This window comes from Pinus tabuliformis, chromosome 3_1 (genome assembly GCF_031772625.1).
Source record: "Pinus tabuliformis cultivar Carrire ecotype Pingquan chromosome 3_1, CPIR1, whole genome shotgun sequence".
Taxonomy (NCBI): Eukaryota; Viridiplantae; Streptophyta; class Pinopsida; order Pinales; family Pinaceae; genus Pinus; species Pinus tabuliformis.
This window is the reverse complement of record NC_142301.1, coordinates 24,136,261-24,208,349: the sequence shown is the minus strand read 5'-3', so window position 1 is coordinate 24,208,349 and position 72,089 is coordinate 24,136,261. Positions and strand designations below refer to the sequence as shown.

General features: G+C 39.1%; 1 protein-coding gene across 1 annotated transcript; it reads right to left on the bottom strand.

Annotated features, from left to right (window-relative positions):
* Positions 1 to 48,231: 48,231 nt before the first annotated feature.
* LOC149185583 (beta-hexosaminidase 2-like) lies at positions 48,232 to 63,945 on the bottom strand. The gene is made up of 2 exons (XM_089410730.1): positions 62,485 to 63,945; positions 48,232 to 49,434 (listed from the first exon to the last, which is right to left on the bottom strand). Exons 1-2 carry the CDS (start codon positions 63,308 to 63,310, stop codon positions 48,467 to 48,469), a joined length of 1,794 nt encoding a protein of 597 aa, XP_089266856.1. The 5' UTR covers positions 63,311 to 63,945; the 3' UTR covers positions 48,232 to 48,466.
* Positions 63,946 to 72,089: the final 8,144 nt, after the last annotated feature.

Below are 72,089 nucleotides of genomic sequence, written 5' to 3'. Positions count from 1 at the left end.
CTTTGTGCATTTTACAAGACTACCGAAGAAGCAGAATCATCAAGTGATGTCACCATGGTTCTTACCTTGTTCTGGATTATCAATTAGTCAAAAATTTGCTTTAAGTTTGCTTACTCGATGGTACTTATACCTATAGTCACATACTAAGACAAAGATTTGTATAACCGTGTATTTAACAAGAAGTTTATTGCTACATCTAAAGTACCTGTGGCCCTCAAACCTTCATGACTACCCTTGCGTATAACCATTCCGAGCACGCACATGACAAAGTTTATAGGGCATATTACTGTGTGTAAGATCGACCTTATCTAGGCATGTCATTGTGTCATTATTGACGCAAAATCACAGTTTAAGAGTTTGTCATTAATCTATGGATTCTAGCCTTAAGATTGAGCATACTAGATAAGTAAGACAGAGCAATTGCAGAAGAAATTCACTTGTACATTGGCCAAAGCTTCGACAGAAATGTGACTTTGTTATAGTAATTAATAGTACTACAGGGTTTCATTATCAACAATCGATGATAAATTTGCAACAATCACCACTAGAAGGATCAATACCTTGAAGGCATCAACAAATGGAAGGCATCTTTGAGAATCTTGTGCAGCGTGAGCTGAAAGTTGGATCAGGTTTTGGCCATGATCTAACAGTAAGAACTGTACATGACATATGATTGATGACAAAACATTGGAAGGTAGACAATTGGTAATACCTTGAGGTTGCTGACTCTTGCTTACTAGGAATAGATGACTTGGATATCTATAAGCATCAGCAAGATCCTTCTCATTATCTGAATTATGAGTCAAGGTACTGCAGTTTTGATGCTTATGCTCAAGAATCGATTCTTGGACCTGTGAAGGTAGGACAGTGATATGATACAGCGAGCCAAATAAATAGTGAGACATTGATCCTTATGACAGTTAAAAGGACTCTAGCATAGCAATGACAGTGTGTTGTATAACAACATTTCTAAAAGTCTGAGAGGTCTGAAGCAAACATATATAACAACATTACATGGCACTCTTGTAACTCACTTGACATGATTCTTGTATACCCACAACACCTTGCTTGACATCTGATCACTTTCTTTTGGTCTAATCAACCACTGTGCATAATTGTAGCCTAATGAATATATATGTGGCGGTCTAATCTGTATTTGGCAACGTGGAGTAGAATTGGAGTTTATCCCTGAATTGAAGAATATTTAGGACAATAAACATAATACATGGAGGTGACATAAAATTTTGTGTATAATTGCATTTGGATAATCTTAGACATTTTGTTGATATACATGACTATTGGGTATCAATGAAACTAGCATATGTAGAGACCTGAATGTATGATAAAAATTGAATATCCTAAGCATTGACTGAAGCAATAAGACAGTAGCATCTAATGGTACTTTCGTAGATCATTCTCTACCTAGTTTCATTGCAGGGTAAATCACAATATTTGTAGGAGAAGCAGATGTGTTTATCATAAAGACAAGAAACTCTTGTGTACTCCTTTTGGTCAACTCTGAAAAACTAAAGAGGGTCTGTAAGTAAGAATTGATGATAAGTTGAGCATGTGAACTTGTATAGTTGTTTGGTTTGTTCTTGAAGAGAAGAATGCATTGTTGACTAGAATTGAGAAGCATTTAGGATTGATTGAAGCACTGAAAATGACAGAGTGAACAATGGGAGTGTTAAGGATATGTTCTGTGACAGCACTTGAGCAGTTGTGGATTGCAAGCCCATGGTGTCAGTGAGATTACAGAAGTTGCAGCAGCAGTGGAAATTGAAGTGGGAGTAGAGAGTAACAACAGAGATAGTGGAAATGGTAGTTGAAGTGGGAGCAGAAAGTGTAGCAACAGACATAGTGGCAGTGCAAGTTGAAGTGGGAGCCATGAGTGCATCAGTAGAGATAGCAGCAATGGCAGTGGTGTTAGAGTGATTGGTTGATCGTAAAGGAGGTTAAAGACTCCTGCAGACTTAGTCTGCAAACATCTTTAGACTCAGGGAGTTTTATGCTTCCTTTCAGTGTTGCTGGTAAAGTTGTATGTAAACCATACATAATGCGAATCTTGTGTTGAGACAAATCTTCTGTGCAATGTTTTTGATGTGATGATGATTACATTTCTTTTGTTGTTCTGAATAATCAAAAATAAAATCTAATCAATTGTATGAAATTAAGGGAAATACTGATTCACCCACCTCTCAGTATTTCCAATAGTCGGGACTGGTCATCGAATTTGAATGGTTATTTTGCCACCAATTAGTCCCATCTGTGGTTACCTTATAGGGGACAATAAGAAAATTAAGGTAGATAGTGAAAGATATATGAAGTATGTGGTGATTGATTTGGAAGATCCTAACAAGCCTGTATTGTTTAATAATTTTTTTATGGGAAAACTGAGTCGACACTTATTTTGGAAACTTTCAGTTAAATTCATTCCCTTATATGAATTTGTCTAGATAGTCAGAACTAGAAAGAATTTCACAATTTTCAAACGTTGTCCTACACCAAATTTTGATGTAGTACATGTAAAATCAAAAGTCAAGTTACGGTCTCTATTTTTCTATGGCTACAAGTGATATCCAACTATGTGTGGAATTCAGGAACTTAAATTGAGCATTGACAAAAGATAATTATCGTATCTTGCCTACGGGGAAAATCTTGGAGTTTGTCACAGTATCTGAAATACTCTCTTTGCTCAATGGCTTCTCAGGATACAAGAAGGGGCTAGTGTCTTTCTCTAATCAGCTTAACACTGCTTTCAAAACAATTTGGGGAACATACACATATAGAAAGACACCTTTAAGACTCATAAACACAGGGGTCACCTTTTAAAGAGAGATGTATATAGCATTCAAAGGGCTCATTAACCGATTTGTGGTCATGTATTTGGATGATGTGATAGTCTACTCCAAAAGAAGGGGTGATCATCTTCACAACCTAAGAAAAAATTTGCTATCACCATTGTGCACATGACTCTAGATTTGCAGCTATCGAAACGCCTCCTTAAAGTCCCCATCCTTTGAATATGCCTCTTTATATGCAACATGGGTGAAGGCCTCCATGTGCGTTAGAATTCCCAAAGCTGTTATCTTTGTTGTGGGTGGCCTTGAAAGCATGTTGACCAACTTGTTTATTTTTCCCTTCTAATAAATGATCACTAAATGATGTTGTAAGAACCCCATACACTTGTAATACTTGGTTTGTTGTAGCTTACTCTAGGCTTGCAGATACTGTAGTGGTTGGTGATCTATGTGGATTACTGTCTCCTTTCCCATCAGATAATGTTTCCACTTCTTCACATCTTGCACTAGGGCTTAAAGCTCCTTATCGTAGGTAAGCTAGTTAATAACTGCCTCATGAAAAACTATATAATGGTAGCATATAGGCCTTCCTCCCTACATCAAGATCACTCCCATAGCATAACGACTCACATTTGTCCCCACTCTGAATGGTTGTTGCAAGTTCGGTCATGCCAGAACTAGTGCTTGACTAATCTTCTTCTTTAGATCCTCAAAGGCCCTTTGTTGACCCTTTTCCCACTAGAAACTCTTGCCACTTGTTATTATGAAGTGGAGTAATGTTGCTACTGTTGAAAATGAGGCTATGAATTTTCTCAAGTATTGTGCCACCCCAATGAAGCTCCTAACCTTAGAAACATTAGTAGGCACTGGCCATTTCATGATGTCCTCTATCTTGGCAGGATCTATCTTCAGCGCTCCTCCACCTATCACATACCCCAGATATACAAAAGATTGATGTGTAAACTCACACTTCTTCATATTTGCTAGCAATGGGTGCTTCTTTAATGTATCCAACACTTGTGTTAATTGTGAAATGTGCTCCTCCTAGGTAGAATTGTATACCAATATATCATCCAAATATACAATAATAAACAAATCTAAAAAATGGAGTTGTATGTCATTCATTAACCTCATAAATGTAGCTAGTGCATTGCATAGGTCAAATGGCATCACTAACCACTAATACAAATCTTGCATGGTTTTGAAGGTGGTCTTCTAGGTATATTCTTCTCAGACTCGAACCTGGTAATATCCAAACATCAAGTCTAGCAACTAATTTTTCGCTTGTTGCAACTAATCATCTAAGAAATCATCTATTATGGGTAGGGGGGTACCTATTCTTAAGTATAATTTTGTTCAATGCCTTGTAATATATACACATTCGCCATGTTCCATCCTTCTTTGGCACCAAGAGGATGGATGACCCATATGGTGATATACTTGGTTGAATGACACCCTGTTCCAGTGGTTGTTGCAATTGTTCCTTCACCTCACTTAACTATAACAAACTTCCTATACAACTCAATGTTTGGCAACGGAGAGTCTAGAAATCGTTGTATTTTTTGCTCCACTTCCCTCCTGGGTGGTACTGCCCTTTAGGCTCCCGAAATACATCCCTATATGCTTATAGCAACTTTTCCAGTTGTTATTTTTGCTTCTTAGTACATGCCTCCAGTCACGTGCCTTTGCTCTCACTGACTCTTCAATAGATCGGTTTTCTCTTAAAAACAATAAAACATACTTCTTGCTAGAACTAATCAGTGTCTTGGCTTGGTTGGCATTTACAAACAAATTTTCGGCTTACCTTTGTGCATGGTGATGGTGAATGATTTTCCATCCTTGATGAGGACGTACTGGTTAGATCTCCACATGAAGATTGCATCTCGTATATACATATATGGACTTCCAAACACCACCCCACATACACCAAAGGGAACTACATCTAGTTCTACATCATCAATAAAATCAGCACTAAAAGAAAATCTAATTTTGCACTGTTTGGTTACCTTTATTTCGGCATCCTTATTTACCCAACCCAATGGATATGGGTTTGGATGATCATTAACTTTTGATCCCAATTTTTTGACCAACTCTTCTACAATGAGTTTCACCAATAATCCTAAGTCAAACAGAGATCAATCTTGGTCTTTTTAACTTGTGTCATTATATGGAAGAGTCAGGTCTTTTCGTTCTCTTCATGTTGCTAAAGGCTACTCAAATTCATCTCTTTTTGCACTGATGTACAAATGATCTTCTCATCCACTTCCGAGTTGCTTTCAACTTGGTTGCTCAAACCAGTGGCCATTAGATTCTTCCTTTTATTATCTTTCATTTTGTTTTTTGGGTTAAACTCTGGATGCGACTTCTAACATTTCTCATTTGTATGACCATTAATGTTATAATGGTTGTAGTGTTTAGGATATTTTCACTGGTGTATTGTGGCTATCGTCTTTTTATCTTTTCCTCATTTCCACTTTTTCTTCCCCTCCTTGGAATCGTCTTGGTACTCCTAATTCGAGCCACGTGATTTTCCTTTCTTCAAGCATATGTTTTCTAGGTATTGTGCCTATAAACAAGTTTTGTCTATCGATATGGGCTTGAACAACATCACTTGCTTCCAAAGATGGCTATGAATACCCCCTATATACTTGAGGAGCATATATGGGTTCATTTGGGAGATACCCAACATTATAACCATCTTTCTAAATTTTGTGTTGTTCTCCTGCACACTCTGCCCTTGATTCTACTTGTAATGCCATCAAATCCACTAATCCTCTACATACCCAATAGGGTAAATTGTGACTTTATGAGGATTTTAAAGTCATCAAACTTAATCACTAGAGGATCTCCCTCCAACCTCAAGGTCTTCATGTGGCTTTCCCACCAGTTCAGGGCATGGCCCTCTAATTTCAGTCGTGCAAATGAAATCTTCTATTCTTCCTCTACATGATGCACATTGAAATAAGCTTCTAATTGTTGTAAACAGTGATTTAGCTTCAAGGGGTTGGTCTCACATTGATACAAATTCATATTGAACTTCACTTCCATTTTGAATAGGGATTGTGAATGGTTCACGACACTTGAACTAGGTTGATATTTTTCAGGTTCTTTCTTCGGCCCCTCATTTCTTCTTGGTCTCATGATCTCCCCTGTAATTGGACCTCTACATTAGAACCCCCATCTTCTCCAAATAGCCCGAGCTTATTGGTCAAGGTCACCATGAAGAGATTCATATTACAATTTATATCTACAACTTTTGCTTTCGGACGTGAAAACCTCTCCTCTACAGGATTAGCAAGGTTATTCACAAATTCATCGGCCATGACTGGTGTTTTACAACTTTTGGCCTAGTCGATCTAAATCCCCTGCAAATATCCACAACATACCCAAAGAAACTTTCTCCAGTACCAATATGATCCATACAATTCCATGGATATTCCACTAGACAATTCACCCCAACAGATCTAATAAAATTATACTTAAAAATCTAAAACCTAAACTATGAGGGTTTATTTCTCTTTAGATTTTTGGACTTGTAAATAACTATTTGTTGCATATGCGTGCAAATTATGGTTATGCATAAAATAGAGAATTGTGAAATAAAAACTCACAAACAATGAATGACATAAGATATAACATGGGAAACCCTTTTGGGAGAAAACCCAACTTGAATGTGAGGACACTCTACTCCCTTTCTCTGAATAGAAAATGATTACGAGTGCAAAGAACTAAAGCCTCTGGCCCATCAGATACTACAATGCACGTCTTATATGTGCGCTCTCTCCATGTCCCTCTCAGCTACTCTACTTATCTATGGAACAAAATGTACTCAAAAAGAATGAAACCTTTTCCTCCTATTGGCCTCGTTATAACACAGCCTGATAGCCTATTAGTGGTTATGTTTGACTCCTTAGGGGCCTTAACTAGAGTTACAATATTGAATCTTCTAAAGTCTTCTTTATTATGATCATGTGACTAGCTTGGGGGCTGACGTGGCATCCTCTCGAATTATGGTGGTCAATTTCAATATGTCAACTTTCAAGAGGCATAACTTTCTCATATGAGCTTTGATTGAAGTGATTCTGGCATCGTTGGAAAGGCATTGATGTGTAGATTATGGGATCTAGGTCCATAGTCAGGTCGGGGTCACAAAAAGTGTTCATTTAAGGCCTCAAAATGGCTCTTGAATTTTTTGACCCAAAATTTTCCAAACTAGTGTTGAGAAATCAATGCTAGTAGAGTTAGGGTTAGATTTCTCTTTCTTGATAATTACTTGTGAATTATATTGGCTTCTTTTATATCTTTGTTATATTATCTTTCATCAAGCAATTACCAAATCATGTGTGTATGAAGATCAAAAGAACAAGAGACACAAGATGTAAGCACTCTGCCAAGGAAAAACCCCTATCTAGGGGAAAATCCAATCAAACGTATTCCTTAAGTAGTTAAGACGAGATAATCCAAGGCTCTTCAACCTAGACACAGAACTCCTCCAACCACTAAGTCATCCCTTCCTTCCAGAAACTTCTATTTAGATCTTCGACCTTGCAGCAGCAACACTTCGACCCAACAAATCCAGAATTTTGACCTTCCAACAGCAAAGTCTTTGACCAACACTTTCATAATTTTGACCCTCCCAGCAGTAGAACTTCGATCCAACAAATAGCCTAGTAACTTCGCATAAGAGAGAGAAATAGATAGCCCAAAAACTTTGACCTGTATTTCTTCCTTCTTCACCTTGAACTTCGCACTTTTCTACACTTCCTTGATGTAGATCGAACTTTTTGAGTTGATGTCCAAACAGATCGAACTGCTCTTGTATATATAGCCTCTTCTGTGGGTCAAATTGTCTTCTTGTAGGCCGACTTCATTAGGTTAGAGCCGACTTGGTGTGGAGTTGACAAAATACATTTTTGACTCAATAATAAATATTTTTACATGATACAAAAGCCCAAGAAGGGTCACATTAAATGGACAATGACTCTAATGACTCAGTATAAAACCTAGAAGTCCATAATGGGGACTTTGACCTATAAAATTATGACCCAAGCATGAAACCCATGCTTTAATAAGTCATTGTAATAATAATAATAAAATCATTTTTCATTCTTTGACTCAAATATAAATATGAAGACCGAACCTAGTTACATTCTTCAACACTCCCTCCTAACTAGGTAGGTATTCATAAATTACACATGTATATACAAGTACAAGGACAATCTCAAAACACAAGAACTACAAAGAATTTCAGCACAAAGGTGCCACATACTAGATTCTTGACTAGGGCAATCTATCCGGGTGGGACTAAGATGGATTAAAGCTTTCAGCCTCTCTAGGTACCATTAGGCTTACTTGCTAACCATCAACCCCGGGATCTAGGTGCGTAATACAAGGTCAGAGATCTATGACCAACGCTACCCTCCCTACTTTGGGATCTAGACATCAACACATATGCCGACCAAATGTCCTCCTAGGCATTTTGTATCACACAAGATGCCTCCTCAAGTCTCTTCCAAACATTTTTCATTAACAAAATCAGTAATATCAACCAAACCAAGCAAGCTTCTCAAATACTCAAACTTCTTATTAGGAAGAGACTTTGTCGACACATCAACTACTTGTTCGTCGATCGGAACATATTGTAGCTTCGCGATCCCATCTTGTACCAAACTTCTAATATAGTGGTACTTATTATTGATATGATTCATCCTTGTATGGAGCACGAGATCTTCAGACATCTTAATGTTGCTTTGATTATCACAATTTATCATTCTAGGGCTTAGAGGTTTTTAAACAAATTTGAAAGAAGCTTCCTTAACCATACAGCCTCCTTTCCCACTTTACATGCAGCCACATACTGAGCTTCGTCACTATTTAAAGCAACAAAATCTTGTTTTCTACTCATCCATGAAATCATCGCAGACCCCAAACTAAAACATGCACCAGTAGTTCTTCTTCCATCGGTCTAACTGCCACCCCAATTAGAATTTGTAAAACCTGTCAATTGACTTCTTTGCTATCATTCTTTAGGTAGTGATGAATAGTACCTCGTAGATATGTCAATATATGCTTGACAGTTATCCAATGATCATGACGAGGCTCCAACTAAAATTGATTAAGAATGTTCACAACAAAACATATATCTGATCTAGTGTTTACCAAATATATCATAGAACCCACCAACTTTCAATAGGCAGTAGGATCTATGAGACTTGAGTCAGAGCTTCTTAACTTCTTGAGATTAGTGATCATGGGAGTAGTCATGGGCTTGGAATCCATCATACCGAATTTCTGCAACAACCTAATTATATACTTTCCTTGCCCTAAATAAATATCCCTAGGTTTTTGCCATACGTCCAATCCTAGGTAATAATAAATAACATTAGATCGAGATCCTTCATCTCAAATTCGGCGACCAGCATCTTCTTGCATTCTTATATCATCCACATATAGTAGAATAATGATTGGCTCATTATTCACAACTTTGATATAGAGATTTGGATCATTAGAACTTTTGATAAACCCGATTCTTAGAAGGTATGCATCCATTCTTGCATACCATGCCCTAGGAGCTTGCTTCGAACCATACATGGCCTTCTTGAGTCTACAAACATGTGTTTTTGCCATTTATTTCAAAGCCTTCATGTTGTTCAATATATACTTCTTCATCGATGGTCCCATTCAGAAATGTTGTTTTTACATACATTTGATGGATATTCCATCCCATTGTTGCAGCCAACCAAACCAAAGACCTTATAGTAGTATATCTCGCAGTAGGTGCAAAGGTTTTTTCATGAACTATGCCTTCCTTTTGAGAGAAATCCCTAGCAAAGAATCTAGCTTTGTACTTATCTATGCTTCCATCAACAATGTGCTTGATCTTGTAGATCCATTTAGAAGTGACAATCAATTTGTCACTAGGTCTAAGAACAATTTCCGAAACCCCATTCTTCATGATGGATTGATATTCTTCCTGCATAGCTTTCTTCCGATACTTCTTGATGAGCAACTTCCTCAAATGTAGTTGCTTCAGCGTCTATTAGTTTTTTCATGTACGCAGCATATCCAGAATATTTTTTTGGTCTTTTGCTTTCTTAAAAGTTCATTTCACAACTCCATGTCCTTCGGCATCTTCAAGAGTAGCTTTTAACAAATTTGACTTTTTCCTTGTTTCGGGTATGATCACAGGTTGAATAGGCTCACCTGGTCCTTCTTCTTCTTCTTCTTGATTTGTAGTAAGATTGTCGTGGTGCTCTTTTTCTTCGAATAGTGGTATGTCTTCATCATCGGAATCAATAGGAATATCTTTAGATCTTTTGTAGGCATGAATTTCATTAAATATAACGTCCCTACTTACTTCAATGTGTCTTCCTTCCTTGATGTAGATTTGACATGCCATTGAAGAAAGACTATAGCCAACAAAAATCCCTTTAATTCTTGTAGAATCCAGCTTCTTTCGTTTGTCCTTTGGAACATGGATATAGGCGGGACATCCAAAGATTTGGAGATGGTCCACACATGGCTTCCTTCTTGAGAATGCTTCTTCGGGTGTCATATTATCGAGGATTCTACGAGGACTTATATTTTGAATATATACAACAATCATTGCAGCTTCTCCCCATAGAAATCTAGGAATGTCTTGATCAAAGATCATTGTTTGAATACATTCTTCAAGTGTTCTATTCTTCTTTTCTGCAACTCCATTTTGTTCGGTATTGTAGGGTGTTAGGTTCCTATACCAATAGGAGTCATAATTTTGAATGACTAAAGTTAAGCATTGTAATATTGTACATACCTTTGCTTTCTGCAAATGTTTTCCATATTAAAAAATTAAAAAATGTAAAGAGGGTATGTCCTAAAAGAAAAATCAAAGGACAAAAAGAATAAGAAAAGGTCAAAAAATGAAAATATATGAACTCCAAAAAACAAAAAGAGGCCATGAAAGTATGCAAGTCTAAATGACATTATTATTTACTTTTATGCATAATAATGATTGTGTGCAGTTTGTTATTCATGCCACAATCCATGGTAATCAAATTGTTCAATCTTGATTAGATCATGCTTTGAATTTTATGTTTATAGTTAGAGAATAAAATCTGACCAAACAGTTTAATCTTGGCAGATCATTAGATAGGTAGAGAAAATAAAAGGAGCTCATCAGTTTAATCTGAGCCCTTGGATGATATAAGGTTAGAAATAGATAGTTTGTTTTATAAAAGAAAAGATAGAATAAGGGTTTGCTAGCTTAAATGCACCCAAATAAATTTTAAAAAAAATGTCAAAAAAGGTAAATGGGTAAGTAGAAGAAAGGTTGCTGAAGTATAAAGTTGATTGGATCAAAACAAAAGTTTGCAAGTTAATATGATTAACTCCCCCTCATTCATTTTTCCCCTTATTTACTAATTTCCTACCCACAAGTATGTTCTATCACTTTAAATCCTTCAAGTCAAAGAGGCTCAAAGCATTTCTCTGACTTTTGGTGAGACCGGACCGTTGGCTTAATGGCTTATGGACATCAAGTGTTAGAATCCCCTTCATGAAATTCATCTCCCCGTCATTAACCTAATAAAACCTCTCTTCCTAAGGATAAACTTCAGTTGCCTAGGAAAAGTAAAGCAACTCCATGTTAAAAACCATTTTCATTCGAAAAACCCACAAAAGTACTTTATCCTAAGTATCAAATGTATGAAATAAAATGCGCATATTTTACATTTATGCTAAGAGTATGCTCACTCTGCTCATTTCATATTAATTTTTAACTTTATTGTATAAATCCCGATATACATATCCCCGTATATTAATTAAATCCCTTAAATAAATATCTCAACCATTAGTTTTAATATAAACTATATTGTTTACCCCTTATCCCGACAAAACAAATAAATCACGTCATTAAACCTCGCCCGATCAATTTAAACCTGGGATTAAGACTTAATTACCCCAAACTGCCGAAGTTTAAAGCATTGGGCCCCCCCGAAACCCATGCTTTTATCACCCATCCCCCGCATCTAACGGTCCACACCCATATCGGCCAAGCCCGATGGCCAATTGTTACCCGCCCGATAAAGCGGTTTTCCCCAGCCCCCCGACTGCTACATGTCGATCAATGGAGTAGATCAGGGGACCCCCCCTCAATGCCGCCCGACCCCCATAAGCGATGTGATGGTCTGGGAAACCGTCTCCCCGCTCAACCCAATAAATCACCTATTGTTAATTCATAAAATTTGCCGCCAAAAAGTAACCGTTACTCAATAAAAACGCCGAGAAGCCCATTTTCGTTTTTTTCGCTCGAGCTTTTGAAAACCTCTACGAACCACTGCGACACTTGCAAACTTGAGAATTGCCAATTAAACCCCATTTTTAGCCCTCAAAGAAGCTGCGGAGACCATCTACAAAGCTCTAAGAGCCCTTTCAACCTTCCACTGTCGTCCAGAACACCAGTTTGAAGCTAATTCATCTAAACTCCAGGTATTTGTGAACGAATTACTAGACCCCCTTTCAAAATTTGAAAACGTTCACTCTTGAAGTATTTTAATTAAGTAAAATTAATTGAAAATTACTTTAAATTCAAAAGCCCCCGACCAAAACCCTCTAGAAGTTTCCAATTTCGGTTAAAAACCCCTGAACAACCCTACACTGCCAAATTCAAATCCACAAGAACTGAATTCTCGCTACCCCTGTCGCCTTGGACGTTAGACTTGTCACAACTCTCCATTTGGACCTCGACCACCTTCCCTTGGCTAACAGGGATTTCCAAATTAAAGATACATCTACCCATACCCTCCTACTTAAAATCCATTGCTTAAGTAGGGACAGATACCTCAACCATGCTGATGATATTGGCCTTTGGGAGTCAAATTTGCCCAAATATCAGTTTCCAGAGGTGCATGTCTTCCCAGAAACTTTCCACCAGTGCCATGCTGTTGGGTCCCTATAATACTAGTGATTACCCCATTACTATTGTAGTTATACCCCTTATTTATATTGTTGTGCCCCTATTACCCCCATATTGTTATTTCTGTGCCCCATAGAATCCCTCTATTGTTATTTTTGTGGCTTTATATTATTATTGTTAGGTCGGCTAGATTATATTGTGACTCTTTAGACTCCTATATATAGAAAGGAGGTTTTGTCATCTGTATCATCCAAGAATTGTTTATTTATGTAATGTAAAGGAGGTTGCCCCCTCGAAGAGGCTGAATTCTAAGGCGTTGATCTATCTTTTCTATCTTTTCTTGAGCTGGTTTCATAACATTTGGTATCAGAGCTTTGGATTCTAGGGTTTCGCTGCTCCAAACAGGTCATCGTGGCATTTTCGCTATAACTTTTTTTCTGTGATGTTTTAGAAGTCGCAAAAAAAACCCATTTGAGAAGAAATCGCGCTGAACCTTGGGTCCGAATTTCAGAGCTTTTCGCGTGATATTTGCGAAGATATGATCTGAGGAAGTTGGTCTTTTTGCAGACTCTTGAATTACATTCAAAACAGGTGACCTGGGGAAAATCGTCATAACTTTCTCTCTGGGGATCGGATTGAAATTTCGTAAGAAGGTACAGAAAGAGGACGGACTGTAGTTTCTTGTGTGTGTGTTTCAGATTCAAATGTTGAAACAGTGACTCGTGGCACGTCGTACAAGTTCGCTCTACTAAACCAGTCTAAAAGCAAGTCACTGTGGGAGATTTCACATAACTCTTCCTTGGAGAATCCAATTTGGCTCAGACTTGTGGCATTGGAAAGAGGACGCAGAAGGCTACTACAGGTAGCAATTTCAGAACTGGATGATCCGAAATTGCATAGATACATCAGATTCAATATCAGGCTTCTATAAAGTGAAAAAAGGTGTGTAGTTTTTTTTTAAATTTTTGTGTAAGCTTGGTTTAACGGAATTCAAAGGGCATAGTAAAGCATTATTATCGGTAACTGATGCCCCGAGGAAAGAAAATGCAAACACCTAGTAAGGAACCTGAAAGCTCTAGCATGACTCATGAAGAAGAGGAAGAAATGCTACATGATATATCAAAATTACAAGAACAAGTGCAACAAATGTCACGCTCACAAAAGCTAACAGAAGCTAAGATAAGTGGCGTGGAATCTAAGATAAAGGGCATGGAAGCTAAGATGGATGATTCGAACACAGATTTGAAGAGAGACATGGCAGATTTGAAGATAGATTTGAAGACAGACATGGAAGAATTGAGGAAGTTGCTACAAGAAAGGGTCACTAATGGTGAAAAGGTAGTAAAGGAAACTCATGATGAGAACAAAAGAAATGTTAATCATGATTCCTTAGATGTTAATGTTGGATCGAAGAATCACCATATTCCAAAAATCGATATGAGGAAGTTTGATGGCAAGGATCCCGCTACATGGATATTACAGATGGAGCAATTCTTCGATCTCAATAATGTGCAAAACGCACAAAAGGTACGTATGGCAACTATATATTTGGAACCAAATCAGTTTGTATGGTATCAATGGCTTTGCTCTCGTAAACAATTTATCACTTGGGCAATTTTTACGGAAGAATTGATAGCACATTATGAAGATACAAAAAGCAACACTTTTTTAGCCAATTGATAAGTCTCAAACAAAAGGGTTCAGTAATGGAGCACATTGAGGAGTTCCAAAAATTGAACATAAGGGTAAAAGATATTCCAGAGGAGCATAGGATTGATGTGTTCATAGGGTCTTTAAAGGATAATATCCAACATGATGTTCGCCTTTGGGAACCTGATTCATTAGAGAAGGCATTCAGGTTAGCAAGAAAAATGGAAAGCAAAATTATGGCAACCAGGAAGCATACCACTCACAACTATAAAGACGGAAGTGTTGTTGCCCCTAGTCTTCCACAACCTATAAGGTTGACACCACAACAATTGGAAGAAAAAAGAGCAAAAGGGCTTTGTTACAGTTGTGATAGCAAATACACTAAAGGTCATAAGTGTGCTGAGAAGAAATTATTCTACATAGATTGTGAAGAGGAAGAAGAAAAGGAGCAAGAAAGGTCAAAAGAAGAAGATATACTCCAGGAACAAAGCCTAGATGAAGAACAAATAAATCCGACCATATCTTGTAATGCATTGGCGGGAATTACCACTCCTCAAACCATCAAGATAGAAGGACAAATCAAGAAGAAAAAGGTAATAGTGTTGATTGATTCAGGAAGCACCCACAATTTTATTCATTGTAGGGTAGCAAAAGAATTGAATTGCTTCCTATATCCAGCACCAGAGTGTCAAGTGATGATTGCAAATGGAGGAACAATAAATTGCTCTGGAAAGTGCCATAATATCAAGCTATCCATGGGAGAATATGTATTGACTAGCCCAATGCTTTCCATTCCAATGGGAGGTGCGGATGTTGTACTAGGAGTCCAATGGCTACAATCCTTGGGTACAATAGCTTTTAATTTTCAAGAACTTTTCATCGAATTTTCTACGGAAGGAAAGGAAGTTGAATTAAGGGGTATTGCAGGGAAACCAGGAAAGATAATCAGCTCTAATGGTATGACAAAGCTTCTAAAAAAGGAGCAAAGAGGTGTAATTGCACAATTATGTTCGCTAGATGTTTCCACATTGGAATCATCTATTTCTCCAGATCTCCAAAAAGTCCTGGACAATCATTCCAAGGTATTTGAGACTCCCAAGGGTCTCCCACCTATGCGTGATCATGATCATGCTATTCATCTGATTCCAGGAAGTGTTCCTCCAAACATCAGGCCGTACAGATATCCCTATGTCCAAAAAAGTGAAATTGAACGTATGGTTGCAGAAATGCTAGAGGCTGGTATAATTCAACCGAGTCAAAGTTCTTTCTCAGCTCCAGTAGTATTGGTGCACAAGAAGGATGGATCATGGCGCATGTGTCCAGATTATAGGGAGCTCAACAAGCTCACTATTAAAGATAAGTTCCCCATTCCTGTTATTGATGAATTACTGGATGAATTGCATGGATCAATTTACTTCACCAAGTTGGATCTTCGTTCGAGATATCATCAAATCAGAATGAAGATTGAAGACATTCCGAAAACGGCATTTAGAACTCATGAGGGTCATTATGAATTTTTGGTCATGCCTTTTGGCCTTACCAATGCACCTTCAACATTTCAAGGTTTGATGAATTCAATTTTCAAACCATTCCTTAGAAAATTTGTGTTAGTATTTTTTGATGATATACTAATCTACAGCAAGTCTTGGAAGGATCATGTTGAACATGTTGACAGGGTGCTACAACTATTGGAGGAGAAACAATTATATGCAAAAAGATCCAAATGTTTCTTTGGAGTCCAGGAGGTGGAATATTTGGGTCATATTGTATCTCATGAAGGAGTTAAGGTAGACCCTAGCAAAATTAAAGCCATTAAGGAATGGAAAATCCCCACATCCATAAAGCATCTGCGAGGATTTCTTGGGTTGACAGGGTATTATCGCAAGTTTGTTAAGAATTATGGGAGAATAGCAGCACCTCTAACAACATTATTGAAGAAAGATTCATTTTCATGGACTCCGAAAGCAACAAAGGCCTTTGAACATCTTAAAGAGGCAATGTGCCAAGCACCGGTCTTAGCTACACCGGACTTCACAAAAACCTTTATTGTGGAATGTGATGCTTCAGGAAATGGAATTGGTGTTGTTCTAATGCAAGATGAAAGACCCATTGCTTTTGAAAGTCGTCCAATCAAGGGAAAGTTTTTAAGCAAAGCTATTTATGAGAAGGAAATGTTGGCAATACTCCATGCACTTAAGAAATGGCGACCCTACCTAATGGGAAGACACTTCAAGGTAAAAACGGATCATGATAGCCTTAAATACTTTTTAGAACAAAGATTATCCTCTGAAGAGCAACAAAAGTGGGTCACAAAGATGTTGGGTTATGACTTTGAAATCATCTACAAAAAAGGGAAGCAAAATGTGGTGGCAGATGCACTCTCAAGAAAGGATGAGGATGTGGAAGCATTGTTGTGTGCCATTTCTATTATCCAACCAGATTGGATAAACGAAGCAAGGGAGGAATGGAAGAATGACGAAGAAGTGTGGGCACTTATTCGAAAGCTACAACAAGATTCCAGTACTTCTGATACATTTAGCTGGCAAAATGATTCGTTATGGTACAAAGATCGCTTATACCTCTGTAAGAATTCCCAGCTAAAACAAAAGATTCTTATGGAATTGCACACTTCTCCCTTAGGAGGGCACTCAGGATTTTTAAAAACTTACCACAGGGTTAAGAAGGAATTTTTTTGGGATGGCCTTAAATCAGATATTCAAAAGTTTGTGGCGGAATGTTTGGTTTGCCAGCAAAATAAAGTTGAAACAATTAAGACACCGGGTCTATTACAACCTTTATCCATTCCAAGCCAACGTTGGGAGGAGGTTTCAATGGATTTTATCACAGGTTTACCCAAGTCTGAGGGAAAGAGTGTCATCATGGTGGTAGTTGACAGACTTACCAAGTATGCACACTTTTGTGCATTATCACATCCATTTAAAGCCAGTACAGTTTCTACTGCATTTATGGAAACAGTTCAAAAGCTACATGGCAAACATCCAAAGCCAGTACAGTTTCTATGCATGTTCAAGCTACATGACCCAAAGATTATTGTAAGTGACAGAGATCCCATTTTCACTGGAAATTTTTGGACAGAATTATTTTCTTGTCTTGGTACTCAGTTAGCTCATAGCTCATCTTATCATCCTCAATCTGATGGGCAAACTGAGATAGTAAACAAATGTTTGGAAGGATATCTTCGTTGCTTTGTATCTGATAAACAGACACAATGGGTCAAATGGTTGCCTCTGGCTGAATGGTGGTATAACACTTCCTTCCATACAACAACAAAAATGACCCCATTTATGGCACTTTATGGGTATCAACCACCATCCATCACATCATATTTAAGAGAAAATTCTAAGGTTCAAGCAGTGGAACATCACATCGAACATCAACAACAAGTCCTCCAACTCTTAAAGGATAACCTCGTGTTGGCACAAAATAGAATGAAACAACAGGCAGATCAACATCGCAGTGAAAGAAGTTTTGATGTAGGTGATTGGGTATTCCTACGGCTACAACCATATAAGCAAATGTCCCTAAAGCAAGCTAAGAAGGATAATAAATTATCACCAAAGTATTATGGTTCGTACAAGGTGTTGCAAAAGATTGGTACTATGGCATACAAATTGGAGCTTCCTGCAGCTTCTCGATTGCACCCAGTTTTCCATGTTTCATGTTTAAAGAAGGTTATAGGTGACAAGCTCCCAATTCAAACAATATTGCCAGAACTTGACGAGGAAGGAAAAATTATATTGGAACCGGAAGCAGTCACAGAAACAAGAACTCGACAGCTACGAAATCGATCAATTTCAGAGTATCTTATCAAGTGGAAGAACTTATCCGCTGAAGATTCCACATGGGAGGATGAGAATTTTATGCAGAAGTATCCAGAACTACTCAAGCGTTGAGGACAACACTTTTTTTAAAGAGAGGGGCATGTTGGGTCCCTATAATACTAGTGATTACCCTATTACTATTGTAGTTATACCCCTTATTTATATTGTTGTGCCCCTATTACCCCCATATTGTTATTTCTGTGCCCCATAGAATCCCTCTATTGTTATTTTTGTGGCTTTATATTATTATTGTTAGGTCGGCTGGATTATATTATGACTCCTTAGACTCCTATATATAGAAAGGAGGTTTTGTCATTTGTATCATCCAAGAATTGTTCATTTTTGTAATGTAAAGGAGGTTGCCCCCTCGAAGAGGCTGAATTCTAAGGCGTTGATCTATCTTTTCTATCTTTTCTTGAGCTGGTTTCATAACACATGCCTATTATATTCCCAGCTAGAGAGCTATTATGTCCCTTGATCAAAAGGTTTTGTTCACCATTACAGTTGATTCCATTAATGAAATGTTGCAAATCCAACCAGGTCAGAACCTAACCCCACTCTCAATTGGGGATTTGTTGGACCAGTACTCCAAATTGAGTATGTCTAGGTTAGCCCAAATATTCCAGACATTAATTATAGAAGAGCAGCATATTCCCAAAGATCCTCCTCCATATGTTTTTGCCTTTTTCTCTAATAGGGGCAAGCATATTATTGCTATGATATCATGTGTTCTAGGTTGTACCACTGATGAATTTGTTGATGAACTTGTCTTGGCCTTCATGTCCATGTATACCCCAGGACAGCCGCCTGTTGTTTTGTATGATTATGCCCAGTTCATAGCTATAAGAATACATGAACAGTTCAACAGAATGCACAATGAGAGAGTATTTAAATACTCATATGTTCTCTACCATATGTTCTATACTATCAGCGAGACAGATTTCCTTTTGCCCTTCAGAAGCTGGACACTAAAGGCTAGCCCAGGTCTGTCATATTTTGGACCCCATTTTTCCACAAGTTCCAATCACCATATAGCTATACAGATTGTATTGATTCTTTTGTTCATCCAGTCATGACCATGCTAACAGGAAGCCCTCCACCCAGAATAAGTCAAGAGATCAAAAGGGTGCTTCAATTGTCTAAACAAAGCAAAGTGGGAGATTGGTACCTTTACCAAAACCACACAGAGATAAGAATTTATGGTTGCCATCTTACACCATATAAACTACCCAAATACCTCCCCATGAGGTTATTTTCTCGAGCACTATAGACAAATATTGAACTCTTATGAGATAAATTTTGTCTCAGCCAAGAAAAGATCACAATTCAAAGTAAAAAAGCAGTTAGGCCCCTTCATCTGCATTTCTAGAGAGCAGGGGAGGAGGCAGACCAAATTTTGCAGCAGATGAAGTTCCAAAAGAGTTTCATGTGGAGGTATGACCCTCAAGAATTTATGACCAGATTGAGAAAGAAGGTCAAATTGGGACCTTATATTCACCACCCCATACCAAAGATAAAAAGATATGCCAATCAATCTGAGTGGGTGGAAAACACTCTTGTAGACAGAGACAGTACAAAGGTAGATGTAGAGAATACCTTATGTGACTTAGAAAGACAGCTTGATGAGAGCTCGTTTCTGCAGGTACCTGAACAGCAAGAAGCAACCATGAGCACCCCTCTTATCATGCAGACTCCTCAAAATGAGGAAAGAAATCCCAAGAGAAACAGAGAGGGAGCCTCCACTTCAGGCATGGACACATCCAATGTGCAATATGAAACCAGCCAGAGTAAGAGGCCAAGGCTTGATCTTGTTTCAGAACAAGAAGATACAGAAGGATCAAAAGAAGTAACCAATACTGAGTTTGATAGAAAGAGGGGCATAGCTCCATCTGGGGAAACACAGGAGCCTTCCACATCACAGACCCAGATTTTGTAAAGGCAGCTAAGTGTAGAAGTGTCCTCATTTAGCAGGCCTGCTAATAAGGACAAAGATATAAAATACATAATTAAAGAGATTAAGATGAGAAATGAGAAACTGAAGGCCCAAACTTATGCTCAATATCTCAAACTCACACCTACCAATCAAACCAAGTTGATGTCAGCTTTTGGCATCAAGGAGGGAAAACTACAGATGTCCTTCATAAAACCAACTGCACAACAGCCAAGGACATCAACAGACTACAAAAAGATTGACTTTGAGGTATTGGCAAGGGATATTCATCCCATTAACCAAATCGAATTACACAAACAAGCTGGAGAGATGATATACTCCACCCTCACAGGTAAAGCCATAACGACTCATCAGTTGCAGAATTCATTGAGCAATATCTCAGCTCAATATCAATTAGAGAGGGCATCCTCACAGGCCAAGGATACTAGAATCAAATCTTTGGAAGACTTAGTGATTGAGTTGGGACATGATCCCAAAGATATCACAGCCACTGAACAAGAAGAAAATGATGACATTGCAGCACTCAAAAAGAAATTAAAGATACCTCAGCGGCAACATCCCCAAACACAGGAGGTCTTGGAGAGCCAAACCAGACATGAAGAATTGATGGACTTAGTCCTAATATTAAATGATCGGTTAAAGGAAACAGAGAAGGAATTGGACACTTTAATTCAATTGAAGCAAAGTGATATTGCCACTACATCTGCAAATGTCATCCCAACAGTCTCAACAGCAGTCCCTTCCACATTGGCAGCCTCATTGGCTCCCACAGCTCCTATGCCTACAGCACAACCAGTTTCAACAGAGTCTACATCAGCAGTAGGTGCATCAGGAGAAGAAGCAGCAAAGTTGGTCAGAGCCATGGAGGAAATGTCTATACAGGCTACAGAAATGAATAAACTGAAAGAAAAGGTGACAAGCTTGGAAACAGATTACAAGCTTGCCAAGATCATGCACAAGGAAGAAGTGCAGAAAGCTGCCAGAATGAATGAAAGGTTAAAGGCCATGGAGAAAGATCTGACACTAAAGGAACCCCTTGGGCAAGCCAAGGAACTATTATGGGCCAATATCATTGACTCTATCAATGATATTTGGCCATCCATTCAAGTGATTTTTGAACAGATAGATCTAATAAAGATAGCTACAGAAGCTATCCAAAAAGTCAAGGAAGAATTAGGAGACATGCCTGAAGATGCTATCAGACTTATCCAATTCATCAACAGTAAAAATAAATATGAATTGCAGGAATTGGATATAGAGGACAAGACAGAAACAATTTTGGAGGTGAGGAAGATCCTTTCCAAGAGAGACTTAATGTTAAACTTGGAGGGCAAGTGTCAAAATATGCAGGTAGCAGTTGATAGATTCATGGCTAAGTTTCAAATTTTGAGAGAGAAAGGGTTACCTAGTCCCTTAGTCATAAATGATAAGCTCGTGACACTACAAGATTACAACAGCAAAATCAGGGAACTAGCTAAAGAACAAGCAGTACATCATCCATAAAAGCATTGCCAACAGGCAAGGTTCTTTACCAAATGTTTGAAAACTTGTTTTTCCTCCAGCATGAGGTAAAACACCTATTCATCACTAAGGCTACTTTTTCTAAGCACTGTTAAAATTGGCAACCAGGGAAAAACTTCATGTGGGTCATCTTATTCATGGCTGATAGTATTTTTATTAGATTCCTCTCGTCGAGAGGTGTAGGATTGATATCAAGATCATCCGATTTCGATAAGTATTCATGGAGATATGAATTTATTTTGATTATGGAATTATTATCAAACCGACCTACAACTCATGTAGGCTCAGAAGCCCAACAGTCGCATCTATTCAAACACCAATGTTGTGTATAAATATAGGAGGATTTTTCCTCATTTGGACTCACTCATCTCATCACATCTCTCTCTCTCTACTGCGCAGAAAAGAGTCTCTTCTCTACTGCGTAGAAAATGGTCTATCGAAACACATGTGAAGCCGAAAGTTGTTGAACCTGAAGCTGCAACTGCAGATCCAAAGTTTGACCAGTGTTGACCATCAGATCTCCTTAGAACTGTGTTGTAGGTCCATCTGAATCTCCTTTGAAAGCCGCAAGTTTTGGTGGTGGAATCAAGTCAATCCGACGGACAGTTTGCAAGATATCAACTACCCTATTTTGAAGGAAGCTGTTGAAACTGAAGCTGCAACTGCAAAAGTAAAGTTTGACCTGCGTGGACTAGAAGATCTCCTCATCTGAATTGTGCTATAGGTTCATCTGAACCTCCTCTGAAAGCCGCAACTTTTGGTGGTGGAATCAAGTCAATCCGACAGATGGTTTGCAAGATATCGACTGCCCTAGTTTGAAGGAAGCTGCTAAAACTGAAGCTGCAACTGCAAAAGTAAAGTTTGACATGTGTGGACTAGAAGATCTCCTCATCTGAACTGCACTGTAGATTCATCTGAACCTCCTCTGGAAGCCGCAACTTCTGGTGGTGGAATCATGCGGATCCGATGGTTGGTTTGTGAGATATCGTCTGCCCTAGTTTGATGACGAAGCTGCTCATGTCGATGCTGCTGATCTAGGGTTTGCTACCGCTGATATAAATCAGATTTATTGTACTATTTCTCTCTGCTAAATTATTGAAAATAAAAGAAGATTTGATCAAAGGGTTTCCCCACACATTGTGGTGTTTGTCCCTGGCTAGCCGCCACATCTTGTGTCTCTTGTCTTGGCTTTTTTCTGTCGATCGTTTAATGTTCTATCTGCACTTTACTTAATGTACATGTGATTGCTAATCTGTGGAATATAATAAGAAAAAGAAGTAAACTGTTATAAGCATAGAACATACCATATCTTAACATGGTATCAGAGCTGAGGTGAAGACAAAGCCCGAGCAAGAGCAAGAGCAATCACCAAAGAGAAGATTGGCGAGGCTATCCTAAAATAACTATGGGGTCCTCAACACTCTGCCGAAGGCAAGCTTCGTGAGAAAGCTGACTATCATGGATGGAAGATGTCTATTGATCTAACCCTAGAAGATCAAGGATTGTTGGACCATGTAAAAGGAAATATTGTTGAGCCTCCATCAAATGCATCCGCTGCTGCATGGAAAAATGGAAAACCGGAGAAGTCAAAACAAAAGATCAAGCGGGACTCTATCGACAAGCACTTGGTGGTCTACACTCTGACCTGAACACCTCCAAGGAAATCTACAATAGACTGGTGAGTATATTTAAAGTTAATGATGCAAATCAAGTTTTGTTTCTTAGAAATAAGCTGAGGGAAATCAAGAAGGGTAAAGATGAGAGTATGCAAGCATACTTCTTAAGAATAACCGAGATCAAGAACGATCTCCTATCTATTGGGGAGGCTATTACTGACAGGGAAATGGCACTCACGACTCTTGGAGGATTACCATCCGAATGGTATGTGTTCAGGACTACTCTTTTGAACAATAATGTAATTCCTGGTTTCGAGGAATTAATGGCTAGATGCATTCAAGAAGAAACAAGGGAAGAAGAGCAAGAAATGCCCATGCCTAAAGGTCCTCCTGCTGCCTTTTCTTCTCATGCTAAGAAAAGAAATAATTCCGGGACTAAATCAAAAGAAAAGGCTGGACCTAAGGGTGGAAGAAAATGACGATGCTACATCTGCGATAAAGCAGGTCACTATGCAAGGGAGTGCCCTGATAGAAAGGACTCACACCGGGACGATGATCAAAATCCCTATGATGGCAATCAAAGGAATGACAAATTCAATAGCAAAGGTAAGAGGAGAGCTGGGAATCGAGGAAGAGGACAACCATTCAAGAAGGCTAGAAATTCCAGGATGTATTAAATGCACCTGACCTCAAAAAGAACCTGGTGCCCATCTTGGCAATGGAAGACAAAGGCTACAAGGTAACCTTCAACAATGGCAAGGTACGTGTATCGAAAAATAATGTTAAAGATGCCTTAACTCATGGGTTTCGTGTTGATTCATTATATCAGGTCGATGGAAGTCCGCTAGGTATCATATCTTATGACACATCTCTTCAATCCGAACTTTGGCATCGGAGGTTTGCCCCCCTTCATTATAAAGCTATACTCGGTGTAAGAAAAATGGTGACAGGGATGCCCGAATTCCGAGTAGAGAAAGAAGGTGTACGTCCAGGATGCCGAAGGAAAGCCCAAAAGGGGACCATTCCCCTCACACCAAAGCAAGACCTCAAATATATTACAGTTGGTTCACTCAGGCATATATGAGGCTGGCATTAAGAGGGAGACTACTACACCACATACTCCTGAGGAGAATGGTGTGGCGAAAAGGAAGAACCATACGATTGTGGAAGTTGTCCGGGCCATGCTACATGATCAAAGACTTTCGAAGTTTCTATGGGCTGAAACTACAAACACCGCCATATATGTACAAAATCGATGCCCTCATCAAGCATTGGGTTCCAAGACTCCTAAAGAAATGTTCACCGCTAGTCAAAGGGAAGTCATGATTAGTCATGATGTCACCTTTGACGAAGATATGGCTCTCAGCAAGGTGGACAATCTTCCGACTTTGAGGAGTTCTCAAGAAGCCGACACCAGGGAACCGAAAGAAAAGGATGATGAATCAATGCCTGATGTAGAAGAACCATGGATCCGATTGATCCTCATCCACATGAGCCTTCCTCTTCTAGGAAGAGGTCTTCATGGCTTAGGGGGATACTTGATGATGCTGAAGGACATGCTGCACCCCAAGGAACCTTTCGTGAAAGTAAGAAACCTAACAGGTATCAGGGATACCTGACCATCATGAGCACGATCATACAAAATGAGCCTTCATCATTCTCAGATGTCGTCAAGCATCAAGTATGGAAGGATGCTATGACCGAAGAATATGAGTCTATTATGAAGAATGATGTCTGGGAAGCAGTTCCCAGACCCCAGGACAAGACAGTTGTTACTTCCAAATGGCTTTACAAGATGAAGCATGCAGTAGATGGAAGTACGGAAAAGTATAAGGCTTGTTTTGTTGCTCGTGGTTTCTCCCAAAAGGAAGGTATAGACTATGATATTTGCACCTGTTGCCAGATATATGACCATGTGCTTGATCATAGCCCTTGTGGCTTCACAAGGATGGAACCTACATCAGATGGATAGACTGCGTTCTTGCACGGTTCGATCAATGAAGAGGTCTATGTGGAGCAACCTAAAGGATTTGAGATTTATGATTGAAAATCTCATGTATGCAGGTTGAAGAAGGCTCTCTATGGGCTGAAGCAAACACCCCAAGCATGGTATGAGAGGATCGATAACTACTTGATGAAGCTGGGATTCACTAGGAGTGAAGCCGATCCTAACCTTTACTTTAAGGTTGAAGATGACAAACCTCTCAGATTGGTGTTGTACGTGGATGACCTCTTTCTAACTGGCGCATACCCTCTCATTCACAAATGTAAGAGGGAGTTGGCTTCTGAATTTGAAATGAAGAACCAAGGACTTGAAGTGTGGCAGAAGCCAAGGGAAATTTTCCTATCTCAAAGAAAATATGTGGTGAAGATTCTGAAAAGATTTGGTATGATGGACTGCAAGCTTGTGACTACCTCGAGGATCTTAACTTTCAGAAGTTATATGGTAGTGATGTCGGACCAGATTTGGGAAATGCCTCTTAGTTTCAAAAAAAAAAACTCATTCGCGTTGATGTTCTTGGTGAACCTCTGTCCGAACATATGTTTTGCAGTTAGCATTGTGAGCTCATATTTGGTTGAGCTTCAATAGATTGGTGCCAAGAATCTTCTGAGATGTCTTCAAGACACAATCTCTCATGGATTGAGATACACTGCTTGAAATATGAAACTGCATGATTATTTGAATGCTGATTAGGCAAGTAGGGTGGAGGATCAGTGGAGCACTTTTAGTGTTGTTTCTCTTTGGATTCTGCTTCGATATAATGGATGAGCAGGAAGCAGAAGTCAGTTGCCATAAGCTTCGCCGAGACCAGATACATTTCTACGAGTATGATCTCGTATGAAGCTGCCTGGTTGGGAAAGCTCTTCAATGCGTTGTTTGAACACATACCACTGTGATTCTCTGTAACAACCAGAGGTGGGATTCGATCACTGAGGAATCCTGTATTCGTCGATTGCTCCAACAGATAGACATCATCTGGGATATGGTAAGTCGATGAGCAAGGCGACTCCATCGCAATAAGATGATGTACAGGTCGATACACCTTGTCAAAGCCTTGAGGAAAGATCTAATCTGTGATTTTCCCAAACGACTTGGAGTCGTCAAGAAACCCTTGTACAAGGGTCTTGCATGTTGCATACATTGGGCTTTGGGAGCTCTGAGGACTTGCGGTTCTTACTGGAGCAACATACGACCATAGGGTGACTCACCCTCCCCTGGTGGTGCGCACTAGAACAAGATGATTCGCTCTCTTGTGGGACAAGATGATTCACTCTCTTGTGGAACAGGATGATTTGCTCTCCTGTGTAGCACGATGATTTGCTCTCCTGTGTAGCAGGATGATGTGTTCTCCTGTGAGGCCTGGATTGATGTGTTCTCCATGGCGACTGTAGCAAGATTGATGTGTTCTCCTGTGAGTTCTCCATGGCGACTGTAGCAGGATTGATGTGTTCTCCTGTGAGGCCTGGATTGATGTGTTCTCCATGGAAACTGTAGCAGGATTGATGTGTTCTCCTGTGAGGCCTGGATTGATGTGTTCTCCATGGCGGCCTGGATTGATGTGTTCTCCATGCCGATTGTAACAGGATTGATGTGTTCTCCTGTGAGGACAGGATTGATTAGTTCTCCTGTCGAGGCATCCTACCCATGCAGTCTGGGACTCATGGGAAGTACCTCTCATCTGATCAATGAGCAAGGAAATGAAGTTAGGGACCATAGTAGTACCGATGGACGCATCATTGTATCTATTGTACTCCCTACGCTAGGATGACCTCCATTGAGGATCAATGATACTGGTCTGGGACCAGTGATAGGAGTTGTACCATACTATGACACTGACTTCGGGTCGGTTGAGACAGGTTTGGGACCAGTGGTTCATACTCTGAGACTGACTTCGTGTCAGTGCAGTGCTGGTCTGGGACCAGTGAGAGTGGTACATACTATGACGCTGACTTCGGGTCGGTTGAGACTGGTCTGGGACCAGTGGTACACTCTCTGAGACTACGATACTGGTCTGAGACCAGTGGTAGGAGTGGTACTTACTATGAAGCTGACTTCGGGTCGATTGAGACTGGTCTGGGACCAGTGGTATGCACTCTGAGACTGATTTGAGTCAGTGAAGGATGATACTGGTCTGGGACCAGTGGAGTTGTACTCATTATGACGTTGACTTCTGGTTGGTTGAGACTGGTATGCGACCAGTGGTACATACTCTGACACTGACTTTGAGTCAGTATGATACATCCTCGATCATTTATTCTTCTTCATAATTCGGACAAAAGCAGAGCAAAACAGAACAATGCAAGAGTAGAGCAGAACAGAGCAGAATAGTACAGATCGATACAAGGCAGAACAAGACAAAGCAGAACAAGCAGAATAGAGCAGAGCAGGGCAAGGGTCAAGCTGTACAGGGCAGTGCATTTGATAGATGAATAGTAACGATCGATAGACAGATTGCAGATGAAGTTCTCCCTAGTTGAGAGGGAGTGTTAAAATTGGCAACCAGGGAAAAACTTCATGTGGGTCATCTTATTCATGGCTGATAATATTTTTATTAGATTCCTCTTGTCAAGAGGTGTAGGATTGATATAAAGATCATCCGATTTCGATACATATTCATGGAGATATGAATTTATTTTGATTGACCTACAACTCATGTAGGCTCAGAAGCCCAACAGTCGCATCTATTCAAACACCAACGTTGTGTATAAATATAGGAGAACTTTTCCTCATTTGGACTCACTCATCTCATCACATCTCTCTCTCTACTGCGCAAAAAGAGTCTCTTCTCTACTGCGCAGAAAAGGGTCTCTCTCTCACACATGTGAAGCCTGAAGTTGTTGACCCTGAAACCGCAACTGCAGATCCAAAGTTTGACCAACGTTGACCATCAGATCTCCTCCTTAGAACTGTGTTGTAGGTCCATCTGGATCTCCTCTGAAAGCCGCAACTTTTGGTGGTGGAATCAAGTAAATCCGACGGACAGTTTGCAAGATATCAACTACCCTAGTTTGAAGGAAGCCGTTGAACCTAAAGCTGCAACTACAAAAGTAAAGTTTGACCTGCGTGGACTAGAAGATCTCCTCATCTGAACTGCGCTATAGGTTCATCTGAACCTCCTCTAAAAGCCGCAACTTTTGGTGGTGGAATCAAGTCAATCCGACGGACAGTTTGCAAGATATCGATTGCCCTAGTTTGAAAGACGCTGCTGAAACTGAAACCGCAACTGCAGAAGTAAAGTTTGACTTGCGTGGACTAGAAGATCTCCTCATCAAAACTGCACTGTAGGTTCATCTGAACCTCTTCTGGAAGCCGCAAATTCTGGTGGTGGAATCATGCAGATCCGACGGTCAGTTTGTGAGATATCGTCTGCCCTAGTTTGATGACGAAGCCGCTCATGTTGATGCTGCTGATATAGGGTTTGCTACTGCTGATATAAATTAGATTTATTGTACTATTTCTCTCTGCTAAATTATTGAAGATAAAAGAAGATTTGATCAAAGGGTTTCCCCACACATTGTGGGGTTTCTCCCTGGCTAGCCGCCACATCTTGTGTCTCTTGTCTTGGCTTGTTTTATGTCAATCGTTTAATGTTCTATCTGCACTTTACTTTATGTACATGTGATTGCTAATCTGTGGAATATAATAAGAAAAAGAAGTAAACGGTTATAAGCATAGAATATACCATATCTTAATAAGTACACCGAGGCAGATGAGATATATAAGAGGATGTTGAAAATCAAGTTACCTGATGCAGAATTATGGGAAAAATTGACTGATTTACTATAGTAAATGTAGTAAAAAGGTTAATGTACAATCAGCAAGGTAAAAAGATAAAGAGAAGTTAGCATGTCAAAGTGTATTAGTGTTAAAGTGTATCAGATGAAAGCCAAAAGTGAATGCAGCTTTTAGCATAAAACATCAAACAGCAAGGCAGCATAAAGGGCTAGAAATCAACCCATAAAAGCCAACAGTACCAAAATACTAGGGACATCATGAAGCAGTTCAATCGCTGTCTCTATCTTCTTGCAAGAAGATATTTATTTCCTAGATTAAATCTCAAGTTAGTTTGAGATATTTTGTAACAAAACTTTTGTATAAATACTTCACAATTCGAAGTATGTAGGGTGGATTCTTAGACATTTCTATGGAAGTTTGATCAAAAGACTATAAAGCTATTGTATCATTGACTGAGCCAGCAAGCTGGATTGATGAATAAAGACAAGATATTTCACAGGATTCATGTGTTGAGCGAAGTGCAGACAAGTATTCTCTTATGTTGTTGTTATCTTTCTCAAAGTTTTTCCACAATCTTTAATGTATTTCTGAATCTGAATGTTATAGCTGGAACAAGATCTCATAATTTGTTTAATTACACTCTGTTTTAACAGTTATGCTTATAAATGTTTTCAACGGATAATCTAAGTTAAGGATTTCTTAACTGCTCTTTAGTTTAGGTTGTTTAATTGCCCTTTGCTTTTGATTACCCTCTATTCCTCGTTTATATCTCGGTCTGAGAATTCTTAATTGCTCTCTCACCCTTATTAAAACCTTTTCACTCCCCTATCCCAAAGACCTGCACTTCACTCTGCTAGCTTGCCCTTTGAACATTCCCTTTAGTGAGTTGATCCAGTTCTGCTGCCCTTCTGTTGACTCCATAGCCCAATGGTCTAAAGACATCATTTTATCCATCTGTTTCAAGGATTCCACCATCCAATCTTCAATACAAATCAAAAACCTCCAGAACATTCATAACTAGCCTGAAAGCCCAACAAACAAAGCTAAATTATATAGAGAGAGCCCTCTCTGAGCCTAGGTTGGCTACAGCCTATGCCCAAAAGTTGGTTTGTGGTTACCTCGATCATTTTCTTTCTTCTAATAACTTCTAGAGAAAATTCTGAGTGATAACATAGGGAACAATGAGCTCCCTCTTAATTCCTACTTCTTTGTAATATGCAATTATTTATTTTGAAGTGTATTCTCCACCATTATCAGATCTTAAAGTCTTTATTCTTCTTTTGGTTAACTTGGTCTCTACTTCAAACCTAAATTCCTTGAACTTTTCAAATACTTCGTCCTTTGTTTTGAGTAGATAGAGCCATGCCTTTCTAAAGTGATCATCAATGAAGGTTACATAATAAATATGACCTCCAAGTGATTTGTCAGACATAGGACCAAACACATCTAAATGGATAAGATCCAATATTTCTTTAGACCTTGTTTCATTGCTTGTAAATGGTTTCCTTGTATTCTTTCCTAAGGCACATGCCTTGCATATTCTTTCACGATCTTCTTTAATATTGGGAATGCCATTTACCAATTTGTTGAGAGGGAATTGTTGAGAAATCTAGGGCGTCAATATTAGGTAAAATCTATTGAATGCTTTTTATTTCAATAGATTATGATCTTCTCTTTAGTTATATTAATATCTTGTTATTCTTTGTCAAACAGCAACCAAAGCATAAACAATAAAGAGACAAAAGACACGCAATGTAGGTTATCATCCAACGCCAAAACCTCTCCTAGTTGAGAGGAAAACCCAAACGAATTATTCTTCTTATAGAGACTTCAATTGATGAACACCATGACCAAGACCCTTGACCTGATTGCCTCTCCAAGACCAAAACACAAAGCTTCCTTAACAAGATCCTTTGAGTCAACGATAGTCAACCTTCTTACTTCTTCCTCCTCGACTACCTTTCATATTTTAGGCCTCTTGATCTCGGTCTGCAATCTTCGACCCTAATTCAAAAACCCTAGTTGTTGCTAATTGGAATGTGTCACCTTCTAGAAAATGCCCTTGATTCCTTCGCTTAAGATAAAGTCTCCTTCTAGTTTAACTTGGCTTCTCTTTTGACTTTCCCTTCTCCAAATTCGGTTACCCAAGAGGACTGCAATTCTTCTCAGCGTCTTCTGCAGTGAATGATCCTCCTCTTCCTCGCACATGTGATATCAAAGTGACCCAAAACAAATCCAAAAAATGATGCTAATGGCTTCGCTCTTCCTTTCTCTCTCTTTGCCAGTGATGAGGCTCCTTCTTAAGTGATCTTCACACTTCTTGTTGCAGACTTGATCTTGACCGAATTGCTTGCTTCCAAATGGGATTCAAGCTACCTATATATAGTGATTTTCCCATGCATATAAGTTGACTTGATAGGCATCTAGACCGACATGTCCTTTGGAGAGGTTTCATTATTCTTATTATTCTTTCATTAGTCAACCTTCTTACTTCTTCCTCCTCGGCTACCTTTCACATTTTCGGCCCCTTGATCTCAGTTTGCAATATTCGACCCTAATTCAGAAACCCTAGTTGTTGCTTCTTAGCATGTGTCACCTTCTAGAAAATGCCCTTGATTCCTTCGCTTAGGATAGAGTCTCCTTCTAGTTTAACTTGGCTTCTCTTTTGACTTTCCCTTCTCTAAATTCGGTTACCCAAGATGACTACAATTCTTCTCAGCTTCTTTTGCAGTAAATGATCTTCCTCTTCTTCGCATGTGTGATATCAAAGAGACCCAAACAAATCCAAAAATTGATGCTAACGGCTTCACTTTTCCTTTTTCTCTCTTTGCTAGTGATGAGGCTCCTTATTCTTTGCTAGTGATGATCTTCGCACTTCTTGTTGCAGACTTGATCTTGACCGAATTGCTTGCTTCCAAATGGGAGTCAAGCTGCCTCTATATAGTGATTTTCCCATGCATATAAGCTGACTTGATAGGCATCAAGACCGACATGTACTTTGGAGAGGTTTCATTATTCTTCTCGAAGCCGACTTGTAGAAGGTGCTTAGGCTTGGTCTTGGAGGACCTTCTTATTCTTTTAATGACTCATACAAATATGTAACATGCCCAAGAAGGGCCCTTCATATATGACATTGACTCAATTTTAACTTTTATGACTTAATGAAAAAACCTAAAGGTTCACAACGGGAACCTTAACAAAAATAAAATTCCTTGATCATGAAACCCATGATTCAAGTACTACAAAAATAATTTTATTTTCTTTATATCAATATAAAAATCACAATTACACATGTCATTATGAAGACTGAACCTAGTTACATTTTTCAACAGGAATAACCTTGTAATGTAAATGACCATATCTTCTATGCAATACTTCAATGGAATTGATTTCCATGTAAACTAAAGCCTAAGGAGATGGTGTCAATACTCTATAAAAACATCCTTCACAAATTCCAATAACTCTAACTTTATCAATGCTTGAATCTTTTTCCCAAGTCAAAACCTTTCCATCTACAAAAGCAACTCTATCACCTTTATCTTCTAAGTAAGAAATTGAAAGTAAATTCTTTTTCAAACCTGGAGCATATAGTATATTGTTGAGATGTAGCTTTTCTCCATTGTCCAACTTTAAAGAAGTTGATCCTGGGCCTTTAACAACATAGCTTTTGTTGTCTCCCAATTCCACTGCATGAGAAAATTGTTCCTTTGATAGAGTATGAAGTTGTTTTTTATCGCATGTCATGTGACTTGATGATCCACTATCAATAATCCATGTATTGTCATCATTGAGTGAACCTGTGAGTGCAGCCAAAAAACCTTTGTCTTTGACTTAGTTGAATAAGTTGTAGATTATCCTTTTGATCCAGCTTCCTGCAATGTTGAATCCATTTTCAAGTATTTTATCATAGAGGGAGTGGTCCTTTCTTTCAAGCCATAGAGTGATCTCCAATCTTCCCTGACCTTAGCTCTGATACCATGTTGAGAAATCAATGCTAGTAGAATCAGGGTTAGATTTCTCTTTCTTGATAATTACTTGTGAATTATATTGGCTTCTTTTACATCTTTTTTATATTATTTTTCATCAAGCAATTACCAAATCATGTGTGTATGAAGATCACAAGAACAAGAGATACAATATGTAGGCACTCTACCAGGGCAAAACCCCTACATAGGAGAAAACCCAGTCAAACGTCTTCCTTCAGTAGTCAAGACGAGATAATCCAAGACTCTTCAACCTAGACACATACTGATCCAGGTGGATATTGGTGGTCACCTGCCTATTCCACTTGGACCCCCAACATTGTCTCTTTTAGTTTTGCGGTTTCCTTAATTGTAGCACAGTTTACTATTTTTGGCAATTTTTCAGGTCCTGAACTTCCGGAGCCATTTTGAGGCCTTAAACGGCATTTTTAGGGAAAACGGAGAGACTAAAAACATCCCACACCGGCTTGCCCCTTTGTTTTTATCTTCGATATCTTCAAAACGAGATATTATGATAGCCAAACGAAGATCATATGCCAAAGTTACGACCCCAGGAAGTTGACGTACCAACTTACCCAAACGGGGCCCATAGTTTTGGCGTTTCATCTCCTAGGGTTAGGGTTTTGGATGTTTAGGGTTTTCCATTGTTTCTCAATAATAAATAGGCCTTTGAACTTCGTTGTAAAACAGTTCAGAGGCATGTAGCCACCACATCTCTCCTTAGAGATAAGCTACCATTGTCCAAGCTATCTTATTTCCATTTTGTTTGTAAGCATAGTTCAGTGTTTTTCCATTAATAAAATGAAGTGTTTTTCTACCGCATCTCTGTGTTTATGATTATATCTGTAAGTTGTGTTCTTGTTTAAGTTCGGAGCAGTGGTATCAGAGCGGTCTGGTCTTTCTCTATTTTTCTTTGCATGTCCCCAACAAGGTCAGGTATAAGGAATTAGGGCTCGATCTAGTTGAACCATTGCAGGATCAACCTCGCAAAACCCGATGACCTCCCATGGCGGAAGAAAAGAAAGACGAGGGGGCAGGAGATCCTTTCAAAATGTTGCTCAAAGAAGCTCTCGAGCGACAGAGGGACGCGATGATGGATAACTTTGCCCAAATCCTTCGACGACTACCCACAGGCGATGCATCTTCATCCAGCAGCCACTCTAGAGGCGCCACTCCTTTTAAGGTACAAGTTAACTTCGATATTCCCATATTCGAAGGCCTGATAGATGCAGACGTCGTAGATAAATGGTTAAATCTATTGGAAGGATATTTTTCAATTCATGACTTTTCCAATCGGGAAAAGATTACGTTTGCACTTCTCAAAGCCGCCCCACACGTCAAGGACTAGTGGGAAACCTACTGTGAACAAAAGGACGAGAGTGAACCCTCATTGTTTTCAACTGCACCCACTTGGAATTCTTTCCAAGACGCCATCAAGGAACAGTATTACCCTGTCGGGAGCTATGAAGATAAATACATAAAGTGGACCACGCTACGGCAGGGAAGGGACCAAGATGTGCCGGAGTTCACAAATACTTTCCATACCCTTCGCATGAAGTTGGGTATCAAGGATACTGAGCGGCATTTGGTGCTCAAGTACCGCGGCTATCTACACAAGTACATCCAGGACAAGATGGAGTTCTTGGACATTTCCTCGCTCGGCACGACGTATCGGTACGCTGTAAAGATTAAGCAGAAGTTTAAACAGAAGAAGCAGGACTTTGGAGCTGTGAATCCAAAGTAAGGAAAAGGCGCCCCCAAACCACAGAACAAGGGACCAAGCCAAGGCGAGGCTACCCAGGACAACCCGCCGAAGCCACAAGCAAAGAACAACACCACGAAGATGAAGAAGGACACAGAAAATGGTGTGAGTTCCATAAGAGCTCCACTCACAATACAAGTGAGTGTCAGGCCAAGCAGTCACTGGTGGTCGAGCTGAAGGCTTCCGAATCAAACGCAAGTTCCAACTTTGAATCAGAACCTGATAAGGGGACTGACAAAGGGAAGAAAATCATTGATGCAGAGCCCAATGCCACTGTGGCCACCACAAAGATCCAGAAAATTGAGCCTGAAGATCCAAAGGAGGGGGAACGCCTCTTCCACTCACAGATGTGGGTGAAGGGTTCTCCGCTGCAGTTCATTGTTGATAGCGGGAGCCAAAAGAACCTCATTTCAGCAGAAGTCATGAAGCGTTTGGGCCTAAAGACTACAGCACATCCACAACCGTACACCATTGGGTGGCTTCACCAAGGACGAGATCTTCGCGTCAACCAACAGTGTCGTCTTCCCTATAGCATCAAGCCCTTCACGGATGAGGTATTGTGTGACGTTGCTCCTCTTGAAGTTTCTGATGTATTGTTAGGACAACCATACTTGTGGAAGCGACATGTTGTATATGAGTCTAGACCTTGCTCTGTGATTATTACTTTGGCTAATAAGTTGTACAGGATACCGGAGGTAGCCCCGCCTACCGCCATCTCTTTGATCACTGCAAAGAAATGCAGTAAGATCATTTCCCAAACCAAGAAATTTGTTTTCCTTATGATTCACCCCAAGGCAAGAAGAAGGTTTTGGCCACGACTTCCAAGCAGGGCTCCTCTGCACAGCAGCAACAAATGGACAAGGTCGTGGAGGAGTACAAGGACATTTTCGCCTCACCCACAGGGGTACCTCTGCACTGTCAGGTCAAGCACTCCATTGATCTGACCCCGGGCGCGCCACTGCCCAATGGACCGATCTATCGACGCTCTGTTCTGGAGAACGATGAGATCAAGAGGCAGATTCAGGAACTACTGCAGAAATGGCACATCAGGCCAAGCTCATCACCCTGTGGGAGCCCGATGTATTGGTACAGAAGAAGGATGGGGCCTGGAGACTCTGAATTGACTGTCGGGTGTTGAACAAGATCACTATCCAGAATAGGTACCCAATCCCACGGATTGATGACCTTCTGCACTAGCTCAAGGGGGCCAAATATTTTAGCAAGATTGATTTGAAGTCAGGTTATCACCAGGTGCCTATCGAACTCTCCAATGTGTGGAAGACTACCTTCAAATCCAAGGAGAGCCTTTTTGAATGGTTGGTTATGTCGTTCGGATTGACGAACGCCCCTTCAACCTTCATGAGACTGATGGATGACATCTTACGGCCCTTCACCAATGCATAATTCCGTGGTGGTGTATCTAGATGACATCTTGATCTTTAGCCAGAGTTGGGAAGAACACCTCCACCATATTTGACAGGTCCTTCAAATCCTTCGACAACACAAGTTGTGTGCTAACTTGGAGAAATGCACCTTCGGCCTGACCCAGGTTCAATATCTGGTGTACATCATTAATCAGCAGGGTGTACATGTGGACCCATCCAAGATACAAGTCACTCAAGATTGGCCAGCCCCAACCACTCTAACAGAGCTCCGCAACTTTTTGGGTCTTGCTAATTTCTACCGCAGGTTCGTTTTGGGGTCCTCTCATATCGCTTGGCCTTTAAGTTCTTTTGGTCGGAAACCCAGCAGCAAGTGTTTTCCGAGTTGAAGACACATCTGTTCTGCACCAGTGCTCACATTACCAGACCTGCAACAACCATTTGAGATAGAGACAGATGCCTCTGACTATGCTATTGGGGCAGTTCTTACTCAACATGGGCATCCAGTGGCTTACCACAGTGAGACACTTTCAAACACAATCCGAAAGTACACCACTTATGACAAAGAAATGTATTCCATTGTGCAGGCATGTCGTCAATGGAAGCATTACATTCTGGGGAAGGAAACAGTCATCCACACAGACCACCGGCCTTTACAGTTCATACAGACACAAGGGAAGTTGCAGAACGATCGCCATCAAAAATGGTCCACCTATCTGCAACAGTTCCATTTGAACATTAAGTATAAGAAGGGCAGCACCAATAATGTCATTGATTGCCTCAGCAGACCATCGGTCATGGCGCTGATCACTGTGCTCGACTCCTGTGGGCACGAGACATCGAGGTGGCCGCATGTTTACAAGAGCGATCCAGAATTCGACAGCATATACCAGACACTCCTGGAAGGGAAGAAAGTTCCAAATTTTCACCTTCAGGATGCATTGTTATGCCACTTCGGACACATATGCGTTCCGTCAAGTGAGCGTGCCAAGATGATTTGGGAGGCGTAGTACAGTCGGGTCGTCGTACATTTCGGAGTAGAGAAAACAGTGGCGGTATTGTAGAAGTATTTTTATTGGCCGAAACTTCATCAGGATGTTGGGAAGTACATTAGATCCTGCACCGCCTGCGCCATTGCCAAACCAACCATCAAGAAGCAAGGCCTGTATACTCCTCTACCTACTCCTAGTCGGCCTTGGGAATCTGTCTCCATGGATTATATGTCGGGCCTTCCTTCTACTAAGCACGGCAACAATTGCGTTTTCGTGGTCGTCGACAGATTCTCTAAGATGGCCATCATGGCGGCCTGTAAGAAGAGTATCTTAGCAAAGGCCACTGCTAAGCTCTTCTTTGAGCGAGTATGGGTACACTTTGGGATCCCACAGTCCATTATCTCAAATCGGGACAACAGATTCCTGAGTGCATTTTGGTCAAGTCTCTGGTCGATGCTCGATACAAAACTCACTAAGTCCACGGCTTTCCATCCCCAAACTGATGGCAAATTAGAGATTGTCGACAGGATGATCGTACACATTTTGCGCATGTACAACTCGAAGCATCCACGCTCATGGGATGAAAGTCTCCCCTATGTTCAACACAGCTACAACAGAGCTCTCCACAGCTCAACATACCACAGCCCCTTTCAGGTAGGGTTGGGATTTCAACCATTATGACCCATTGATGTGGATATCATTTATAGCCACTCAAGTAGATTCGACTCATGTGCAATCTGAATTTGAAAGGGCTAACAGCTTCATTGAGCGCATTCAACACATCCGCCAACAAGTCCATGATATATTGGATAGATCCAATGCTAAGTACAAGCAATGCCATGATCAACATCGAGTGTCGCACAAGTTCCAGGTGGGCGACAAAGTTTGGCTTCATTTGCAGAAAGAGCGCCTTGTTGGGCCCCACCGCAAGCTTTGCTCACTCCAATATGGGCCATACACCATCACCAAGGTTGTCGGTGACAATGCCTTTGAGCTCAGCATCCCACCGTTCCTTGGTCTGCACCCAGTGTTCAATGTAGATCGCCTTTGGCCATACTTCCCACCATTGTTGGACACATCTAACATTGCAGAACAGCTCACACCAACAGAGCTAAACCCAGACTGCATGGAACAAGCCACCATTGATCGGATCATGGACACAATCAAGAGCATTCGCCAGCAAAAAATCCAACTATATCGAGTTATCGAAGTTGGCCAACTCCTTCACCGAGGCAAGCGGCTCACTAGGGGCCAAGTTCAACAGAAGTTTCCCCATCTCATGGAGGCACTCAACGCAATGGAGACCATTGCTTCCTAAGGGGGGAGGAATGATCCCGGTGGATATTGGTGGCCACCTGCCTATTCCACTTGGACCCCCAACACTATCTCTTTCAGTTTTTCAGTTTCCTTAATTGTAGCACAGTTTACTATTTTCGGCAGTTTTTCAAGTCCTGAACATCCAGAGCTGTTTTGAGGCCCTAAACGGTGTTTTTAGGGAAAACAGAGAGTCTAACAACGTCCCAAACCAGCTTCCCTATTTGTTTTCGGCCTTCTCTTGGAGATCTTTGAAACGAGATATTATGATAGCCAAACGGAGATCGTATGCCAAAGTTACGACCTCGGGAAGTTAATGTACCAATTTACCGAAGCGATGCCCACAGTTTTGGCGCTTCATCTCCTAGGGTTAGGTTTTTGGATGTTTAGGGTTTTCCATTGTTTCTCAATAATAAATAGGCCTTTGAGCCTCATTGTAACACAGTTCAGAGGCATGTAGCCGCCACATCTCTCCTCAAAGATAAGCTACCATCGCCCGAGTTATCTTATTTCCATTTTGTTTGTAAGCATAGTTCAGTATTTTTTCATTAATGAAATGAAGTGTTTTTCTGTCGCATCTCTGTGTTTATGATTATATCTGTAAGTTGTTGCGTTCCTGTTTAAGTTCGGATCACATACCTCTTCCAACCACCAAGTCAACCCTTCCTACAACTTCGATCTAGATCTTCAACCTTGCAGCAGCAAGACTTTTACCCAACATCTAGAATTTCGATCTTCCAGTAGCCAAAATCTTCGACCCAACACTTTCAGAATTTCAACCCTCCCAACAACAAAACTTCGATCCAACAAATAGCCTAGTAACTTCGCATAAGAGAGAGAAAGAGATAGCCCAGAAATTTCAACTTGTATTTCTTCCTTCTTCACCTTGAACTTCGCACTTTTCTGAACTTCCTTGATGTAGATCGAACTTTTTGAGTTGATGTCCAAATAGATCAAACTGCTCTTGTATATATACCCTCTTTTGTGGGTCGAATTGTCTTCTTGTAGGCCGACTTCATCAAGTTAGGGCTGACTTGGTGTGGAGGTGACAAAATACATTTTTGACTCAATAATAAATATTTTTACATGATATAAAAGCCCAAGAAAGGCCACATTAAATGGACAGTGACTCTAATGACTCAATATAAAACTTAGAAGTCCACAGTGGGGACTTGAACTATAAAATGATGACCCAAGCATGAAACCCATGCTTGAATAAGTCATTGTAATAATAAATAAATAAATCATTATTTGACTCAAATATAAATATGAAGACCAAACTTAGTTACATTCTTCAACCACTGGTACCACCAGTAAAAATGGTCCTATGTGTTAATTTCTCCACTTTTTCCGCTCTAAAACAATTAAGATAAATAAAAAATAATATAATGATCCAATCCACATCAATTTTTTTGGAAAAAACCCTAATAATTATTTTAATAAATTATTTATCTCACTAATGAACTAAGTTTTTGTTGATATGTATGAAATAACTAAATATAGAAATAAAGACAAGAATACATATGATTGATTATATACTACTGAAAAATAAATTTAAAATAAACTATAATGTTATAACCTTAAATAATTAAATTGATAAGGAATACTTATGTTTGTTTTTAAATACCTATTTTAAATTTGCAACCTACATCATTGTGAATTCACAATATTCGCAAAGTAAACAATCGTTTCCTTATAAGTAATAAATAATTATTACTTTACATAAAAATATCAAAATAAAGTTTTAGAAAAATAATAATATATATATAACATGAGAGTACGTAGCTATCATAATTACCCCTCTATATATATAATTTAATTAGGTAAAACAACCTTTTTCCACAATCGTACTGCGGAATTTAGAAAAATAATAATATATATAACATGAGAGTAATTTGATAAAACAACCTTTTTCTACAATCGTACTGTTCTACGTCTATAATGTCTTGATTATTGAAATGTACCCTTTTTCTTTTTCCTTTATTTGCATAGAATGATATCTATGTTCATTAAAAAAAATCATTTCATTCATCTTTCATTACTCTTCCACAAATAAAATCGATAATTTCTTTAAATTCTTTTTCCTTTATTTGCATAGAATGATATCTATGTTCATTAAAAAAATCATTTCATTCATCTTTCATTACTCTTCCACAAATAAAATCGATAATTTCTTTAAATGTGAGCTATATGGTTGTCTTCCCCACCATTCTAATATTTGTGTGATGTGGCATAGCCTAATAACATATAAATTAATTATACTAGTATTGGATGTTGAGTTATTGATTGATATCCTAACATTAAAATAATAAGAAAATATATCTCAGAATATATTTATGAACAACAAAAGAATTAAGGGCACAAGTTGATTGTGTGGGCTCTTCCATTTTCCAGCAAGCATACCTATAATTACTGAAAGACTATTAACTAACTACAGCAACTCAAAAGGCTTCCTTTATTGATGAAAAAATATAAGTAAAGCTACAACATTGTTTTTAGAGGTCTGAAATAAAAGCTCTCAAAACTAGTTATTACATTGAGAGGCGCATTCTACAACGTAGTATGAGGGAGATGTGTGATTTTCTCTGTGCTCAACGGTCAACCTCGAGTTGACACGTCTTTTTTTTATAACCAGAGAAATTGGCAACTAGGTCAGTGTCTTACTCATGTGACATGAGGTCGATTCTAAATGCTACCACTATAACCTCTAGGGCCTATGACCTGTCCTCTCCATAGACCAGGTTACGTCTGAGAGAATTGAACCATCGATCTCTTACTTTTCACAATACTTCATTTTCACAGTGATTGCCAACTAAGCTACACCCAAGGATGACCTATGTCCATTTTAAAATAACAGTAATATATATATATATAGAGGTATTAGCAATTGGGTTAGTCTTGTAATCACGTGATAGGAGGTCAATTCCAACCGCTACACCTCTAGGTGCCTACGTATGCCCCTTCCGTAACCACAGGGAAATCGAAGAGATTTAAACCTCAAACAGATTTAATAAAGAACTAGGGTTCCTGCATCGATGATAATGACACAAAATTACTCTGATGCACCTCCCTTCCCATGAATAGAAAATTATTCTTCAGCCTTTCTCCATGCTTGACCGATGCATATCTCCATAATAACCAGAACAGATTCAACATACACCATCCTGCCTATTATATTGTGGATGATAATGGCACGAATGATAGCAATACTGATCACATGCAAAATCAAATGAAGGATATGCTCAAGACAACAACGTCAATGAAAACATCTAACAATGATGCAATATGATGCACCAACATGATGCTGACGATGGCATTGATTTCTAATTTCATGATGCTGTTGTCGTCAACCTAATCTAGTACCACTATGATATTGACGAGGATACACGTTTGAGATATGGTAAAGGAACACCGATTGACACCATGCTACTATACTATGCCAGAGAGTCCTATCTCTTGCATTCTCTTCAATGATCTCGATGATTCATGTATGCGTGCAGTAGAAACAGCCATTAAGACTGCATGAAAAATCACATTGAGAAAATGTGTAAGCAGCATTTTGTGAATTGTAATAGATCAACTAAAGGGCTAGTTTGAGGTAAGTCACAGGCTGTGTTCTATTTTATTTTTTAATCATATTTTGAATGTGTGGAATCCTCATACCAAGCTTAAAGAATTGCCCAATTTTGTAAGTCCATGTAGGTGATTTTTTATCTATCATAAAAAGCCACATTTTTTATATAACTTCTTCCGCACAGTGTTTTGAGGTTTATGGGGAAAAGCCATTTTTCCCATCAAATACATTCATTATTTATTGCTGGCCATCAAGAAAAACAAGCAGTTCCTCGAAAACATCTGATTAAATAGTTAAAACCATCATTTCTTAAAGCTGGAATGTTTTTTAAATTCTAAACCCACTTACCTAACCTAATTATTCTGCCCATTAGTTTCTAATTTAATTTTTTGTAAAATGCTGAATAACACATTTTGATTTGGCTATTGTCTTCCAAAGACTCTTCTTTGCTTTCTCAATTGTTTCAAGAGGGCATTACCTTTCACGGAATAACCATGGAACCAAATACCAAAATGATTTATTATGTAAACAAGTATTTTTAGGCATTTATCAACCTTAAGCCTTTTCGCTTTCATTTGTGATGGTTCTATGAAATGTAAGTACTATATACAAACACTATTGGAGGTTGTTGCCTGCTTGTAAATCAGATGGCAATTTAGTTTTCTAACATAAAGATATTACCTGTTAAAATTGGCAACTAGGGCCAAATTCCATGTGGGTCAACTTATTTATGGCAGCTGATATTTTTCTTGGATCCCTCTCATCAAGAGGTGTACGATTGATCTAAAGATCATCCGATTCCGATAAGTATTCATGGAGATATGAATTTATTTGTGTTATGGGACAATTCGTCAAGGTCGACCAGCAACTAAATAACACCCACATGTGCTCAACGTTTTAGTATAAAAAGAGGTGACTTGATTGTCATTTCTACACACACTTCACTCTTGATTTCTCTCCACTTGTTCTGGGTTTTAGTGGTAGAGAAATCTAAGAGAGGAAGCCCTAAACGCAGAAGTTAAGAAGCCCTAGACGCAGTCAAGAAGGAGGGTTACTCGCTGCCCTATATGCTGGTCTCTACAAGCCCTAGACGCAGTAGGGAAGGAGCCCTAGCATGAAGTTCAAAATGCAGTCCTAGATGATCTACGCATGACCTAGAAGAGATGCCCTAGCTCCTAACGTAGTTATGGAAGAGAGGCCTAAGTGCTGTCCATAAGGGGTCATGACAAGAAGGGTTAGGTGCCCTAGGTAATGAGGGAAGTTCAAAAATTCCTTACACTGTCCTAACACTAAAGCCTAGCTGCAATTAAGAAGGCAGAGGAGATTATAGGACAGCGTGATGTGGAGGAGAACAAGAGGCAACTACAGCAAGGAAAAGAAGGCAGCGTGGAGCCTTCTAAGATCTGCTTTGAGGGTTGGTTGCCATTGCAAGAAGGCCAAGTATGTTCAGGGCTAAACGCAGGTCAAAGACAAGTCAGTTGGGCAGCAAACGAGGTAAGGAGCTCTGTTTTGGAGAGGACTGTAGGTGACAGCAAGGACTGTGGTAGGCCGCAGGTCTAACCACCTCAAAACAGGGACAGCATGAAAGGGTTTGGGGTTGTACAGTGCTCAGAACAGCAGCACGAATGGAGAGAAGCCTTACTTGCCTAGGCCGCAGAAATTAAGGGTTGATTTGAGTACAATGTGCGAGCAATAAAGCTACAACAAGTGATGCAGGAACATCCGAGCACCTTAATGGAAAGAAAAACTAGAGAAAGAAGACACATGGACACCCAGGCCAACCGTGAACAGAATTCAGTTAGTGAACAAATTTCAGTTCAATAATCAGTTAAAACTGCCATGTATGTATAACAAGATATTAAGAATTTGTTCGGGCATCAAGAAAGAGGGAACCGGGGCGTGTGAGGAAGATAGAGTGTAAGAGGATACAATGTAGATTGCAGGAGAATTGGTGCTTAAGGCTGAGATGCCTTAAGGTTGGGGTCGTGAAGAGAACACCGGAGGCCGAGGCTTCAGTGGTCATGGTTGCAGAAATGTGCTTCAAAGATTTTTAACCAATCACCTTCGCCAGGAAAAGTGAGTGATTCTACTATTGGGAACGAAGAGGAAATGGTGGAGAATTTGTTTGATTACCTGTGCAGTCTTGTGATGCCCGTGGAAAACAAAGAGAGGTTCGTTAAGGCAGAAGGCATGGAGTTGATGATAATTATAATGAAGCAGAAGAAGTTAGCCTACGGTTCGGCTATGAGGGCCCTAGATTTTGCCATGACGAAGTTTCCGCTTGCCTGTGAACAGTTCATCGATGTCTTGGGGTTGAAGACCTTTTTTTTCTTTTGCGACTTTCATGGGTAAGATTCCAGTAAATAAAGCCCAAGGCTAAGCAGATGAGAGGAGTTACAAGGAGGAATTAGGAGAGCGAATTATCTCACTTATTGCTTCATTATTTGATGGACTGTCATGGGGTTCAAGAAAGGAACGGTTGCTGAGTAAGTTCGTGGAGAACGAATTTGAAAAGGTTGACAGACTAATGGAATTATATATCAGGTATGCTGATCGGGTAAAGGCAGAAATTGAACGGATGGATCAACTCCAGCTTGATGATTTAGAGTTAGATGATGAAGAATGATTCATTGGCCCATAAGGCAAGTGAGACCGTGAGAAGCGTTTCTAAAAGGCTTCGTGGGCCCATAACCCACAGGCCTCAAGAACGATTTATTGGGGAAATGGGATTTTGGTTCACCCCAAAATCTCGTCCCCATCAAGTGGTATCAGAGCGGGAAAAGATTTCCTACGGAAAGGAGTTTTTGCATGCGAAGAAAGAAGAGGTACAGTTTTGCTGAAGATTTGTAAGCTTGTAATTTTTTATTTTATTTTGTGAAGGTGAGAAGATTGCAGCAAACCTGGAGCAGGAGTGCTCAATTGGTTCGAGAGGAGAGAACCAGAGAGATGCCGAAAGACTAAGCTCAAGAGAGAAGCTTGGTAAGGCATCTGGTAGCAGGGAGGACTTGCTATTGCAGAGGTTTGGTTGCAGCTCACAGAAGACCATGAAGGCAGTTCCATTGAAGAAGTGAAACAGTGGGTAGAATTGCTAAGGAAACGCATATGACCAGGAGGTCATAAATTTTTGTACCTCGAGAGTCTGATGCAGGAGCATCCAAGCACCTTAATGGAAAGAAAAACTAGAAAAAGAAGACACATGGACACCCAGGCCAACCGTGAACAAAATTCAGTTAGTGAACAAAATTTCAATTAAATATTCAGTTAACACTGCCATGTATGTATAACAAGATATTAAGAATTTGTTCGGGCATCAAGAAAGAGGGAACCAGGCGTGTGAGGAAGATAGAGTGTAAGAGGATACAATGCAGATTGCAGGAGAATTGGTGCTTAAGGCTAAGATGCCTTAAGGTTGGGGTCGTGAAGAGAACACCAGAGGCCGAGGCTTCGATGGTCATGGTTGCAGAAATGTGCTTGAAAGATTTTTAGCAAGTCGCCTTTGCCAAGAAAAGTGAGTGATTCTACTGTTGGGAACGAAGAGGAAATGGTGGAGAATTTGTTCGATTGCCTGTGCAGTCTTGTGATGCCCGTGGAAAACAAAGAGAGGTTCGTTAAGGTGGAAGGCGTGGAGTTGATGATAATTATAATGAAGCAGAAGAAGTCAGCCTACGATTCGGCTATGAGGGCCCTAAATTTCGCCATGACGAAGTTTCCGCCTGCCTATGAACGATTCGTCGATGTCTTGGGGTTGAAGACCTTTTTTTTCTTTTGCGGCTTTCATGGGTAAGATTCCAGTAAATAAAGCCCAAGGCTAAGCAGACGAAAGGAGTTACAAGGAAGAGTTGGGAAAGCGAATTATCTCACTTCTTCATTATTTGATGGACTGTCACGGGTTCAAGAAAGGAATGGTTGTTGAGTAAGTTCGTGGAGAACGAATTTGAAAAGGTTGACAGACTAATGGAATTATATATCAGGTATGCTGAACGGGTAAACGCAGAAATTGAAAGGATGGATCAACTCCAGCTTGATGATTTAGAGTTAGATGATGATGAATGATTCATTGACCCATGAGGCAAGTGAGACCGTGAGAAGTGTTTCTGAAAGGCTTCGTAGGCCCATAACCCATAGGCCTTGAGAACGATTTATTGGGGAAATGGGATTTTGGTTCACCCCAAAATCTCGTCCCCATCAACAAGGTTGGGTGGTAGGCTGCAGGCCATACCATCACAACAAGGGATAGCGTGGAGACTAAGGGCTGCCTAGGTGACTGTTTGAGGGCTGTGGCAGCAACCTGAAGTGCCCTAACCAGTCTATATCACAACAGCAGCAATGGCATGGTGCATTGGGACCGCAGCAAGGTACAGCAAGGCTACAATGGGACAGCAGCAAAGTACAACATACCACATGGGACAGCAGCAAGCATGGTGCTGCAAACACAATAGGACAGCAAGCTATGACATGGTACAACAATGTCACAATGGGACAGCATGGCAAGCATGGTGCAGCAAGCTATGACATGGTGCAACAATGGCACATGGGTGCAGCATGTTGCAGCACGGTGAGGTGCAGCATGATGATGAGGAGTAGCACAATGATAGGTGCAGCATGGTGATGGAGTCACCTAGGAGAATCAGTTGAAGCAGCTTGTCTTCAACTGAGTTCAGCTACCTCATGTATCATCTTCTTGGAGATGATCTATGCTCTTATTTAGATAAGTCAAAGTGTTGACTTCTATTGTATATGTTATTATGTACTATTTCTCTCTCTCTCTCTCTCGCTGTGCTAAACTATTGAAGAACATATAAGAAGAATTGATCAAGGGTTTCCCCACATTGGGGTTTGTCCCTGGTTAGCACCACATCTTGTGTCCTCTTGTCTTGGCTTGTCTTCTGCGATTTATGTTTATGTTCTATCTGCAACTTACTATTATGCTGATGTGATTGCTAATCAGGAAATGATATTGAGCTAACTGTGAAAATTGAAATAAATTGCTCTAAGCATAGAACATACCTAAAATTAAAATAACCTCATGCTGCGACACATAAATGCAGAATGATGCTTTCCCTTTTTAAGAAGCCATGTGATTATTCTTTTTAAAACCTATAAGAATGTAGCTCGTGTAGAGGGCTTTCCACATCATCTGTTTTATCAGACTATTGGAGGTTTAGTTGCAAAAATCAGTTGCCTGCTTGCAAGTCAGATCGCAAGTTAGTTTTCTACTATAAATCTGTTAACGTCATTCTGCTACACATAATTGCTACAATGATACTTCCCCACTTTTACGAAGCCATAAGATAATTAACTTTAACATACAAAAGGAGCAGTTGGTGTTGAGGGCTTCCCGCATGATCTGTTCTATTAAACTATTGGAGGTTTAGTTGTGCAAATGAGAGGCCTGTTTGTAAGCCACATGGCAAATTATTTTTCTACTATAAAGCTGTTAACCATATCCTGCTACACAGTTGCTACAATGATGCTTTCCCACTTTTAAGAAGCCATAAGATAACTCTTTTTAAATGGATAAAAAGGAGTAGTTGGTGTAGAGGGCTTTCAAAATAATCTGTTCAATAAAACTATTGGAGATTTAGCTGTGTAATTCAATTGCCTGCTTGCAAGTCAAATGACAAGTTAGTTTTGTAATATAAAGCCATAAGACTATTTTTTTCAAACATATAAAATGAGTAGTTGGTGTAGAGGGCTTTCCACATAGTCTCTTCTATTAAACTGTTGGAGGTTTGGTTGCGTAAAGCAGGTACTTACTTTTAATTTAAGATGGCAAGTTACTTTTCTAATACAAAACTGTGAACCTCATCCTGCTACACATGATTGCCACAGTGATGGTTTTCCCAGTAGAAGCCGTAAGATTTTTCATTTTGTTCTCATATAAAAGATAGTTGGTGTAGAGGGCTTTCCACATGGTCTCTTCTATTAAACTATCGGAGGTTTAGTTGTGTAAATCAGGTGCTTGCTTGTAAGTTAGATGGCAACTAAGTTTTCGACTATAAAACTGTTAACCTCATCTTGCTACACATAATTGCAGCAATGATGCTTTCCCACTCTTAAGAACCTATAAGATTTAAAGGAGTAGCTGGTGCAGAGGCCTTTCCTCAAATTGAGACGGAATCTGTTCTAACTTCTATTAATTGATCTTGGCAGAAGAATAGAAACACGGGAGGAAGAATATGCAATAACAAACCTTTATACTACTACACTATTCAAAAAGCATATCATTAGTTTTGTCATTATTCCAGCAACACAATTTAATTCCCGCATATACAAAGTTCAACTTTAGCATCAGTTAGCATCGAGAAGGATTCAGGTAACAGTCAAAACCTGAAAATAAATGAACCAGCTGTAGTTTAAATAATCAACACTACAGCTGGGGGTAACTGAAAATCTGCCTTGATTAAATAATGACAAGCAACGGTAGGGTAGAGTTCAAAGCCTATTTAATGATCGAGATTACACATGCCAGGGTTTTTAAGGCACCAGAGAGGCTGAAGAGGCTCTGCGTCAATATGTCTCTTAACCATTCTGTATCTCCATTGGTTCAATCTGTCGATTGCCTTTGCATATCTCTTTTTACCATCGCTATCCCTGTTCCCAGACCATAATGTCTCAGCCATTGCAGATGCTCTTGGCCAGATTCGGCCGTCCATACCTGTCTTGTCTGATTGTTCAGACCAGAGGGCCACCTCTCCTCCCAAGACCAGCTTTGATTCTTCCTCACTCAGTCCATAATTGATATCGTAGTCATAGATTCTTTGCCAGGTCTTGAAGGGCGCGCACCACGAGCCACCGTTACCACCATTGTAATTAAATGGGATGCCCGGAGCGTCGCTTATCTGCCTATCGTAGCGGCTATCGTTGCCGACCCAACCTCCACGGCCACAGTCAAGATAATAAAAATCCGCCGATGAAACGATGACTCGATAGCCGGCAGCAGTAATGCGCTTCGTATTATTGGGGCCATTGTTCCATGTCTGGAGAATCGTGGTTTCCCTCGGCAGAATTTGGGGTCTCACCTTCACAGTGTCGTCCAGCAAGACGTCCTCCCAATAAATTGCAGTCTTGTTGTGAGCAGTAATGTAGGGGTGCGTTGTCGAGATGAATTTTTCGAGTAGTTGATCTAAGCTTCCTCCGTCGGCCACAAATTTCTGAATGTCGGAATCCTTTTTCCAGCAGCCAGGAACGACCTCGTCGCTACCTCCATGATAGAAATTCTCGGGGAACAAAGAGGCGACATCGTCGATAACATTCTGCACGACTTTATACGTTTTCGGGTTGAGAGGGTTCAGCTGTCCAGCTCCAGGCTCCGACGCCATCCGATCGCTCCAACTCGCGGAAGGATCCGACCAGAACGTGCCCACGCATGTCACGATGTCTGGGTATGCATCCGCCCAGGATCCAGAGTGAGCTGCCATTAAAGCAAATAAATAAAATCAATCCTCAGCCAATCTGCTTGCAATCATCTAAACTCCCCCATCAACTTTGAATTAGAGTCGGATAAAAAGCCCAAAGTTTTGCCCTTTTCTGGGAGACGCAATCAGTGTATTTTTTATGGAAATCCTGTTAAATTTATTTTTGTTTGATGAAATGGCAGATAAAAAATTTATAGATTACATAATCTGCAATAAGGGTTTTGGAGGTTGCTAAATTTATCTGTACATTCAAAATCTACAATTTTACTGAATTGCCCGCCTACTTTCAACAAAGATTGGTCACCCAATCCCAGTGAGGACAAATCAGAAAAGAAAAAGAAAGCGGTACATTGTCCCTTTAACCTGTTCCATTTGTATTGGAAACAGTTTCCTGTAATGATGCAATGATTTGACACGTAGAACAAGCCCATCTAAAACAGGGCTTAATATGTTGCCTCCAGATTGAAGAGCTTGAGTTTTGAGTTCGTATGAGCATATCATCACGTCAAGCAAAAGGATTGAGGAAATTGGTTTGTTCTAAACACTGTTTGCCATTGGAAACATAGTCAAAACATGTAGTTTATGATGTACCCCCAGAGTAAGTGAGGAGTTTGAATTTTGTGTTCATATCAGCATATCACCACATCAATCAAAGGGATTGAGAAATTGATTTGTTCGAAGCACTGTTTAACATGGGAAACATAGTCAAGAAATTTAGACATGGGGAGTTGAAGAAACTGACTTTTTTGAAGCGAGGTTTACAATTGGAAACTTAGTATAGAGAATTGATAAAATTGATGTGTTCGGATCAAAGTTTACCATTGAAAACAAGGTGAAAATAAAAGCAGTACAAAATCCATGGAACCTCCAAAGAACAGTGATCTCAATGATCGAAGTACTTTACCATCGGGAACATAAATGGTAAGCATAATAAAGTGATTAAAAACGCAGTTTAACTAGCAAGGAAAATGGCCTTTTCCAGTAAAACATTTTCTGGTTATTTTAACTAAAATCTGGCAGAGATCTTTAAAATTTTGAATTTAAGTTGTTTAATTAGTGGATTTCGAGTGGCCCAGGGGTTTTTCATGTTGCTAAATCCATTTATGAATTAAAAAATGTATTTTAAACAAAATAAAAAAGATACAATCTCACTTGAAATTGTATCCCCAGATTCTAGTAAAAAAGGTTGTTTCATCTATAAGTTATAAGTTTGACCGTGCCATTAAAAAATGGGGTATTGAATAAATTGATTTGTTCCCAGCACTGTTTACCATTGGAAACACAGTGAAAATTATAGAGAATTTAATGAACTAAGAAATAAAATGAAATTCTACGAGATTATCACTTCAAAAATCACCTATCCAGAGCAGTGATTTCAATAATAAAAGCATGGTTTACCATTGGAAATAGGGATTGAAGAAATTGATTTATTCCCAGCAATGTTTTTGGAAAGAAAGTGGAAATAATAAAAGTAGTAGAAAATCAAAGAAGTTAAAACCTAGCAATAAAGTAAAATTCTCTGAAAATATTAATTCAAAAATCAACAACACAGAGTAGCATGTCTAATGATCACCTAGACAGAGTAACAGAAAGTTCAAAGATTCATCAAACCAGTTAGCTTATTTAGCAGTCAAACGGGAGAGAGTCTTTAAGATGCCTTCATACAGGCAGCAGACCTGCTCAGAATCTTGAGGTGATAGGTTTCTTGCATGAAACCAGGCAGGAACCCGTCACTTCAATGTTCCAGCAAGATTTCTGAGGGGTGCATAAAGGTCGCTGTCAAACAGGAGGATGGAAGAAACCTAACCATGAATGAGGCCTGTGTATGATATGTAATGAAGTTAAGAAGAATCACATGCTTTACAGTGTTATGCACAAATGTTGAAAAGCTCAATTAGACAAGAGGACGAGATTTTATCTGCTTTATTGTCAGGGAGGAAGATAGAAGAAAATAGACCGTGAATCAAGGCTGTGTGCGCTATCAAATGAAGTTGATGAAAATTCTATGCTTTGCTGTCTTATGTACAAATGTCATATTAAAACGCTCAATTAGACAATAGAAGATAGACAAAAATAGACTGGGTCCGTGTCCGCTATCTAATAAAGTTGAGAGAATCACAAGTGTTGAGAATGATAGCGAGAAAGGGTTCCTTGATTTGTGCCTTAATCAAAGGGACCAGAACGAGTTTCTCCTTAGCATGGTCGAGTTCCCTATAAGTTAAGACAAATTCCTATAATTTGGGATCCATTCCTAAAAGTTAAGACGAGTTATGAAGCAGTTAACAAATGTGCTAAAGTGGAAGGCCGAGTTTCTTGTCTTCTAGTGCGAGTTTATTTGGGAAAAGGACAAGTGACTGAAACTCAAGTTCTAGAATTGAGATGAGACAAGTTGCATGAGTTAGTTCAACTCAGTTAACTCAATCAATCACAAAATCAATTTCCTAAAATATAATTTGCCAGATTTAGCCATTCGAATTGTTTTAAAAGGAGGAAGGAAGGCACAATTGTAATCATTCTTGAGCACGAGTTTGTGTGTGAACTTGTGAGAGAGCGTGTGCAAGAAGGAGCTTGTATGTGAGTTGGTAGAGAGCAATTTTCCTTGGGAATTGCGCTAAGAAATAGGAGGAAATTCTTATTTTATAGGGGCAACCTATGCGCTAGGATTTAGGAGGATTTGCGATAGGAAATAGGCCTCTAGGATTGCACAAAAGAGAAGGAAAGGAGATCAGGGGTATTGCAAGTGTTTGAAGCCTAGTCAGGCAAGGAGAAATTAGCTTGGTTTCTATTGGAACAAAGTTGTATTGTAAAAGATCTATTGCTCAGTTTTTTCTATCAATAAAATTCTCAAGTAAGTAGAGGGTTTTTGATATTTGTGGAAAAACCTGTGATCAATTTTTAGAAACCAACATTTTGGACTAACCTAGTGAGTCCATCAAGTAGAGGGTTTTCCCAGTTGGGTTCCCTAGAAAATTGTGTTGTTGAATTGTGCGACTGTTTATTTATTTCTGTTCCTATTCCGCTGCAAATTAAGTAGGGAAATTCTGTGCCTATATGAAAAGAAACTCGTTTTCAGATTGTTCATATTAGCCATTGCAGGATTTTGTGGATTTCCTACATGGAATCAAAGTTGTGAACATAATCGACCAGCACACAGATTTCATATTTGATAGATGGCCACAGCAGGGTTGAGAGATCAGGATAGACTTGATGGCGCCTCAAACTTTGGTGTTTGGAAAGTCTGAATGTCATTCTTGTTGGACGAGTTTGGACTGAAGGATTATGCAGAGAAAGGTGTTCTAAACCAAACCACTTACGGCAGTTCTAAAGGGAGATGGCCAAAGCCAAAAGGATGATCCTAGATGGACTCCGGGATCATATAGTTCCACATATTTCTGGTAAGGATATCGCAAAGGAAATGTGGGATGTCATTGTGAATCTATACCAAGATCCCTATAAGAATCGTAAAATGATTCTCAAGGAAAAGTTGAGGACAACCAAGATGCAGAAGGGTGAGAACGTAACTTCTTATCTCACCAGAATTCAGAACGTTCGTGATGAGCTGGCAGTCGTAGGAGAGAAGCATGATGGCAGTGAGCTAGTGCGGACAACTATAAACAGGTTTTCCAATGAATGGTGAACTTTTGTTTATGGAATAATGGGACAAGATAAGCTACCAGATTGGGAACACCTGTGGAGTGATTTCACTCAAGAGGAGCTAAAGGCTCAGTCTAGTCAAAGCCTCTACTAGCAGTAGTGGCAAGGGTTCAAAGGCTGAGAAGGAAGAGGGGAATCTTGCTCTTGCAAGTAAAGCCAAAGAAAAGAAAGGCAAAGGGAAGGGTGAGAACAGTCAAAAGAGTGACAATAAGAAGAAGGAACTAAGTAAGATCAAGTGCTTCCATTGCCATGAGTTTCAGCACTACGCTATCAAGTGTCCAAATCGGAAGAAGGGGTTGAATAAGGAGCATGTGCCTGCATCAGCTGAGGTAGATGGCTTTGCTTCTCAGTTTGCGAAAGACTTCTCATTGATAGTTTGCATGGCAAGCTCAATAGGCAGTAGCACCTAGTATATTGATTCAGGTGCCTCTTTCCACATGACCGGGAACAAGGAGTTCTTCAACCAACTGGAAGAGAAGGATTTGCAAGTGCATATCAAGCTTGGAGATAATGACAAGTATGTAACCAAGGGGGTTGGTACTGTCAGCTTGAGAGGGATTCAAGGGAGCCTTCTCCATCTCAGAGATGTTCTCTATGTTCCAGGGCTAAAGAAAAACCTGGTTTCGGTAGCAACCCTTGAGGACAAGGGATATGATGTCATCTTCCGCAGAGGTAAGGCTTACCTCAAGCATCTAGCTTCTGGGACAGTGAAGCAAATAGGTGTGAGGATGAGGAACCTTTATAGGATGCAGGTAGAGACTTGCGCAGCCTTGAGCAACAAGGCATGATGTGAGCTAAGTAGGGATGTTGGAGAACTTTGGCATAAGCGCATGAGACACTTGCATCATGGGGCGCTGAAAATTCGTCATGCAATTTTGACAAGGGTGGAGTGTGCAAGGGGTGCACACTTGGCAAGTATGCCAAGTCTTCTTTCTAGGGTCAAGACAACAGAGCCAAAGGGATTTTGGAGTGGGTGCATTCAGATGTGTGCAGGCCCTTCTCTTCTCCATCACTCATGAGACACATGTATTATGTTACTTTCATTGATGATTATTCTCGTAAAACTTGGATTTATTTCATGAAGAAGAAAGATGAGGTCTTAACCAAGTTCTTGGAGTTTAAGGCCTTAGTTGAAAACCAGACAGGGAAGAAGATCAAGGCAGTGAGAAGTGACAATGGTGGATAATATGTCTCCAATGCCTTCAAGGAGTTGTGTCCAAAGGAAGGCAATAGGAGAGAGTTGATAGCATCTCATAGCCCTCAGTAATATGGGGTGGCTGAGAGAAAGAACCACAGGTTTGTTGAAGCGGCCAAGGCCATGTTGCTTGATCAAAGACTGCCTATGTTCTTATGGGTAGAGGCATGCAACACTGCAATATTTCTACAAAAAGGGAGTCCGCACAAGGTTCTTGGATGAGTTACACCAAAGAAGGCTTTCACAGGAAAGAAGCTTGATGTTTCACACCTTCGGATCTTCGGCACAAAGGTTCACTGACATCTGTCCAAGGATGGCAAGAAGAAGCTAGATCCCACAATAGAAAAGGGAATTTTCATGGGATACAGTGAGATAGCTCAAGCATACAAGGTGTATCTTCTAGGACTCAGGAAGACAATTCTCAAGCGGGATGTGACATTCCAAGAGGACCGAGCTCTGAGAAATTCCTTGGAACATGACCAGATTGCGGAACCTAAGGAGGAGCTACTCGCTACCAAGCAAGAGCCACAACCAAGACCATAGTGCGAGCCTCAACCAGGTCATAAGAGGGTCGCACAACAGGATGAGGAGAGACTAGGCCAAGAGCAAGCAGCTAATCAACTAAAGACTTGCACTAGCCAAGTGGGCCGAGAGGTTGATTCAGGAGGCCTAGGAGCAAGTAGAAGCTCCTAGCACCATGTTCAGGCAGAGTAAACAGCCATAGAGGTACACAGGTTATATGGCACTGATGACAAAGTTGGTGGACACTGAGCCTTCTTCTTACAAGGAGGCAGCCTCTCAACAGGTTTAGCAAGATGTCATGGTGGAGGAATATTCCTCCATCATGAAAAATGATGTTTGGAAGATTGTGCCATGACCTAAGGGCAAATCAATAGTTGGATCAAGATGGGTGTACAAGATGAAGGATGGCGCAGATGGGAGTGTGAAGAAGTACAAAACCAGGTTTGTGGCCAAGGGCTTCTCACAGATTAAGGGCATAGACTATGATGAGACCTTTGCCCTAGTAGCATGATATTCATCCATCAAGACTATTTTGACACTCGCAGCACAGATAGGGTGGAAGATCCACCATATGGACCCGAAGATAGCATTCCTCAATGGAGTAGTTGAGGAGGAGATTTATATGGAGCGGCCAGAGGAGTTTGAGCAGTTCAGTAGAGACACACATGTGTGTAGGCTTAAGAGAGCTCTTTATGGGCTCAAGCGGGCTCCGAGAGCATGGTACACTCTTATTGATAGCTACCTTCGAGGATTGAGCTTCACTGAGAGTGAGGCGGATGCTGACCTATACTACATAATGGTTGGAGGACTTCCACTCATTCTAGGGCTCTATGTTGACGAGTGACGACCTTATATTGACTGGAGAGGAGATCTTGATCTAAGATTGCAAGGAGGACCTTGCAAGGGAGTTTGAGATGAAGGATATGGGGCTTATGAACTATTTTCTTGGCTTGGAGGTTTGACAGGGTGATGGTGAGATCTTTGTAGGACAGGGGAAGTACACTATAGAGATTCTTCGGAGATTTCAATCGGGTTGTTGATGTATTTGGTCAACACACAACTTGATATTTGTTTTGCAGTCAACCAGCTGAGTCAGTTCATGTTGGAACCGACCAGAGTTCATTGGGTTGTTGCGAAACATGTGTTGGGATATCTCAGAGGCACAGTGAATTATGGATTCTGGTACAAACAGGATGATGGAGTGACGCTTGAGGACTTCAAAAATGCGGATTGGGCATGGTGCTCCACAGACAGGAAGAGTACTTCAGGTGGTGTCTTTAGCATTGGGTCAACAGTTGTTTCTTGGTACAACAAGAAACAGAGATCAATTGCACTCAGTTCAACAGAGGTCGAGTACATGGTTGCTAGTTTGGTAGCATTCAAGGCTATATGGGAGAAGAATTTGCTTGTGGGACTTTTCAAACAAAAGATGGAGCCTACCATGATACACTATGATAATCAGAGTTACATCAAACTCTCTGAGAACCTAGTGTTTCATGATCGCTCAAAGCTTATCGAGATCAGGGATCATCATCTCAAAGATTGTGTGCAAAAAGGGATAGTGAAGCTACTGTACCATTCCAACATAGGAGCAAACAGCAAATATCTTGACCAAGGCAATGGAAAGAAGTAGTTTTGTTCATTTCAAAGATAAGGTGGGAGTTGTACAAAATCCCTTCCTCGCTAAGAGGGAGTGTTAAGAATGATAGTGAGAAAGGTTCCTTGATTTGTGCCTTAGTCAAAGGGACCAGAACGAGTTTCTCCTTAGCATGCTCAAGTTCCCTATAAGTTAGGACAAATTCCTATAATTTAGGATTCATTCCTAAAAGTTAGGATGAGTTATGTAGCAGTTAACTAATGCGCTAAAGTGCAAGGTCGAGTTTCTTGTCTTCTAGTGCGAGTTTATTTGGGAAAATGACAAGTGACGAAATCTCAAGTTCTAGAATTGAGATGAGACGAGTTGCATGAATTAGTTCAACTCAGTTAACTCAATCAATCACAAAATCAATTTCCTTGAAAGTAATTTTCCAAATTTAGCCATTCAAATTGTTTTTAAAGGAGAAAAGAAGGCACAATTGTAATCATTCTTGAGCACGAGTTTGTGTGTGAGCTTGTGAGAGAGCATGTGCAAGAAGCAGCTTATATGTGAGTTGGTAGAGAGCAATTTTCTTTGGTAATTTCCAGTGTGGAAAAAGTCTGCAAAAAATCGGAATTAAATCCTAAAATTGCGATTTTTTCAACAAAACAATTTAATCCTCTGATTTTTTGCAGACTTTTTCAGAAACGAAAAAATCGCAATTTATTCGTTATATGCCCGATTTTATCGGGAGTCGACCCAAAAAGTTGGCTTTCTTGAGAGTTGAGACTCAGACAAGACTCATGATTCAAGAGTTGATTCACTATTTTGATATGTGATGTAGCACTAGACTTCATATACATATTATATATTAGCTTTCTTTACATGTTTATGTGGAAATACATTTATTTGATGTTGTGAATACTCTAGATGTTAAAAAAATAAAAAATAAAAATGAATATTTTTGTGTTTTTTTAATTTTGCCGACTTTTTGCAGACTTTTTCAAAAAACTCCCGACTTTAACGAGGTTTTCAACTTTTGGACCCTTGCCGAATTAATCTCGACTTCGACTTTTTCCACATTGGTAATTGCACTAAGAAATAGGAGGAAATTCCTATTTTATAGGGGCAGCCTATGCGCTAGGAAATAGGCCTCCAAGATTTCGCAAAAGAGAAGGAAAGGAGATCAGGGTCTTGCAAGTGTTTGAAGCCTAGTCAAGCAAGGAGAAATCAACTTGGTTTCTATTCGAACAAAGTTGTATCGTAAGAGATCTATTGCTCAATTTTTTCTATCAATAAAATTCTCATGTAAGCAGAGGGTTTTCCCAATTGGGTTCCCTAGAAAAAATGTGTTGTTGAAATGTGTGATTGTGTATTCATTTATGTTCCTATTCCACTGCAAATTAAGTAGGGAAATTCAGTGTCTATATGAAAAGAAACTCGTTTTCAGATTGTTCATATTAGCAATTGCAGAATTTCATCAATTTTCTACAACATGCATCACTGCTTTGTCTATGAATGCTTCACTGAAACATTGAAATAGAAAAGAAGATGAGATTTTATAGCCTGTATTCGTAACACTCCCTCCCATCTCCTTGTGCTATCTAGGGTTGTGGGAGGTGTTACCGATGACTTAACCATCTCCAAAGTCTGTTATGAAGATGGGGTTACAAAAATCCTCTTTTTACAATTTGTTCAAACTTCAACTCATCAACAACGTTGTGAAGCATATTCACTAAATATGCTTGTTCGGATGTTGGGGGTGATCTCCGTTATCAAGTAGACGCCTTTGAACGATACGATCACGAGGCATCCCAGATCAACAGTCCATGTTGATCCCAGACCACCCTATGTCTGTTGTGGGTTACTGGGAAGGGAGGGTCTAACGTGGTGTTAAAATTGGCATCTAGGGCCAAACTCCATGTGGGTCATATTATTTACAGCAACTGATATTTTTCTTGGATTCCTCTCGTCGAGAGGTGTAGGATTGATCTAAAGAGCATCCGATTCCAACATGTATTCATAGAGATATGAATTTATTTGTGTTATGGGACAATTCGTCAAGGTCGGCCAGCAACCAAATTGCCCCCATCTATCCTCAACGTTTTACTATAAAAAAAAGGTGGCTTGTAAGTCATTTGAACACACCTCTTGTGATCTCTTCCTCTCCACTTGTCTTTGGGTTTTGGTGGGAGGAGAAACCTTAAGATGTTACGTTGCCCTAGAGGAAGCCCTAGACCCTAAAGCTGTCATGGAGGAGTCACAGCTTTTTATACACTGCCTAGGAGTGCCCTAATCACAGTCAAGGAGAAGCCCTAGACGTGGAGGTGAAGAATTTTTCTAACGAGACCTACGCTACGCTAGATGTTGTCTTGGGAAAGAAGGCTCTACGCAAGAAGATGTCCTAGCTCCTAATGCTGGCATGGAAATGAAGACCTATCATTGTTATGAAGATAGGCTCGTAACGCTGCCCTAACAAAGAACCTAATACGTTGTCCTAGGCCGCAGTCATTGAGGGAGTGTATGCAACAAGAGGAGGCACTTAATGCAATCATGATGGAGGCTTGCATACGCTATCAAAGGGAGCCTATATATGTTATCAAAGGAGGCCACATAAAAGCCCTAGCCGCAGTCTTCCATACACAACTAGACACAGTGAAAAAGAGCATAAATGAACTCCTAATCCGTAGTAAGAAAGAGACTCATACACAGTCCTCAAAGATGCGATTTAGGTGTTGTTCAAGCAAGGAGAATTAGCACATCTTAGCCACAGTCCTGTAGCCTAAACTGCAAGTCAAGAGGTGACCTCTATCCACCGTGAAGAGTATCACAGGAAAGATAAGGGATAGCGGAGTTCTGTTTAGGACTAATATCAGTCAACATAAGCTCAGATTCATCTCTGATCTCATACAGTGATAAGCGGATAAACTGCAATGAGATGTTTGGTGAACAATATGTGGTCTCACAATCAACGAGTTCGGATGGCTTGTAGTGGACAAGTATTTCATTATGTGGGAACTCGGATTACAGTGATAAGAATTTCGGTGCTGCTACAGTGGTCACATTTCAGTGACACTTGTTTCAAAGGGTTGACAGCAAAATTAAGTTCTTATGATGCTTGGAGGTTGGTTGATAAAGGACTGGAGGTCTATCTTGTCGCTAGGCTAGGCCGCAGGCCATGGCCAGCAACAAGGCTATTCTCAGGATTGCCTATCAGATGGATAGAGCTATTGTCATGGGTTAATACAACTAACAATGGTGTAGCACAGTGATGATGGTTGCAACACAGTAAATGGTTCAGCACGGTGATGATGGTTGCAACACAGTGAATGGTCCAGAACAGTGATGATGGGTGCAACCAATGTTTTTAAAACCGGAACAGGTGACTGGACCAGTCCACCTAATGAACCGGTTTACCAACGGAACCGGTCTAACGAGGACTGATTTGGTCTAAACGAACCGGTTTTAAAAAAATACATTAAATAATTAATTTTTAATGAAACAAAACTATATTTAAGATGTAAAACCATGATTCCAAGCCAGTAGAGACAAAATATGCAAAGTTTGCTCATTTATATACCATGTAAAGGTGAATATATCAAAATGGCACCGAGTACAATACATATCATCGACAAAATAGCAAAATACATAAGAAATGAGGCTCTAAATGGCCTATAAAGTCCAAAAACAATGTTGCAAGCTATGAGGCCATTGGCCTACTACAAGTCTACAGTGCACACATGATCAATCATCAAGTTCATCACCACTACTAGACACAGGATCATCATCAGGAGCTACATAGACATCATCTGGTTCAGAGTCAGAGGATGCCTCAACCTGATCTGCAACCTCAATATCAATGCCACCAATGACAATAGAAGTGGACCTAATGGAAGCACGAGTTTGTTGACCTGCATGACTAGTGCCTTCCATTGGTTCTTTGCCTTTCCTTGATGCCACTACTGATCCTAGTTCTGATGCCACCACATAATCTGCATCATCCCCCGCTAAAGCCATGTCGATATCAAAATCAGCCTCAAACACAGGTTCTTCAGTCTCCTCCACCCATTCTGATGTTGGATCAATATCATCTAACACAATGGGATCTAGATCAGGAGTTTTGCTCATCATTTGGAGCTCCGATTGCATTTATTGTTTACCCCCAAACCATGAAATCCTGAAAACCATTAAGTCTGCTGAATTTTGAGTGAAATCTAAAATTCTAGTTTCTCCATATGAAATCCAATGAGGTCGAAACCACTCTCAAACATCCTGAGTCATTTCATGGTAATGTTAAAAATTTAAGTAAAATGATGAAAATGAAAATTAAAGGAAATGTCACTTTTACTTTAAGAATTTAACATTACCATTAATTGCCAACATTGTTAGGGTTGAAACACCCTTAGTTTCCCCCCAAAACCCCTGAAACACAGTGAAAAATATGCTTTTTTAACTTTATGGTGGGCGTGCCTAAAACCAGCCGGTTTAGGACAGAACCGGCCGGTTTGATACAAACCGGCCGGTTCCGTCCTAAACCAGCCGGTTTTCACCGGTTAAGGCAAAAAAATGGTGAAATGGCCTTTCCAACCGGGTTTTTTGGCCGGTTTAGACCAACGGCCTTGCTAACCGGTCGGTTAGACCGGTAACCGGTTTTTAGAAACGGTTTTGAAAACACTGGGTGCAGCATGGTGCAGCACAGTGATGATGGATGCAGTATGATGAGTGCAGCACAGTGATGGGTACAGCATGGTGATGGAATCACCTGAGTTCAGATCTGCTACCCCATCTGTCATCTTCTTAGAGAAGATCTCTGCTCTTATTTTGTCAAGTCAAAATGTTGACTTCTGATGTATATGTACTATCCTTCTCTCTGTTGAACTATTGAAGAACATAAGAAGAATTGATCAAGGGTTTCCCTCCATTGGGGTTTGTCCTTGGCTAGCGCCACATCTTGTGTCCTCTTGTCTTGGCTTGTCTTCTGCGATTTAAGTTTATGTTCTATCTGCACTTTACTATCATGCTGATGTGATTGCTAATCTGAATGTTTGTCATTGAGCTAATATGGAAAATTGAAGTAAATTTGCTCTAAACATAGAACATACCTAAAATTAACATGTGGGGATTTCCACCAAAGGTCCCACATAAAAAAGGCACCACCTCTTGGTGGCGCGATCGTAGTAAGGGCCCGATCAATGGCCCACATTCACCCCAGGGCCCCCGTGGTCTGTCGTGAGTTAACAGGGGGATCTGAAATGAGAAACCACCCACATTAAACCCACTCCAGTTTTTGGTAACCCGGAATCAGATATAACGTAGAGTGACAATGCAGTGGGATCCACGCACTGGGATTGACATGGCAGGCGCCATGGGGACTTGGTAGTGGTCTCATGGATGCCATGTAAAGGCTCAAGTGATGTGGATTACCTATGATAACATGAGAGAGCCAGGTGGGCTACACGTGGATGACATGTGGGAGCCCCCTACTAGTGTGGCATTTATCTCATTGGTTAAACTTCAAAAGGACATAACTTTTGATTCCGGAGTCGGATTGAGATGAGATTTATATCGCTGGAAAGTTTTTGGTGAGCGGGATGCAATGATGGTATCAAATTTTAATTCTGCAACCTTTGAAAAATAAAGTTGGTTGTAACCCCGTCTTCAAGACAGATTTTGGAGCTTAAGTCATAGCACCTCCCACAGCCGGAGGAAAAACAAGGGGGTCCAAGGGAGCTTTATAGTACTATCAAGCATGAAGATGGAATTAAATAGAGAGGAGGACTGCAACAAATCAGCGAAACAGGGATTATAATAATCGGAGATACCACTTCGCTATTACTGCCTTCACAATGGTATAAATATCCTCATATGTTGGAACTTACATGCTGTGGCAAACCAACCCAGATAACACACAATATAAATGGAGAACTTTAAAACTGTCGAACTTAGGTAGATTCAATTTCTAGCCTATATGCATAGGCAGCGTGTAGCTGCATTTCAAAAATGGATATTGATATGCAAGACATACCTCTACATTCGATGTGCATTTGCAAATCTTGTTTTAGATGGGCTTAGTAATAATGTAATGTTAAGGTTATGTACCTGGAGTGTCAATTTCTGGAATAACACGGACGCCGTGGTTCCGCCCAAATTTGACGATTCGCTTAACATCCTTGCTGGAATATCGCATGTCGGGCGAGTAAGATCCATTGATCGCAAGGGCAGGCTCTGAATTTAATTCGAGGGGGAAAGACTGCGAATCGGTTATGTGCCAGTGGAAGACATTAAGCTTGTTATAGCTCATGGCTCTAATGGTCCGCAGAATATCCCTCAGGGGATAGAAATTCCTAGCTGTGTCCAGCACAAGACCGCGATGAGGATATAGAGGATAGTCGATGATCTTCACCTGGCGTTGGAAGACAAGAGGGTAAACAGAAGTGGCATTGTACCGGCGGACGAGCTGCGAGAATGTCTCCAGGCCTCGCATGGCTCCCCATGGCGTCTCGGCCGAAAGATTGGCGACTCCGCCCGCTGGAACGGTCAAGGTGTATGATTCATCAACGCCGTGCTGAAGATCCACCTGCAGGTCCCGAACGAAAACATCCAATTTCTCCAAAGAAGAAACGGTAGGAGAATCGATTGTGTTATATGAGGACGAGGAGAGAATTGGGAACCAATGCTCTGAGTAGATTATGCGATTGTAGCGAGAAACGGAGCGTTGGAGGTATCTGTGATTTGCAGAAACGATTTTGAAGGTCGGGGAGAGGGGAATCGAAACTGCGTCTCCCCAAACCGTGGAAATTGGTTTTGGCCATGGGTACTGTTCCTCTTGGCCAACTGCCACTACTGCTGAAGAATGAAAATGAGAGAGGGAAAATACCCACAAACAGATGATTATTATGCATCTGCTGCTGCCCAAGAGTTTCATTTTCGTGTCCTGCTCCTGCTTAAAATATATATAGAGCCACTCAAAAGAGCAAAGAGATTGAGATCAATGGGAATCTGTGTTCATGCTCAAAACGTACATTCGATTACAGATTTGTCCATGCAGCTGTGGGTTCACTCTCTGAGTTGGGGGAATAGAGATACCGATTGGCAGAAATTGAAAATCGTATGCAAGGGAGGAGGGTATTGTGGTGGTTCTTGCAGGCTGGCAGCAGGGGCGGCATTCAATTAGGGCTTTTTCGGTTTGAATATTACTCCTCCCTCCTTTAACGCAGGGAAGAGTGTTTATTCTGGAAACAAAGACTGGGCATGCCGCATCATTTTCCCATCTTTGGATTTGAATTGTTAAGAACATCGCCGCCACTCCATCCCAATTCATTCCATGCCTCCATATTAATAACCAGTTCAGCAGAAAAACCTAAACTGATCCCCACTAGTATGATATCAGCCGCCACTTTCACGAAAATCCACATATCACGGGTTTTTGCTTTGACTGTAAGAAATATTCAGCATACTTCCTGACCTTTGGATTTTGTTGGATATCTTTTAGTACTTGTTCTCTCTCAGAATAAATATTCGATTTTATCGCCTGCGGACTTAAACCTGTCCGTCTCTTCTGCATTTTATACATTAATAAAGGGGAACGGGACAATTATGAATAACACACTATTTTCCAAGTCCAATGGAAATGTTTCTCATTCTAGTCAAAGAAATCGAACTTCATTTTAGTCAGAGGAATCTACCCTCGGGAGTCGGGCCTCCACACTTACCTTCAGCGTTAATTTCCATCAGGCATTCCTTATCACAACCATGTACTTAATCTTTACATGGTTTAAGTGCATTTAATCATAATATATTTATTTAAAAAGTTAAGTATAACATCTTAAAAAGTTAAACTATGCCTTATATTTTTAACGCAAATTAGTTTCAATATATTTAAATAATATTTTAAATGTTTGAGATTATTTTTCAGATTCACATTCAATCAATAATTTTATTATCAATGTTTCAAACCTATGAATAAAGTTTGATTCATAAAGTTTGTCTTCAGAATCAAAGTGAAAAAACAGATCGATCACTATAAATATATAACCACAAGATGCATCAAGATGTAGAATTAGCTGTTATAAAAATAATATTATTTAATAAAAACTAACCTTAACTAATAAATTCAATATAAATATATAACCACAAGATGCATCAAGATCTAGAATTAGCTGTTATAAAAATAATATTATTTAATAAAAACTAACCTTAACTACTAAATTCAATGGGAAGAGATATTAAGATAATTTATTTTAATTATTTAATATTAAATTATTAACATCAACCATTAGTTATTGAAAATAAAGTTTAATCAAAAAAATTATTAAAAAGAATAATTTAAAACAATTATTAACATATTATAAATATATTATTAATAGGTATAATATATTAATATATATATATATATATATATATATATAATCTTACCTATAAAAATGATTAAATAAATAAAAAGATGAGAAAAAAAAAATTAATAAGATAAATAGAAATAGAAATAAAATAAATAAAAATAGAATTTAAAAACAAACAATAAAATAAAACTCACAAAGAAAGGGCAGGAATCTAACTCTTGCTTAGCTTCCAACCATCATCCTTATTGATATTATTGGCTTATTTCTCAATTTCAATGGCCTCTCTCAACTTCCTATGGTGGAAATGATCAATCTCGGTAATGACTTTAGACTCTTCAATGTTGACATGGTGCTTTGTTTTCTTCGCATGTTCAACAATAGCTGAGGAGCAGGAGCGATTAGAACTGATGTATGATGCATGCTCTAGAATCTTTTGATTAATGGAGCGACCAATTTCTTTGATGTAGGGAATCCCACATGAATAGGGGATTGAATAAACCCCTTTCATGTGTTTAGGGTTCACTGGGTTCTTAACAAATCTAGGGGAGCTCCTTATAGTATTAAGGGGCTTGAAGGTGGCAGCGACATTTTTCTTCTTAAGAACACGAGCAATCATAATATTTGTGGTTTTAAGGATGAATGGAAGAAGAACATTTGAAGAATGTTCATCTTGAGAATTCTTAATCGAAGAGCCTTTGTTGGCTTTTTGAAAAGCAAGAAGACCTTGATGTCTACTATAGCCAATGTTTTCAAAAACATCCAGAAGGTGTGATTTCTCATCTTCCAAGTGGTTTTCATTTGAAATCCTCAGCGCACAGGTAGCAAGGGTATTGAGAACTACAAATTTTTGCATTGGGAATGGTGAGAATTGACATGAAGATATTGTTAAATATGAGTTTTCTTGCAGAACACTTGGTGTGACAAGGAACAATCATCCATTCTGGTGAGGAGAACATCGAGGAAATGAAGACTACCATCAACTTCAACCTCCATTGTCAATTTGATAAAGTCAATTGAGAATTAAGGTGAGAAAGGAACAAATCCAATTTTTCATGACCATGGGGCCAGACAACACAAGTATCATCAACAAACCTTTTCCAGAGCTTGGGCTGAAATTGAGCAGAGGCCAAAGCTTTGGTCTCAAAATCCTACATGAATAAGTTAGCAACCATGGGAGAGAGCGGAGAACCCATGGCAACACCACATGTTTGCTCAAAGAATTCACCATGGAAGCTGAAAAAGGTAGAAGTCAGTTAAAGACCAACCAAATTGGCAGTGTCATCATTAGTAATATGATTAATGACATTAATGGCCTCATTAATGGGAATTTTTGTGTAAAGGGAAATAACGTCAAAGCTAACAAGCAAATCCCCAGGGTCTAGCCTGGTACCTTTAAGTCATGTTGTAGACTTGAAACGTCGAAATTAAAAATTACTATTGTGGTTAATATTCTGAATACCCATTCTCAAGATTCTCACCACAAAAATCTTCAATCACTCACCTTTTAAGCTGATTGATAAAGGACATAGAGTCCTTAACAAAGGAGCTAGTGTGACCAAAAAAAGGTTTTAGCTTTTGAGCTAGGAACTTGGCAAGAAGATAAGCAAGCCCACCTATTGTGTTAATGATAGGTCTAAGGGGGGCCCCATCTTTATGAATCTTAGGAAGACCATCAATAAGCTTCTTGTTAAGAGGGTTAAGAGAGAGGTTAGCTTTAACAATATTGGTGACCTCCTTAGAAACTCTTTTAATAGGATTCTTCAATAATTTCTTGTAACTCTCACTATTATAAAGGTGGTCTAACATCTTGCTAACATAGTAAGCTTTATCTAGAATAACGACCGCCCCACCTTTGTCAGCCTCAAGAACAACAATAACCAGTTTAGTTTTTAAGGATTTAAGAGAAAGAAACTAATTTCCTGGATTTTGCTCTTAGGATGGCACAATCTTTCCTTACAACTTCCTTAATATTATCAAAAAGGCAAGGCGATCATTATTTTGGATAAAGCTGACTATGTTAGCAAGATGTTAGACCACCTTTATAGTAGTGGGAATTACAAGAAGCTCTCGAAGATTCCTATTAAAAGAGATTCTAAAGAGTTTGTCAATGTTGTTAAAGCTAACCTCTCTCTTAACCCCTTTAGCAAGAAGCTTATTGAGAGTAACCCTCTCACCCCTAGAATTTATGGTCTTCCTAAGATTCATAAAGATGGGGTCCCCCTTAGACCTATTGTCAACACAATAGGTGGACCTACTTATCTTCTTGCCAAGTTCCTCGCTCAAAAGCTAAAACCTCTGATTGGCCACACTAGCTCCTTTGTTAAGGACTTTGTGGGCCTATTTATCTTCTTTCCAACACAATAGGTGGGCCTACTTATCTTCTTGCCAAGTTCCTAGCTCAAAAGCTCAAACCTTTGGTTGGCCACACTAGCTCCTTTGTTAAGGACTTTGTGTCCTTTGTCAATAAGCTTAAAGGTATCAGGCTAGACCCTGGGGATTTGCTTGTTAGCTTTGACGTTATTTCCCTTTACACAAAAATCCCCATTAATGAGGCCATTAATGTCATTAATTGGATTACTATGATGACACTGCCAATTTGGTTGATCTTTGCTTGACTTCTACCTTTTTTAGCTTCTAGGGTGAATTCTATGAGCAAACATGTGGTGTTTCCATGGGTTCTCCGCTCTCTCCTGTGGTTGTTAACTTATTCATGGAGGATTTTGAGACCAAATTTTTAGCCTCTACTCAATTTCAGCCCAAGCTCTAGAAAAGGTTTGTTGATGATACTTGTGTTGTTTAGCCCCATGGTCATGAAAAAATTGATGTTTTCCTTTCTCACCTTAATTCTCAATCTGACTCCATCAAATTCACAATGGAGGTTGAAGTTGATGGCAGTCTTCTTTTCCTCAATGTTCTCCTCACCAAAATGGGCGATGGTTCCTTGTCACACCAAGTGTTCAACAAGAAAATTTGCACTGAACAGTATCTTCATGCAAACTCTCACCATTTACCAGTGCAAAAATTTGGAGTTCTCAACACCCTTGCTACTCGTGCGTTGAGGATTTCGGATGAAAACCACTTGGAAGATGAGAAATCACACATTCTAGATGTTTTTTAAAACAATGGTTATAATAGACATCAAGGTCTTCTTGCTTTTCGAAAAGCCAGTAAAGGCTCTTCGATTAAGAAATCTCGGGATGAACATTCTTCAAATGTTCTTCTTCCATTCATCCTCGGAACCACGAATAAGATTGCTCGTGTTCTTAAGAAGAATAATGTCACTGCCACCTTCAAGCCCCTTAATACTATCAGGAGCTCCCTTAGATCTGTTAAGGACCTTGTGAACCCTAAAGACATGAAAGGGGTTTATTCAATCCCCTGCTCGTGTGGGATTCCCTACATCGGAGAAACTGGTTGCTCCATTAATCATAGGATTCTAGAGCATGTCGTAGACATCAGGCATAATCGTTCTGGCTCGTCAATTATTGTTGAACATGTGGAGAAAACTAAGCACCATGTATGCATTGAAGAGTCTAAAGTCATTGCGAAGATTGATCATTTCCACCATAGGAAGTTGAGAGAGGCCATTGAAATTGAGAAAAAAATCAATAATCTCAATAGGGACGATGGTTGGAAGCTAAGCAAGAGTTTAGTTCCTGCCATTTCTTTGTGAGTTTTATTTTATTATTTTTTTTAAATTCTATTTTCATTTATTTTATTTCTATTGTTATTTACTTGTATTGATTTGTTTTCTGATCTTTATATTTATTTAATCATTTTTCTTGGTAAATATATATATATATATATATATGTTTTAATAATTGTTTTAAATTATTCCTTTTACTAAACTTTATTTTCAATAACTAACCATTGATGTTAATAATTTAATATTAAATAATTAATATAAATTATTTTAATATCTCTTACTATTGACTTGATTAGTTAGAAGCTCTTAACTAAAAACTAGCTCTTAAGTTTAGTTTTTATCAAATAATATTATTTTCATAACGGTTAATTATGGAACTTGATGCATCCTGTCGTTATTTATTCATGATTGATTTGTTTTTTCACCTTGGTCCTGAAGATGAACCCCATTAGTAGGTTCAAAACATTGACCATAAAATTATTTGATATGATTAGTCCGAAAGATAGTCTCAAACATCATTATGCATCACAAAAGTCTTAGATCAAAAAATATTTTAAATGATAATAGTAATAATTTTTTTAAGAGTTTGGAATATGAATTATAATTATTTATGTTTGGTTAAGAGTTCATTTTTTTTTGGATGTTTACTATCCAAACACTGTCCAAGGCTCAAAAATATTTAACAAGAGTGAAAACATGTCTCCTCACTGACCACCAAGTGATAACTACAAATATTAAATACTCTTTGAATAAAAATCACTACAAAAATTATAATAAATTTTCTCAATATATAAATAATTAATAAATTATTTATAAAATTATAATCAAATTAATATATAAGAAACTTTGTTTCTCGAACCAGAAACCCCACCTTAACTTCTAAAATTTCTTAAGTATACCTACTTTATCTGTGTTTAAATTTGATATTTAAATTTTTATCAAATTAAAGTCATTTCTATTTGTATTTCCACTTCCCATTATTTTGAGCTCTCAATGACAACCACTATTATAAAAATATAAAAATTTAATGCCACGACTTCCGAGGTAATGAACATTAAACGATTAAGCATAGGAAAGCAAGATGTTAAGTAGTTGTTACAATCATACCCACGGCTATAAAAGGTTAGGTGTGATTAGGGGCTGGTGCCCATGAATCCACCATACATTTAGTATCTATACCACACGCTTAATATATACCACAAATGGCCACTTCTTGGCCCCCACGTATCTGCTTCTCTTTCAAAGATAATGAAAGGAATGGTTAAAAACTTGTCAAATGGGAGAACATAAAAGGAACAACGATGGTAGTGGGCTCTTTCGCTTTTCTTAATAATTATGAACGAATCAATTTAATTTATTTTATATTTAGGCTTATAAAAATTTCATATATTTATAATTAGTATATATTTATTTTAAATACGGATTTAAAATGAATTTAAAAGAATTTAATTTATGAATTGATATTATTTAAATATTTTGTATAATTATTATAATTTTTATTATTATTATATATATATTTATTTTTTTTATTTAATTTACATGAACAAAATTTCAATTTGATAATAGATAAACATAATTACACATCATACTGGACTATAGAATGAATGAGCCTTTCGGCTCAATAAACAGTCATTTATTATTTAAAAATATATATATATATATATATAATATAATCTAATAATATACTAAGTGAAATCCCCTATCTACAAAAGAATCTCACCAAAAAAAAATAATTATTAAGCTATATTTTATATATGATTATTTTTAAAATACGTTAACTGTTTCTATACCAGAAAATCCCTAATCAACAATTAAAAAAAAATTGCCTTTTAAATTTTATTTTAAAATGTTTTAGATGTTTCTGTACCATAAAATCCCTAATCATTCATTATTTTTAAAATGTTTTAGATGTTTCTGTACCATAAAATCCCTAATCATTCATTATTCTTAAAATACTTTAGATGGTTCTATAACAGAAAATCCCTAACCAATAATAAAAAAATGTTTTTTAATTTTATTAGTGATGTTATTGCTTTTTAAATTATTATTTTTTTTAGTACTTCAGATATTTCTATGCCTATTTTTTTGAATACCTGAGATATTTCTATACGAGAAAATCACTAATCAATAATAAGAAATTGTTTTTAAATTTTGATTGATTTTTTCAATATAATATTATTTTTATTTTTATTTTTAATTTGAATTTAATTTAAAATAATAAGTGTAATATGCAGTGTATTATATAATTTCGTTATATTAAAGGTATGATTTGATTATTTTCATAACTCTAACAAATCATTAAATTATGTTAATTTAACTCAACAAAGTGATACTTTGCCTTCCATTTTATTGTGGCATGCTTGTTTTGGTCATATAAGTTATGGTAGTATCAAATATTATGAGACAACAAAGCATTAAAGGGCTTCCTACTATTCCAAGAAAACTTACACCATGTTATGCTTGTATTTTGGGCAAGCACTATAAGCAACCTTTTCATAACAAGTGGGGACCCATCTGCTAATGGTGATAAATATATGCTAATGTTTATTGATGACTACTCAAGGATTGTTGGATTTATCTATTAAAAGAGAAATCACAAGTTTTTTAGACTTTTAAAAAAATTCATTTATGGATTAAAAATGAAACTCAACTTAATATTGGCATTCTATGATTTAATAACGGTGGTGAATACACATCTCATGCATTTGAAAAGTATTTGCAAGACAATGATATTAAACATCATACTAAAATTCCTTATAATCCACAACAAAATGGTGTTGTGGAGCGTATGAAGAGAACTCTGCTAAATATGGTTAGATCGATGATGTTTTTTAAGAATGTCAAGTTCATGTCTTGGGGAGAAGCAGTGCTTTGTGCTGTCTATATTCGCAATTATATTCCTTCTTTTGCCATCAATAATAAGTCTACTTATGAATTGTGGTATAATCGTCATCCAATTGTTCAACATTTTAGAGTTTTTGGTTTTATATGTTATGCTTTGATTCCTAAAAAACAATGCAACAAATTGGGTACCAAAAGTTGGAAATGTCTTTTCTTAGGATATTCTACTAATTCCAAAGCTTATAGATTGTACGATGAGGAGAAAAAGAAATTTATTGTTTCACGAGATGTAATTTTTCTTGAATCTGCTAAAGATGCTTCCATTGTTGATAGACAACTCAGTCATTTGGATAAATTCACTTCCAAAAAGTTTTATTATGAATGGGATAATGATATTCCACATCTTGAAGGGGGATTCACATTATAGGTAAGTATGTGGATTTTAATTCAATGAATTTTCCATATTCAATAGGAAGTGAATAAAAATTGGATGTTTCTAATAATAATGTCTCTCTTGAATTAGAATCGGATGATAGTAATGTTTTTGTAGGATCAGAAACTGTTCTTGAAGAGCTTGTCCTTCAAGATGAGCAACCACAACAATCACTACGAAGGTCAACACGAATTAGGACATTTCTGAGAAAGTATGATGAATTTGATACAAAACGTTCTACTAAACAGAATAAAGGAAATGAAGGAGGTGTTATTTCAAGTTCAGGTAACATTCTCATGATTACAATTTTTGTTTGTTTGTTAATGAACCTACTACCTTTGAAGAAGTTGCTAGTTGTGACGAATGAAAAGATGCATTGCAAAGGTAGTGTGATGCACTCATAAAAATGGCACTTGGAGGTTGGTGGATCCTCCTGCCGCACATC

Bases quoted from the DNA above. Each gene is read 5' to 3' on its own strand.
- LOC149185583 (XM_089410730.1), bottom strand. From the start codon at position 63,310: ATGAAACTCTTGGGCAGCAGCAGATGCATAATAATCATCTGTTTGTGG. The intron at 49,435-62,484 runs GTACATAACCTT...CTTTAATGGCAG, and splicing joins TCCAGAAATTGACACTCCAG to CTCACTCTGGATCCTGGGCG.